Source organism: Polypterus senegalus, chromosome 10, assembly GCF_016835505.1.
Source record: "Polypterus senegalus isolate Bchr_013 chromosome 10, ASM1683550v1, whole genome shotgun sequence".
Taxonomy (NCBI): domain Eukaryota; kingdom Metazoa; phylum Chordata; class Cladistia; order Polypteriformes; family Polypteridae; genus Polypterus; species Polypterus senegalus.
The window spans coordinates 62,167,938-62,240,026 of NC_053163.1; the positions used below are offsets into that span (position 1 = coordinate 62,167,938).

General features: G+C 38.8%; 1 protein-coding gene across 2 annotated transcripts; it reads left to right on the forward strand.

The window, feature by feature from the left end:
* The first annotated feature begins 9,356 nt into the window (after positions 1 to 9,356).
* fhdc2 (FH2 domain containing 2) lies at positions 9,357 to 42,465 on the forward strand. 2 transcript variants are annotated; one of them, XM_039765843.1, is made up of 12 exons: positions 9,357 to 9,502; positions 14,137 to 14,748; positions 18,645 to 18,706; positions 27,043 to 27,145; positions 28,255 to 28,340; positions 31,570 to 31,670; positions 33,981 to 34,051; positions 34,160 to 34,267; positions 35,100 to 35,170; positions 37,159 to 37,279; positions 37,411 to 37,575; positions 39,466 to 42,465. In XM_039765843.1, the coding sequence occupies exons 2-12, from the start codon at positions 14,245 to 14,247 to the stop codon at positions 40,873 to 40,875; spliced, it is 2,802 nt and encodes a 933-aa protein (XP_039621777.1). In that variant the 5' UTR covers positions 9,357 to 9,502; positions 14,137 to 14,244; the 3' UTR covers positions 40,876 to 42,465. The 2 variants fall into 2 exon arrangements, with proteins under 2 accessions (XP_039621777.1, XP_039621776.1); XM_039765842.1 differs by having other exon boundaries at positions 14,155 to 14,748.
* Positions 42,466 to 72,089: the final 29,624 nt, after the last annotated feature.

Sequence of the window (72,089 nt, forward strand, 5' to 3'; positions counted from 1 at the left end):
TTCCATGCCCTTCAGTTTGATCCCTCAAGAATGTCAGAATGAGGAGCTTATGGTGCAGTGTTTACCAGAGGAAACCACACATCTTTGGAGACTTTGTTTAAATTTCTTACCTGATCACTAGAACATGCATTTTGCCTGTGTTCGTGTGAGTCTACTCAAATTTCCTGAGACTTCTTAAAAACATGAATGTGAACCAGTGACACTGACTAGGCCCAGTATGAGAAAGTAGATGGAACAGATGGATGAGTGTGTGCATAAGTATGCCTAGGAACAGACTACTCTGCCTACCATGGTCGTTTTATCCTATATATACCAACCTTGTAGTATAAATGGAACCTTTAGAAAATGAATGCATGGAATTCCAACAAACTGATGTTCTAGGAATAGCAGGAAATGAACTTAAATAACTGGTAGAATTCTCATGGATTTACAGGACAATATGACATTAAACACATAGCCACACTTGTTATATAATCTCCCAGCTTCACCAAACGTGTCAATGCTTTGATGAAAGTTGCTTTCCCTCCCACTGAAATGGTTTTGCATAACCATAAAAAATATTAAAACAATAAAGTGAGGTATAATGACAAAACAACAGAAATTCATTGGTTGTTACATTAAGAACTGCACCAAGAAGCAATGAGAATAACTCAAAAAGTGTTTGTCTGCCACTTGGCTATGTTAATTGTAAGTGGGTTCCCACAAATGAGTTTCACAGCAAGTCCGCAGACGTCAGATATAGAAAGCGAGTGAGAGAGAGAGAGAGAGAGATATGACAGCAGGAATGGTCTTATAAAATGTCTGGGGACACCACGGGACAATACGTGTGCTGAAACTACATAGTCTCTAGCAGCCAGGAGGTCTGCCATCTCTGATTTCTCCTCTCTATTTCTTTCTCATGAAGGCCATCTGCAGAACTGTCTTCTGTATCATCCTAGTATCGCCATAGTTAGTGGCAACTTTTTTCCAGTTGGATACCCTTTTCCAGGCTGGAGAGGGCATGGAAATACACCCAGTCAGTCTACATGTGTTTTGTGGATTTAGAAAAGGCACATGAATGTGTTCCTTGAAGGATTCTGGGAGAGGGGTTCTGGGTTTCAGGGCCCTTAATAGGGGCTATTCAGTCACTGACTATCACAGTGAGAACTGTGTCCACATATTCAGAAAAAACGAATAAATGAACAATAAGCCTAAGCCTGAAATAGATATTAACTAACTCTCTGACTTTCATTTTGAGATCACTTCAGCTCAATACCACCATCTGTCAAGTGTGAACGACTGTGTGCTGATTTCACATTAGAATTTGCCAGCATTGGTTGGTGTATTAACCTGTGTAACTAACTGATAGCAGTATGTCACAGGGCATGCTCACTTATACAGGACAAACTTAGAGCCAACAATCAATCAATCAACATTTATTTATATAGCACATATTCATACAAAAAAAATGTAGCTCAAAGTGCTTTACAAAATGAATAGAAAAATAGAAGACACAATAAAAAATAAACATAAGTCAACATTAATTAACATAGAATAAGAGTAAGGTCCGATGGCCAGCGTGGACAGAAAAAACAAAAAAACTCCAAAGGCTGGAGAAAAAAATAAAATCTGTAGGGGTTCCAGACCAAGAGACCGCCCAGTCCCCTCTGGGCAATCTACCTAACATAAGTCAAACAGTCCTCTTTGTATTTAGGGTTTTCATGGAAGGACCTGATGATGATGGTCACGTAGACTTCTGGCTTTCAGTCCATCAATGTTGGAGCATCATGATGCTTTGAGTAGGTGGAGGTGGCGCAGGCCGCCACCACAAAGAAACCGGAAAAAGAAACAGAAGAGAGAGTAGGGGTCAGTATGGATTTTGGAGCCACTGTGAATAGTTATTGTGATGAATTGAACATACAGAGTATCAGTATTAAGTTAAAGTGAAGTTATAAAAAGGCCATGTTAAAGTAATGTGTTTTCAGCAGTGTTTTAAAGTGCTCTACTGTATTTGCCTGGCGAATTCCTATTGGCAGGCTATTCCAGATTTTAGGTGCATAACAGCAGAAGGCCGCCTCACCACTTCTTTTAAGTTTAGCTTTTGGAATTATAAGGAGACACTCATTTGAAGATCTAAGGTTACGATTTGGAATATAACGTGTCAGGCATTCCGATATATAAGATGGAGCGAGATTATTTAAGGCTTTATAAACCATAAGCAGTATTTTAAAGTCAATTCTGAATGACACAGGCAACCAGTGTCATTTAAGCTAACATGCATATCTTTGAGATGTGCTGGGAGGGTATGGTGGAGTACCTGAAAGAAAAACACACAGAGACACGAGAGAATTGAAAAAATTCCACACAGAAAGGCCATGAACTATGATTTGAACTCTCTTGGAGCAGTAAGCCTGCTGTCTAGTCCCTGCACCACCTCACTCCCTGCAGCCCACAATGAATTATAAAGCTCAGTCTGCTACATAATATTTTTGATGTCCAGTGACTGGTAATGTGGACAGTTAAAAAGTTGATTTTGCTTCTGTCTTTATAATTTCTAATGGAATAATGGATCGCCATTAAAGTTGTCTAACACTGTGTGACCCTTTAATTACAGTGTGGCCACCATTTCTGAAGAAGGACATCGAAAATATATGTCATGGCTTGGGCAACTGTGAACATTAATTTTTTATTCCTGCAGACTTTTTTCTTTATACACTCATGTTTGTGGTGAAGAGCATCAAAAGCAGAAGGTAAAAGAGCAAAAGAAAAATTCCCAAAACATACCGAAAGCTCATAACCTGTTCTTCAACATCAATCTTTCAACTCCAGACGCACTCATTATAAAAATGTTTTAAAATGTATATTAATCACCCGATAATAATCACTTTTGATCTAAACCTCCCAGTTGGGCTCATTTGAAAGCCTGAGAATAAACAAATCCACAGCGGCTGAGAAACTCATTAAAACTTTTTGGACAAACTAAAAAGGATTAATCTGTCTCTGCAAAAGCAGAACTTGGAGAAAATACATTACCGAGCACATTTTTAATGACGCTGTGTATTATCCAAGTGCTTGGGTCCCCAATTAAATGAATAATATTAAATACTGTCAAATTTAGTTTATGCGAAATATGGATTTATTTAAATAAATCATTTACTGAATATGTGTATGACATCCCATACTGAGACACTTCCTGCCCTGCACTTCAAAGTTCTGGGACAGCTCCTGATTTCTAGTGAAGCAGTAAAATTCAGAAAATGGATGGCTAGCTTGTTTTTTTTAATAATGCAAAATTTCATTTCATCTTTGTTTTAAGGTACACATTTCATGATTAACTCATCCCCAATGTACATTTTATGAGTGCTATAACCATAAGCGGCAGTATGGTGGTATAGTGGTTGATGTAGCTGCCCCTCTTATCCAACATCCTAGGTTCAAATCTCATGTCCATATTGTTGTCTATATGAAGCTGGTATGTCGTCCCCAAGACTGCCCAGGTTTTCTTCCTCATAGTCAAGCATATGCTTCTTTAGTTAGCTGGTGACTCTGATCTGGTCCCATGGATGTGTGAGTAACAACTACCATTGCCAAACACACTGCAACAACAACAACAACATTTATTTATATAGCACATTTTCATACACACAGTAGCTCAAAGTGTTTTACATAATAAAGAATAGAAAAATAAAAGACACAATAAGAAAACAAAATAATTCAACATTAATTAGCATAGAATAAGTAAGGTCCAATGGCCAGGGGGGACAGAAAAAAACAAAAAAAAACTCCAGATGGCTGGAGAAAAAAATAAAATCTGTAGGGATTCCAGACCATGAGACCGCCCAGTCCCCTCTGGGCATTCTACCTAACATAAATGAAACAGTCCTCTTTGGATTTAGAGTTCTCACGGAAGGGCTTGATGAAGATGGTCACGTAGAGTTCTGCCTTTGAATCCATCCATCATTGTTGGAGCATCATGATGCTTTGAGTAGGTGGAGGTGGCGCAGGCCACCACCACAAAGAAACCGGAAAAAGAAACAGAAGAGAGAGTAGGGGTCAGTACGGATTTTAGAGCCACCATGAATAGTTATTATGATGAATTGAACATGTAGAGTATCAGGATTAAGTTAAATTAAGTTAAATTGAAGTTATAGAAAGGCCATGTTAAAGTAATATGTTTTCAGCAGTGTTTTAAAGTGCTCTACTGTATCAGCCTGGCGAATTCCTATTGGCAGGCTATTCCAGATTTTAGGTGCATAACAGCAGAAGGCCACCTCACCACTTCTTTTAAGTTTAGCTCTTGGAATTATAAGGAGACACTCATTTGAGGATCTGAGGTTATGCTTTGGAATATAAGGTGTCAGACATTCCGATATATAAGATGGAGCGCGATTATTTAAGGCTTTATAAACCATAAGCAGTATTTTAAAGTCAATCCTGAATGACACAGGTAACCAGTGTAGTGACATTAAAACTGGAGAAATGTGTTTGGGTTTTCTTTTCCTGGTTAGGATTCTAGCAGCTGCATTCTGCACTAGTTGCAAACGATTTATGTCTTTTTTGGGTAGTCCTGAGAGGAGTGCATTACAGTAATCTAGTCGACTGAAAACAAATGCGTGAACTAATTTCTCAGCATCTTTCAAGGATATAAGAGGTCTAACTTTTGCTATGTTTCTTAGGTGAAAAAATGCTGTCCTAGTGATGTGATTAATATGCGATTTAAAATTCAAATTACAGTCAACAATTACCCCTAAGCTTTTTACCTCCGTCTTGACTTTTAATTCTAATGTATCCAGTTTATTTCTAATAGCCTCATTGTATCCATTATTGCGAATCACTAAAATTTCAGTTTTCTCTTTATTTAACTTGAGAAAGTTACTATTCATCCATTCTGAGATACAAGTCAGACATTGTGCTAGTGAATCAAGAGAATCGGGGTCATCAGGTGCTATTGATAAGTACAGCTGTGTGTCATCAACAACAACAACAACAACATTTATTTATATAGCACATTTTCATACAAACAGTAGCTCAAAGTGCTTTACATAATAAAGAATACAAAAATAAAAGACACAATAAGAAAACAAAATAAATTAACATTAATTAACATCAAATAAGAGTAAGGTTCAATGGCCAGGGAGGACAGAAAAAACAAAAAAACTCCAGACGGCTGGAGAAAAAATAAAATCTGCAGGGATTCCAGACCATGAGACCGCCCAGTCCCCTCTGGGCATTCTACCTAACATAAATGAAACAGTCCTGTTTGGATTTAGGGTTCTAACGGAAGGGCTTGATGAAGATGGTCACGTAGAGTTCTGCCTTTTAATCCAACGATCATTGTTGGAGCATCATGCATCAGCATAGCTGTGGTAGCTCACGTTGTGCCCTGAGATAATCTGACCTAACGGAAGCATGTAGATTGAGAAGAGCAGCGGACCCAGGATAGAGCCTTGTGGAACACCATATCGGATATCATGTGTCTTTGAGTTGTAATTCCCACAACTAACAAAGAATTTTCTCCCTGTCAGGTAGGATTTGAACCAATTTAAGACACTGCCAGAGAGGCCCACCCATTGACTAAGGCGATTTCTAAGAATGTTGTGATCAATGGTGTCAAATGCAGCACTCAGATCTAAGAGGATGAGAGCAGATAAATGGCCTCTGTCTGCATTCACTCGCAAATCATTTACTACTTTAACGAGTGCAGTTTCTGTGCTGTGATTTGTTCTAAAACCCGACTGAAATTTATCAAGAATAGCATGTTTATTTAGGTGGTCATTTAACTGCATAATGACTGCCTTCTCCAGAACTTTACTTAAGAAAGGCAGGTTAGAGATGGGTCTAAAATTTTCAAGAGCCAAGGGGTCAAGATTATGTTTCTTAAGAAGGGGTTTAACTACAGCAGTCTTAAGACAGTCTGGGAAGACCCCCGTATCTAATGACAAATTTACTATGTCAAGAAAATTATCAATTAGCACGCCTGATACTTCTTTAAAAAACCTTGTTGGTATTGGGTCAAGGACGCAGGTGGAGGGTTTTAATTGAGATATTATTTTTTGTAAATCGGGTAAATCTATCCTAGTGAAAGAGTTTAATTTGTTTATAACAGAATGCTGGGGTTTAGGAGGATCCTTAGTGTTAGGGAGATATACTATGTTATTTCTAATATCATTAACTTTTTAATTGAAAAATACAGCAATAGCCTCACAGGTTTTACTGGAGGTACTTAGGAGGCATTCCTTTGAGCTACCTGGGTTTAGTAGGCGATCAATTGTAGAAAATAAGACTCTGGGATTACTAGCATTGTTATTTATAATCTTAGAGAAATAGTAGTGCCTCTCAAGACGGACAGTGTTATTGTATTCTGTTATTTTAACTTTTAATATTTCACTGATGCTACTTTAAAATGGTTTGGTCATGTATGATCTTGAATTGGATTAAGAGGGTTTGAGAAAGTTATGTTATGTAATAATCATTAGGAATAGGAAGTGGACAGCCAAGAGTATTGAATCATGGCACTCAAAGCCTGGGGCCAGTAATGCTATAAAGAAGATTAAAAATTATTTTGATGCAACAAAAAACTGCCATTTACTGGCATTGTAACACCAGAAACTTACAAAAGGCTGATTAACAAACATTGTATCCATTCATATTTTGATTATCAAATCTATTTCAGCCACTTTGGAGTTATGTGGGCCAAAGCCTATCCTGGCAGCATCAAGAACAAGGTCTGAATTTGCCCTAGACATAACGTTACTTTTTAAAATATTACATAATATAACACAATAAATCACAGCATCAGCTCAAATGAGTAAAAGCCCCCTTTGGGAGAAGTCAACGATGGACAGGGCATCAACATGTCATTTGGATTAACATGCAGATTGCTATAGCACATCTGCGGTTGTCTGGAGCCATTTCAAGTTAGGCATTAGTTTCATTTTATTTTTGCTGTCATGCAGAATACTTTCCATTAAGGTGTGGGAATGTCTGTTCTGATTTTGGTGCACTTAATGCTTCAGAATTATTCTTCCTCTATTTCTTCTCCCATTTTTCTGTGGGGTTGATGTGTTTGATCAGCCTTCTCCAAGTAGCTTGGTCCTGCCCCTCCTCGTCAGTCAAGCCCTTTTCCTTCATATCTTCTTTTTACTTTACACATTTACCTGTGTTTTGACTTCCCTTCCTTTCTCTTTTCCTGTATTTCCATTCCCATCCCTGTTTTGTCCACATATTCATTTTCTCTCATCATTGCATGTCCATGCCTCTTCAATTTATTTTCTGGTATGTTCTTAGATATGTCTCCCTTTTTTGTTGCATGTCTGATTGTCTCATTTCTTCTTCTGTCCTTTTTTGTGACATCCACACAACATTCTCATTTCCTTTACATCTGACTTCTTCTCCAGAGCTCCTTTAAAATTATCCTGAATTTATAATGTTGATAAAAGCTGAACACATATACAATGATGAAGACGCTGTCACCAGTTTGTGTCAGTAGCCTGTTGCCTGGAAATCTGGAATAATATGAAAAGAAAGATTACTCTTCTTTTTTTTTTATTTGGATATTTTCCTTTACATGATCTTTTAGTGGAAATGGCACTTTTTCATGCGTTACTCTCTGACAATTTTTTGCTAAACATGACACTATACATTATTTCTATTCATGTGATTCACAATATAATACAGTATGCAGTACATAATTAGTACATGAGATTCACAAATGTATTTCTGCAAAATTTTAATAACATACAATGATGTCACAAATTTCCTTTACATCACCAGCACCACTCCTTAAAACTCCTTCCTGTGCCTCTGACTCTAAAACAACTGCAGAGAAGAATTTGTAGATTTGGGAGACACTCCTCCTCAGGGGCACACAAGTCAATCTGAACCTGCACCTCTGTGGTTTATGTACAGTTCATCATCGACACACATATTATGTCATGCCTTAAATATGCAACAATCTGGACTCCAGTGCAAAGACAATTCAAAGTAATCTGTCAGCTTTCCCTACTTGACTTTAGACTAGAAAAAGTAACAAATGCATGTAATGATAACACAAGGGAGTAAGAAAGCAAACAGAGCACTGAGCTCTTCAAACTTTAGCACCATGACACTCCAAGTTATTTACAGTGTAGCACCACATTAGCATTTAACAGTAGACAAATTCTGCTCCTGACACAGCTTAAAAGGTGCTATGTGATCGTCCCCACTTCTGAAATGTTTGTACATGTTGACGTTTGCCTCTAATATTTCAACAAAAACTCATATTTTAGAATTTCTTCTAATGCCATTACTAACGGTTATGTTAGTCAGTAAACAAATATTGACAACCCGCATAAAAGTTAAGCCGGTGTGAGTAGAAATAGCCTTGTCACCTGAAACTGTCTGCATGCATTTTATTATTAATATTAGTTCATCATTTATTTTTGTAACATATACTAAATGAATATGTGAAAATGCACCAGCATACAATATTTAGAAAAACAGGCACAGTGATATATCTTAACATAGTGAGTTCATATTCAACCTCCAATCTAAAGTTTTTCATCCTGAAGGTGTTTTTCATGTTGATAAGATCAGGTCTTGCTGATTAGTAGATTATTGGACATCTAGTAGCTTGGATGAAACAACAATTAGAAGAACATCACAGCTTTTTATGTGGAGTCTGTGAACAAACTGTGAAACGAAATGAACGCCTCAGCTTCAGATCTTTCAGTGAGGATGGACTCTGGGAAGCTTGAACAGGAAAATGCAGGTGTAATACAGTCATTACAACAGGCCCATCAGGACATGTGTGTGTAATTGCTCAACTGATTTTTAAGGAAAATGAAGTTAATCTGGTTAAGCTTGCCAGCTTTGTGTTTTACATATGCATGTGAAAAAATAAATGTTAAGGAAATAAAGCTATAATGTGTTTTCTAACAGAACGTTTTACTTGGTTAACAATCATACAAGTTGCATATCTATGCACCAGTCTGTTTGCCTTTCTACACATGCAGAATGTCTAGCATATATTAAAATATTAATAAATAGTCAAACTTGAATTTATTAAAAAAGAATAAAAACTCAATGCATCGAGTTCATTCAGTGCTTTAATTGGCATTTTCTTTCTTACCCCCAACATAGTAATATACAGTAATAGTATTAGACAAACACCTGTAAACCCCTTCTTCATAAACATATACTTCTCTATAAACAAACCACTTTCGTGAAACTGTTTTTGTTTTTTTTAACTCAGTCGATGGGGATCCTGTGAAATTTCCCACGTCTTTATGTGGTGATGTCCAGTAACTTCAATAGGTGATCGAAGGCCGGTGGGCGCGTCTCTGCTTTTTATGCGAGTTTGGGCTTTAAAACGCGCAGGCGCGTTGGCCGCTGAAGTTTTGAAAAGTTTCTCGCTAGCTTCAGTTCAGCAGTGTTAAGAAAGAGAGAGCGCACGAAGGATTGTGCTCGTTAAGCGGCCGGGACCTGTATGTGGGATATTAAAAAGGGGAATGTAACTGGTGAAACGAGCGGTGAAGACGGCCTTGTAAGTTTATTTTTTCTTTTAAAATTTCGCATGTTTATTTGTATGCGACTCTCTATTTGTCCACTTTCTTGCATGCGAGATATTTTGTGTCCATAAAACCGCTTGAGGAGTATAAAAGGTGAAAACCCCTTCGGAAAGTAGCACTTCAGTTGATAAGCGTTAAGCAGTGAAGAATTTTGTGATAATCAAAAAGAAAGAATATTAGCAGGTGCGTTTTTTAAATCATCCGTTTTTAATTGTTTCGGGTCCGTTTAGCCAAAAAAGAAAAAGAAAAAAGAAAAGGTTGCGTGTAATCTCTTTTACTTAAGTTTCAGACACATTGCATTCTCAATAGTAAAATTGATCATGAACTATTTTGCTTACAGTTGGTCGGCACTCCTTCTAACACTCTCTCTGCTTTAGAGCTGGAGTATTTTGTAAATATTCTTTTAAGGAGTGTAGTTTTTGTATTTATAGAATTTAACGTATTAAAAAAATATCTTAAACGTTGCTTAACAGTCCGGCTCAGCACAGCTTTTTTTCAGCAATACACTAATGATTAATATCTATTTACACGCACTGGCCTTTCCAAAATGTATATTTTAGTTTTGTTACAGTTCCAAAATAAAAAAAAAAATAAAACGACTGTAAGTGAACGATTGCAGTTAATGGTATCGGCGCCCCCTGTTGATATCGCTTACTGCACTAACTTTAACTTTGACGTTGAAGGAGTAAAAGCAAGTTTTGCGCAGCCTTGTGTGTTTCTTTTTAATATAGATGCATCACCCGGTATCTTGAAGGAACGTGACTTGAAAAATAAATACAGAAACCGGTTTTGGTGCCACTTTAGTTAGTTGAGTCTTTACCAGGACTTTTTAAAGTCCGGAGTGGTGTAGTTTTCACCGCTTTTTGTGGTGTTGTTTTTTTTTTTTTTCTTTTTCTTTCTTTTTTCTTTCATAAATAGCATAAAGATCTGGGGCCGTGCTAACTCGGGCAGGGCTTACCCAGTTGTTAATGAGGCTAATGGTCAGCAATTAGCGGCTGAAGCCCTGGCGTCTGCTAATTCTAAAATCACCCCTTCAGTGTTTTGACCTCGTTTAAATTATAGCATATTGCGTGTCCTTTCAATTTAAAAAAAAAACCTAAAACAGAGTGGAAAGTACCACGAGTTTCCATCAGCGATGCAATCTTACACAAACATTTGTCAGGTTTTATTTTATTGTAGATGCAAAAGTCAAAAGGGGACATGGCAAGAGGGGTTTCGTCCGATGGATTCTTGGATGTCTCAATTGTTGTGCAGATTCGTAGCTCTTCCCCGAAACTATTAACTGAAGTACTGCATCAGAATTTCATACCTTGTTTTATACTTTATACTGTCTGTCCCACTCTTTCCTTAATAGTGGGAGATATCATAAAGGTTGAGTAGAATTCGCGATCCGTCGTTTACACGGAGCTCGTATCACTGCAAACTGCTGGCTCTCTTTATCCTCCCCGAAATATTCCATACAGCTTGCAGAATAATTTTAAGGTTAGCATTTGTGTTCAAGTCAGTAATCTGATAAGACGTTAATAATGCGCTTCAGTTAACTTTGCGGACTCAGTGTTCTACACGCGGCATATTAAACGTGGAAAGCATGAAATATTAGTAATCTGTAATTATGGGCTGTTGCAGGAACTGACAAGTCTGGCAGATCCATGCCCCGCTGTCGGGGTGCACTCCGTTTGATTCATTTAGCAGACATCCAGGAATGGATCTCGGTGCCTGGGTTAGCTGTTTCCTGTCTAGCGTGGAAAATATTTGTTCGCTACTGTTTAATATTGGGTGTCAAACTTCAGCCCTTCAGCGCCAAATGTCTCCGATCTTAAATGCGAAGCACCTTCTAGTTTGATTTTCTTCTGTATATTATCTGAGAGTTGGGGTGGGTGTTTTTCTTTCACTGTCTTTCAGAAAGTACCCGGCCACAACCTGTACCGATCATTGAGCTTCAAAGTTCGCTCCTCTAATTATTTTCTTGCCATAAAACGTTAGAAAAAAAAAAATTGACAGGTACAGGCCAGTCAGCCCAACTAAGCTAGACAATCCCTTCCACTTTATTTCTCCAAATAAATTTTAAAGGTTCCTTATTTCACTCTGTATTACACTACTTTTTAAAAGTAGTGATATGAAATGAACTCTTAATAATAAAGCGTTACATTTCATTTATATAGTGCCTTTCCCATGCTCAAGGACTTTCTTTGTATCCATATTAGTTTTGTTTTAAAAATCAAGTAGTGCACTGGTATTGAAGTTGTATTAGATCTTTTTTTTTATTTGTTTATACTTAAATCCAGCAAACACATTTTATATTGTTAATGCATCTCCACTAAAACAAAAATCGGTAAAATCCAATAATGTCTGGACTTCTAATAGTTAATTTGGCTCAATTTTTATAATAAACATGCAAGTTTTTTTATTATGAAAGTAAACATGTAGTACAATAGTTGTAATGCATGGATATTTTTTTATTTTGGGGCAAATGCTTAACTCTATTAGACATGATAAACTGCGGACAGTTAATAACTACAGTCCCTCCCAGCATCCAGAATCAAATGCATTTCGTTTTGTTGGACTCATTTAATACAGATTGTTTATCTGAGTTGACTTTAACTAAAAAATGTGAGCACTGACACCAGGAATATTTGTCAACATGGTACCCCTCAGGGGCTTTATGGTTCACGCCACCATTAAAATTCACTTTACCCTTCATCCACAAACTGAACCCATTTAGTTCTGATTTAGGGCTCTGAGGAGCCACAGAATATCCTAGCAGTGTTCTATTAAAATCCTCTAAGGCGTTGATAAAGTAGAACCAGCAACATTTGTCCAGCTTAAGGGTGAATCGCATACTTGGGGAAACCAGTGGAAATTAAGGGTAAATGCATTTAAGACTGGAGCCAGGAAGCACTTCTTTATGCAAAGAGTTGAGACCCTGCAAAAAACTACTGAGACATGGAGTTGAAGCAGAAACTTTGACAACCTTTAAGAAGAATCTGGGTGAGATATTGGGATGGCTTAGCTATTAGCTAAAAAAATGGGTTTGATGGACTGAAAGATCTCGTCCCATTTGTCAAAATTTCTTATGTAAGACCCAACCCTGAAATGGGTGTCCATTCAATGAATGAAATTCCCCATCATAAGCATTCATACCAGGTCAATTCATATTCTCCACATCTGCCTTAACATCAGCTTGCTTGGAATTTATGGCAATCGCGCCTTATCCGCTAGTCTGATTTAGAATACTTGTATCTTCCAACACAAGACATGCATAAACATGTAGAAAGCACAGCCATCTTCTCGCACTGGCCGTCATGCTTTACCAATGCTGTGCTACACAGTTCTTTATGAACATTTATTTTGGGGAAACTGATTCCATGTCCTGTTTAAAGTTAACTTCCTGCAGTTAAATGAGTCCAAAACTGAAGTCCTTCTGTTTGGTCGAGGTGATCTTGGATTCAGGTGTTAAATTTAACAAATGGATGAAAGTATTTTTTTTTCTATCTCGGGGTGATCAATAAAGCCAAGCAGTTTTTGTCCTTTAATGACCTACAAAAGCTCATTCATGCTATTGTCATGTCTCATTTGGATTATTGTAATGCCCTATACATTGGGTATCCCATACAAAATTGTCTTTCCTGCAGCTGATGAAGGAAAAAAAAAAAAAAAGGATCAGATATTCGTGTATGTTTTTAAAGCTCTACATAGATCTGCTCCACCGTACTTAGCTGATCTACTTGTTTCATATTTGTCAGCCAGGCAGCTGAGGTCTTCAGATCAGCTACTGCTTACTGACCCCATGTGCACAATTGAAGCAGAGGTTCAATCACGACTTTGGTGGTTGGTCCTAAATTGTGGAACGGTTTGCCCCCTCGTAACAAGATCTGCTCCCACACTTCATAGTTTTAAGTTTCTCTTAAAAAAAAAGCACTTTTATTCACTTGCTTTTTATTTTATGAGCTTGAGTGTTTAAATCTTGCTGTTGTTTATACTGTTCATTTTATGGATGTATTTCACTTTACGTAATTTTACATAAGCTGTTTGTATGTTGGTGTGTGTGCTCATGTATGTATAATTTTGTTTTTAATAATTCATTATCTGGCTTTTATTTCCTACAATTAGCCTTTATTCTCTGTAAAGCACGTTTGTCAACTTGGTTTTTTTTTAATGCGCTATATACAACAACAAAACCTAATTAATTCCAGGCCAAATATCCACTTGTTCTCTTATTTCCTAGAAGAGTTCTTCCTTCATGGACTCTGGTATGCTTTCCTGTGCACTGCTTCTCCTGTTTTCATTTTTCTTGTGTCCCACAGAACATGTTGTCCTTTTGTGTGAGGCTATTTCTAAGCCCTGTACTGTCTGTCAGTATTACCTTGCTGTCTCTGCTTGCAGTAATCTTTTAATTTTACTCTTTGCGTAATGCTGCTATTGTAATCTTGTTTGATCTGTTTTGTTTTGTGATATGCATTTGATAGCAGTCTGCATATTGCTTTTGCAGAAGGCCTACATTTGTACTTAGGATTTGCATTTAGGTTACTTGCAGAGACCGAAATAATGTTTTTAAACGGAGGGTAATGTTCAGCATAAGTTAGCACTTGTCTGATCTAATTCATTACAGTGTTGTTTGCTTCCACAGAAAAGTGCCTGTACCAGATTTACGTTTTTGAAATGAAGATACTATGCCTGCACAGTGTGAAGTGACGATGAGAGGGCACCCCTTGCCATAATGCTGATTAACGTTAATGTTTGCGTCAAGGAAAGCCGCTTGCATGGAGTCTCTGGGCCACCCTGTGAGAAGAGCCCACAACTGACTGAGATTACCATTAAACTGATGGAAACGGGGAGCAACCCTGCACCCCTTCCATTACCTTCTCACTCGGAAAGTCCTCTCCAGTCTGCTCCACCACCTCCCCCATTACTTGCTCCTCCGCCCCCTCCACCACCTCCACCACCTCCTCCCCCTTTTGCTCCCCCTCCTCCTACTGGATCTCCCTTTACTCGTGTGGATGTGACTCGACGATCGAGACTCAGGAATTTTAACTGGGATGCAATTCCCAAGGATCGCATTGTGGGAAGAAAGAGTCTTTGGAACTCTGTGCATGATGACTTCCAGATTGATGTTACTAGCATGGAGGAACTTTTTGGGAGAAAGGAGGCCAATGCAGAGATGACCCGTGCCTCACGGAGGAGTATGCACTCCCGATCGTCAATGGATCCTAGTGCTGACAAGGTAAATGGCTCTTATGATTGTACCTGTCATCTTTTATAAGGTGTCAGGCAGGACTGGTCTATTTTGCACATTTTGGTGTTAAGTCATAGAAGGCAAATATTTTATGAGAAGCAGTTATTTTGTGTGAATTTATTGGTCGGTATTCTTGTTTTAAGTTGTATTTTTTTCTGATGCCCAGTTTTCCAATAACCTTTCCTAGAAGTTAGCAATGCCCTCAAGGTGGCTAGCTCATTTCTATAAATTGTGACATGTATTGGATTATTTGACCTGCTTAGCTATTAAAGCTGTCTAACTACTGTAGAGCCATGATTTATTTTTTTAGGGTGTTCATCTGTATTGCTTTCTTAAAAGTATATCACAACTTTGTTCCGCTGTCTAGTTTAGGGGATAAATGGTTGGTTCTGTCAAGGATTGCATTCTAAAGTCAATAGACACAAAAGAGTGAGTGATGTGTAGGCCTGTTCTAGTTAGACAATTAGCTGCCTCAATGTGGTGACACATGTTTTTTGTATAAATGCATTTATTTTTCTTCCCTGATGGCAAAGTGTGAACAATGAATCACAGCACCCTTCATTTTGGTAAAACATTATCAAGCAGTAGGGATTGAAATATTAAAGAATACACAAACACTAAACTCGGTTGTTCCATCCATGTTGCAGCAAAGTTGCTCCTGCGTTTTGCAAGCTTGTTTTAGTGAATAGTATTCTTCCAAGCGATGACCAGAGTGTTTAGCAGTAATAAGATTGTCATATGCACAGAGTAGTGTGATCGTCTTACTTTTCTAACCTTACTGTTTTTTTTGACAACCTCACTAGTTAGCATCGGTAAGAATACAGTAATAAAGATTTGTTACTGCTTAACGCAACTACTTTTTTTTTTTTTTATCATTTCAAACTAAATGATAAAGAGACAGAATCTTACTGAGGCTTTCTCCTGGCATCGCTTCAAAAAGATATCCGTTACATTATAAACTGTCTGTGAGCAGTGTTAAAATGCATTCGCCACAAAGCTTCATCAGACCGTGAGCAAGAAGCAGCTGCGAAGTCTGCATAGGCAGATGTGTGACTCGGCATGCAAGTGTCACATCGAAGTGGTTACAAAAAGCAGACTGGCGGGGGTCCATTGGAATTTAAGGGTTAAGTTTATGACCAGCTGCATCTTAAATTTTGGTACTCGTGCGTCAATGTTAATAGTCTCGTTCTTAATCTTGAAGAACAGCAACTCTAAGCAGGTCAAATATTTTTGCGGGGTCTGGTTCTCGAATGGAAAACATCACCTGCATGGGAATCCATTCTTCTAGTTACATCTTGGTGACCATGAATGGGAGAGTTTATTTCTAAGTTTAAATTTAGCCCATTTTAGCTTAGTGATTTAGCCCACTTTGTTTCCTTTGCCTGCTAGATAGATGTGTGTCCATATTAATCTAATTTCCTGTAATCTGCTATAATCACTATATATATTATCAGGCTTGGAAAACAAAGGAATTGTAAACCCACTTAGTGTGTTGAAGAAAATTTAAATATATTTTAGTCCATATTTGAAGTTAAGAAATGTAATTTGATTTCATCCCTGATACCTTTTTAATATTCCCTCTTTTGAAAATACTGTTTAAAGTGCCCGTCTCTCTCATGCTTTCTCAATCTGGGCCCCCAAGGGCATTAAAAAAAAAAATTAAAAGTAAAATGAAAACATTAACAGTTGTGACCAATATGGAAAAAAGACATTGGGCTCCAAAGTGTTATGCATCTCTTTTTGTGGTTATTTGTTCAGGGCTGGATTATCAACCCACCCTGCACTCCTTGCTGTGAATCACAAGCCTTTCCTTCTCTGCCTTACATCATTCATTCTCCACCTTTTGATTTCATAAGTCTGGTTTGCGTGAATTGTGTGTTTTAACTGTTAGCATTAATGAATAAATGTGATCCTGTCTGCTCCTTAAAGAAAATCTGAAGGACAACAATGAATGCATTGCCTAATCTGTTGTGCTAGTTATTTTAGGTGGAGTCTCTTGCCAAAACGCTGCTGTGTATTAATGTATTAAGCTGAATATGTGGTCAAAGCTAGAATTCCTCTTGGAAAAGAGGGGTACAAGTCTGGTGTAGTTGGGCTCGGTGCATAACAATGTGATGTTTTGCTTGCTAGTAGTGTGTTTTTTATATATGTATATGCATGCTTAGTTTATATGTGAGCTGTTTGCCCTGAAGATTGTGCATTGATTTGCATGAGCAATTTACTGAAATACTAATTCTTGATTAGAACAGCCCTAGTGCTGTATTCTTTTGAAATTAAGCATTTTGATTGCTGTCTTTATGCTTCAGAAAATGTTACATTTGTCGCTTGTTTGCAGCTCAACACCCTTGTGTACACATCTTGCAGCACCAGAAATGTCTGTGCTTAGCTGCAACAGTCAAGGTGTCCTTTGTTCCAAGGGCATTCTAAGTGTGCCCTTTTAAAAACATGACAAAGCATGTTTTATGTGGATTCTAGTCTAGTACGCATTTTATCCTATTGACTGTTTTTCTTTTATTTTGTAAAAGAGTACTTTTTTTTTTTTTTTTCTAAGTACTAAAATACACTGTACTTGTAAACATTAATGATCTTAAGAATACCTTATTGCCATACATGTAGGCATTGTGAGAACAGTGAGGCAGTATCAGGTTATACCTCGTATTCCCCTGAGATTAGTTGCTTTGAGTTACTTTATTAAAAGTGACAAATAATCACACTAATCATCTGGACAATTGAGCCAGCAATCGTTAAGCCACTGAGCCACTTTGGTTATGACGTTGATAATGAGATATGTAACATACAATTGGAGCTCTGGCCAGCCACATGATATACTTGGGGTCACCTCACAAATCAGAAATGGGGACAATTGAGCCTGTAATCTTGTAACTTAGTCCACTTCCTTTAGCTCCTTGACCACTTTGCTTATGACATTGTAGCAAAGGGCATCAGTGGCCTGGTGAACAAGTTCTAGAACTCATTCTCGCCTGTTACTCAGTTATTAGCACACTAGCAAAGACCCAATGAGATTGTTATATATTATGTCATAATTTACTTTTAATGATCACCAGGCCATATTTAAACTGTTGAATTCAAAATCTGGTGTGGAATGATATTGCTGTAGTTGGTGCTGTTGCCTTGTCAGCAAAACTTGCTTGATTTGAATTGTAATTGAATGGGTTGTGTGTGTGTGTGTGTGTGTATTTACGCATCAGTTAAGGCTTAAATCTCTTTAGTTAAGAGTAGGGACAGTTTGAAGGCCCAATACATGCCTTCAAAACTGACTCAATTGAAATATTATTATTTAAAGGTGTTGTACTAATTCACATGGAAGATGGCTAAATTTTGAGCTCACTGGATATCTGTTCCTACATAACTTAATGCAACTAAAAATGTCTTCTATGGATATGAGTTAAAGTTTGAACATTTTTGGGTGTTATTAACTGAGGAGTACCTTTTTTACAAATGAACCAGCATTTTTGCTTTTTTTTTTTTTTTAAAAACTGAATTTCAAGTGTGTGATCACTAGCAAGAACAGGAAATGGTGGATGCTAACCTGTGTCTTTTAAACTGGTAAAATTCCACTCTCCTTTTACTCTTCCCATGGTTTCAAGTAAATAGGTTTTTTAGAGAAAAGTACTTAATGCTATTTTTTTCCCACTCCTTCATTTCATCTTAATTTTTTTTTCTTTGCTCTTTCCTGTCGTTTTGGCGCAGACGTTTTTCATCCAGCTGTATCCACCTTCTTTTCAGTGAATAAGAAATTCAGGTTTTCTTTATTAATACTTGACATGCTTGTACATGATGGTTATGATAATGGTAGTGTTGAAAGCTGCTCGTCTCCCTTGCCACACATACACACCCTTATTTCTTGTGTAATTTGATTTCAGGTGTCTTTGTTGGATGCAAAGAGAAGCATGAATATCGGAATATTTCTCAAGCAGTTTAAGAGGTAAGACCCTGTCAGTGCACACTCCTGTGTAACCTGAAACGTAGAGTGCACAAGTATATGTACTGTATCGGATGTGGAATTTGATACATTTCTGTCTTTTTTTTTGAATTACACAAAAATGGTTTGGCAGGAAGCCATTGTCTTGAACTCTCCTCCATCCCCTTTTAAAGATGGATCAAGTAGGGAAAAATTGAAACCTGATACAGGAAATTCTTTCCTTGTTTGCTTATTTGATTAAGTAGTTAAACAATTATTTGTTCATTAAAAACATATGTCTACATCTCCAATTTTTAATTGTAAGATAGTATGAGACACATACACACTTGACTGTGTAAAATGTGGGTGAATGTGTGCGTGCTACATGATTCATTGCCAGCACATAAGAATGCTATTTGCAGAAAAAGGAATGAACAAGGCAAGTATAGTGGCTTTTGTATATTAACCATGATCCATCATAGCTTTACTGTTCTCTGTGTGTGTATATATTATATGTGTATATGTATATATGTGTATATATGCGTGTATGTGTGTGTGTGTCTGTATGCCATAATTCAGTAGGAACTTGAACTTTTTTTTCCTTCAGTCTTGCAAACTCACCACTGTAAGAATTTAAGGCTTAAAATTATAGATGCCACATTATGTGGTTAGAGCACGTAACATTATTTGGCGTCCTAAACTTTACAGTAAACCTCTGAATTGAATGTTTTTATTTCATTACTGGATCTTGTGGCTCACCTGTGCTCTACTTGTAAGTAGGCATATTTTGTGGTAAAAATACTTATCATGCAGGCTGCTAAATAGCTTATTTTGTCAGCATTTAAAATCGATGTCTCAATACTAAAGTTTTCTTCCTGTGCTGATTGCCATACATCATTCTTTCTAGTGGTCTTTGATCTGGTATTTTAAAAAGATAAAAATAGTGCTTGCCGAGTCTTGAGTGGAACCAAATGTAATGAGTGTTTTGGCCTTCAATGGGCTGGCCACAACAGAGTCCTGACAGACTCGGGCTATTGCTCTTCAAAACTTTGGTAGTTGTATGCTAAGCTGTGAACTTCAACAGCCAGGTTGACTTCTTTCTTCTTTGCTACCGGTTATTTCATTTGCTTCCGATTTCCTTGTTTACCCCAAGGCAAGATCATTCCAATCATTGTGAACACTTGCTCAATTTTGTGACTGCTTGTGTGGCACTTCATTAGGCATACTATTCAAGTTGGTAATGCAGCTCTAAAAGAACTATCACACATGGGGTCCTCTGTCTCGCATCTATTGATATATTGGCTCAAGTCTCAGCCTAGTATCGACCTTATTTGTTATTGAATGATGAGGTTTTCTGTCTAAGATCAAATTATAGACATGTACTGTAGGGAGATCCAAAATACTGAATGCGTACTTTTTAGAAGAAAAACAGTAATGCTAAAATTTCAACAAGTACAATTTTATTTTTAAGCCATAGTGAAATAAACTTTTTGTTTAAGATAAGCATATAATACAGCTAACTGTTGTAAATTTTTAATATTTAACATCTAGATACATCCCAGTTTGTTCAACTATGCAGTCTATTGTCTTTGTTCTTGGCAACTGACAAGTCTAGCTTGACTAAGTTTTTAAACATTAGAAGTAGGGTTTTTGTTTTTTACAAAAATTACATTTTGGCCCATTCACGGTTCAGTCTGCTCCTTATCTACAGCTCTTGAAGCTGCGCTAAACAGCCCTTCTCTGACCACACTGGTACATAATGCTGACGGAAGCTTTTGTACTAAAGAAGCCAAGGAAGGAAATTAAATTTATATTGCTTGCCCAGTAGTGGAGGACACCCTCTGATCTCAGGATATTTGGTTCAGATAGATACGTCTGCACTTAAAAAATTAAAGTTCAAGTGTGTTGTGTGCATAGTAGAGTCAAATTCTTACATGTCTCATTGTTGGTTTTGGTATAATACCAATGAAAGATGCACATTGTGATGTTAAGACATGGTTTTTTTTTTGTACTTTTTTGGCTCATCGTGCACCAGGAAGCTATGTGCTTATGAACCGTACACTGTTGTGTAAAACATGTATGCACTGCAGGCAACACTTAAAAATCTAGCCCTTCACAAAAACGGGAACCTCTGCTCTCGCAAAGTGACTTACAGAAAGTATTAGGACACTGTCAAGCCATCCAGGTGTCAAATTGTTGAATTTCCCCTGACCAAATAGTGAAATAGTGTCATCAGAACAAACCGACAAGTACAACCTATGAGAGCAGGTCATTTTTAAGTAAGCTCTTGCAGTGTAGATAAATGGAGACACCAAGAGTCTTTACGTTCAGACTGTCAGAACAATCATCACTATTTGAATGTAATTTGAGACGGTTTGAAAAAATTCTTTAAGGTGAACAGACGAACACTGCCATTCAAAGGAGAGCTTTTTTTTTTTTTTTTTTTTTTGCTATGCTGCAATACTTCAGCATTTTGCAGGTGTTTCACAATCGCATTTTTTAAATCATTTTTAATTGTCAGTTTGAATTGTCATTTATAAAACTGGCATTTGCTGCGCTGCTCTACTTTTTGGTTAAAGGCTAAACTATAAAAGTATAATTTAGCTCCTGATCTTCTCCAGTTTCACTCTTGAACCTAGGATTTCTGATTTGCTAATGTTTTATATTAAAACCATTCAGCTTTTGTTTGTAATGGAGGGTTATTTCCTTTCTCATTAAACATAGTGTAATAAACTATATATTATAATTATTATGTTAATATTATTCTAATTTTAAATATATATATTTATATAAAACTCAGTATGTGTGTCTCGAACTGCAGGTCTGACATTATGGTTATTGTCTGTTTTTACATGCATTTTTATTACTCTTAATATTTTTTATTTATTTTTTTGTATCGGTATACTGCTGCTGGTTTATGTGAATTTCCCCTTGGGAGTAATAAAGTATCTATCTATCTTAGTGGTAAATATCTGCTCTATTACTGATTTTCTTTTCCTTATTATAACAACTTTGAAAATGCTCTTTAAAATTTCGATTTTAGTGTCAGGAGAGCATACTTTGCTACATCAACCAACATATGTCATTATGAAGATAGTGGTTTGACACAATCCCTAAAGCAAAGGCAAAATGAAAAATAAGTCGGAGTGGGGGGAATCCCGTTTAATTTAATCCTGTATGTTATTCTTTGACCACTGGTGTCCCACTCTACACATTTATGAAATTGGGCTTCTCTGCACACTTGATCAACTTTATAGAAGCTGGCTTTTTTATTTTGCTGTGTGTTGTTTGTACTTATTAGCTGAATTAGGTTCCAGTTAATGAAAGTGTTTGCCAGATAAACGTAAAATGAGGAGTGAATACTTAGTGATCATTAAAATGCAACATTTAGTACATTCAGCAACTCCATTTGTGAACAATGAATAGACTCCACATGCCTTGAAGTCCATGCCCATCTAATTTATACAACTCGTCTCTTTTGCACCCAAGAACCAGTAAGGCATATAGTTAAGTAGAGGCCTGCTGAAGGAGACAGGTTGTCGGGACAAAATTAACGCTTGCGTTCAATGTGTTTAAGAAGTTTAAAAAAAAAAAAAAGTTTGCATGGATTTTGTATATTTGCATTACAGGAACATGAAGTGTTTCATTTCCACTTTTCTCTTTGATCATGTTTGGAGAAATCATGTTCTTGTAAGGGCTGTGTCAGTACACAAATCATAAGCACCACATACTTGACAGACACACCATGAGGAAAACTGTTAATAATAATAATAATAATAATGCATACAGAGACCCGTTTAATACAAATGTACTGTACATGCAGTAGCGCTTAAACATTTAAGTTCAGATATGTTTTGATATATTTACCATACTTAAGTTTAATATGAGTATACAAACCCTAATTTTGACAATCCTACTTTTACATGTTTTACAAATTTAAAAGAGAATATACTAGAGCTTGCTTTTTTTTTTTTTTTTAGTTCTTTATCATTCTCATTGTTTACTACTATATACATGTAAACTGTTCAAAAATAGAAACTGGCTTAATCTAGAAGTGATTCATCTGATGTTTAAATTGCTAGTTTTGATATTGATAAAATCTGCACCTCCTCAATCTCCCTCTCCCTCTATATAGATAGATATATATATATATAGATAGATATAGAGAGAGATAGATATAAAATATATAGAGAGAGATATAGATAGATCGATCTCTAAATCAATCATAGCAGCAACAAAGCAGTGCATACATATGTAAAACGAAAGATCTCATACAGGCAGCGTTGTCAGTCTTTACTGAGGAAATCTCTTCACTCTGTGGAGTTGGCAAAGATTTATTTTGTGATGTATACATTTTCCATTAGTTGCTAGCATAAGAATGTATTTGTTAGTTTGTCCTTAGGGGTGTCTCCACATAAGGCTTGGCTGTGGCCAAAACCTGATTATGTATTTTGCTGTACCGGGTGGTCCTCTAGCAAATAATGTTCATAGTGGTAACATGAAGCAGAGTAAAAACTTAGAATTTTACTGAAAATGTTACAGGGGTTTATGATATAATCTATTCCAACTTCAAATTTGTATGTGACAGCTCTTTATTTAATTTTGTGTCCTAGAGTAGCTCTTGAACACAAATATGATAGACCTAATGAAACCTGACTGGTATGCATGCACCACGTTTAGTATAGTTGGCATCCATTTCTCCAACAAAAAATGGACATCTAAGTAGTGCTTTTATTTTTATATATAAAACTACTGCAGACTGTTCCCACCTTTTTGTATTGCAGTATTTGTTCAGCACTTGAAAAACCAAACGCTGTAAAGACTGAGCCAGTACTGAGTATTAGTACCTAGGGGATGATATCTGATCAATTTGAATAGTATTCAAGCGTCCCCAATCCTTTTATCTTCTAAACTTGTGTATGTTTAGGTTTGCAGTAAGCCAAAACACATCTCGGCAACATCTGACATAAGGAGCTAGCCTTGGACAAAGGTGGTCAGCCTACACTAAATGTGATTAATTTTTGGTGGGACTATAGCTCAACAGGTAGTTTCCGATGAGACTTGGGTTTCTTCTTTTGGACTAGACAAGTTTTCATGAAGTTTTATTATTTTCTCTGTATTAATGTTGGATTTTAAATACTAACTACAGCACCCTATTAATCAATTTATGATAGTTGTTGACTCTGCATTAGCACCTTTTGAAAATGTGTTGGTGTGTGCACTGTTGTAGGCTAAAGTTGTGTGTTTTGTTTTTATTTTTCTGCTTTTGCCAGTGTTACTTAATTGGTGCTAACAAAGGCAGAACCTGTAGTGACAAAGGTCATTTCAAAGAGTTGTTGACTCAGTGGATGGGCATGGAGAACTAGAAAGCAGTGATCTAAGCCATTTAATAATTCTCAGCTCTCCTGTTTTTGTAGAGAGGTACAACAGTGTGATGTGGCAATTGATTTGCCCTGCACCAACCTTGGGACAATTAACGATCAAAGTACTTTGCAGTGAAAACAGGAAGTCTCTAAGAACATTAAGCTTTGATTATGCGGATGTACTATTAAAGGCACCGGATTTTTATTTTGACACATTGGTAAACATTTGAGTGCTGCTACTTGGTGAGCACTGTTTGTGGTCCTTCTCGGAACCCCTTTAGCGTGTTTTGCCTTTAACTGAGATTTTAAGACTCTTTAAAAAGGTAGTTTTGGAGAAAGCAGGCATGTAATTTTGGAATTCTTTGAACATTTAGTGTGGACTATATTCCCCCCCCATTCTAAACTATTATCTCTCACATCCTACTTCTAACAATATGGATAACATGAAGGCCATAACTTCATCTGTCACTCTAGATGTGTTCTTCCGAATCCTACCAAAATAACATTTTTTGATGTATATCTTGTGACTACAGCTGTTAGCATTCCTGGGCAGAATTCACCATGGCCGCACCTGTTTGCACCCTAAAAGAGAATCTCTAACCTTAGCTCCAAGCGCATTATCTTGTTTTAAGTGAAATTTTTTATTTTATTGCTGATAAAAATGCATTTTGACCCCCTGTTTAATCTTTTCATTTTAAAAAATGGTTGTGCAATTTTCAGTGTTGCTTGATTGCTCAGCTCTTAGATATGACAGGCACAGAGAGGTGTTGGCTTTTTAACTTGCATGTAGCTGTTGCCGCCGTTCTGTTTGCTTTATACTGAAGGCCCACTGCTTGGCACGCACGCTTCATTGTAAGCATAAGATTAATCATCATCATTCACAAATGAGCAGATATTACCTGAAATGTTGAAGTTGCCTTGATTACTACTTGCATGTCTGTTTCTTGGCATGACCATTTAGTTGTAAAGACATTTTGATTTACTACAGAATGCCTTTATTCAAGTAGCTTTTTCTGCTTAATTTACCTGCAATGGATATAGGCTAAAGGTTTTTTTGTGCATGTGTAATGGATTGAGTTATATTCTCATTTTGCAAAGAGAGAATTCCCACAATTTATTGTGAAGTTTTGGATTGATAGGCATGTATTAAGAAAGTATCCAGAAAGTGTCAAGAATCACAAGAGTCCATGTGAATTGCTTGGTGCAGTCCTATTTATAATTACCATAAATTTAACACATTGGCATATGTGAGATGAAAGCCATATTGCAAAACCTTGACATCCCTGCATATGATATACCAAAATAGAGTGAACCAGTAAAAAGAAACTTGGGTAATAATAAATGTAAACCTTGAAAAAGATTGACCATTCTTTTAAAGTTTAGGAAATAATTTGAAAAAAGTAAAAGTTGGAACTATGTGGCAATGAGAAGACCACCTCAGCCAAGCCAGCGAGCAAGTTATTGACCTTTTCCATATCACCAGACGTGACCATGGATTGAATACCTCACTGAATGCTAGCTGTTTTGCAAAGCAGCTGCTAATTTTATTCATCTATTTCAAATTTTCGGTTTTATTTTGTGAATGTCTTGGAAAAGGTCTTTTTTGAGTTCACAATTTCAACTATTGCTGCAGTCATTGTGTTTTGTAGCTCGAGGAAGATGTGGACCAATGCAGAAGCACGGAGTCCCTATAGACCTGTTTTAGGTTTGCGTTTACTCTGCCTCTTGTGGTCAGACTTTTTAGTACAAAAGGCCAAAAAAGTCTACCATAAGCATCTCATTTCTTTTAGGAATGACATGGATAGATTCTTCTCCAAAAAAAATAAGCATTATTATTATGTAATCAATTTTTAAAATAACAGTATAATAATTGTCATAAATATGCTTTAGTAAACAGTGATTTTAAAAAAAGACGTTTCTTACCGAAACTGACTAACTTGAACTAACAATTTCCCGTCAGTAGATAAAGGTTCCTGTTGATAAGGGCAAATCAGTGCAGTTTGATTGGCCAGAAAACACAGCCTGATATTTACAGTAAAAGGTAGGAGACCAGCCAACCAGACAAAGCTAGCATGAGGTCTTTAATGGTCCGAGCTTAAACTCCCATCAAAAGCTTTGTTCCATCTGTTTATATAGTACTTGAAAGAAATCTATTTTGTTGCTTGTTCCCTCCAAGATATGTGGCCTGTTCAGTATAGGTCTTTATACCAAAAGCATAAGTTACTTTAAAATGATAAAGGCTTAATTATGCTTAATGATGGTGTTACTTCCTAGTAATCCATTTACTTTTAAAGGCAACTGCAGTAAATAACATGACAAACTTCCAGTCAATTTGCTGACAATTTATTTATTTATTTTTTTTTAAATGGTGGGAGTACTTTTTCTTAATGTTTTTTATTCACTCAGACATGACTGGCTTAATACTGGCTAGGCTTTGATTCTGTCACCCTTTACAATTCTCTGTGCAGAAATGTCTATGTAATATCCTGCCAAAACACTGAATCATAATGTCAAGCTTTGGCACACATTCAAAAATGCAGAATCCAAGCCTTTCCCAATGTTGTAAAATTACCACTTAGCTTTAAAACAAATAGTTGAATAAAAAGCTATAAACGTTACTTTATATCAGAACTTGCTGGCCTGTCCATATTGTCCGTAAATCGCTGATAAATTGGAATTCGTGGTACTGATCCTCAAAATGACTTGCAGAATCTGTATGTATTCAATATGTTTGGCAGGACAGTGCTACTTTTACAGGTTACTTTATTGTATTCTAGTAAGTTATATTCAGTATTAATCTGTGCGTGTGTGTTATGTAAATGATGTGTGGTTATCTGCTTTTGCTGATTCATGTTTTTAAATCTTTGTTAGCTCTCTGTGCATGGCATCAGTGCTATAGAAGTCTAAACCAAGCTGAATATTTAGTTAGATCCCTTATCCCTGTAACTTTGTAAGATTGCGAAGATACATGTATTTTTTTTTTTTTTTTCCTTGTAGGGCAGGGATTGATCTAATTAAGGATATCAAGCAGGGAATGAGTGAATCATTTGGGTCGGAGAAACTGACTGAGCTTTGCAAACTCCTTCCAGAGAATGAAGAGGTGAGAACCTTTTTTTTTTTAATTGTCTACAAACTTTTTTTTGAATTCTACGATGGTTGTTGGTGAAGGGTGGGGCCCACCTTGGAGACTTGTGTACGGTTATGGGGAGTGGTAATCGAGAATCGTCCTGCAATGACACACCACAACCCAGTTCGCCAGACATCCATTACCATTAATTATACTTGTAACCCATGACCCATAGTCTATAGCAGTTGTTCTCAATGTCGGTCCTGGGGGCCCACTGTGGCTTCAGGTTTTTGTTCTAATCACATTCATAATCGGTGACAACAAGTGATAACACTGATCTCATTTAATTAGCGGGTGTTTTTTTATTTTTTTTTTATATATATCTTTTATTCTACAGTACAATCAGAAAAGCACCACAGCATGATTTTTACATTTATATGACATTTAGAAATTTCTATTTTTGCCACAGACTTAAATGCTTATTTCTCTTTTGTTGGTTTTTATAACATTTTGCTCTTTCTCTGTGCAGTTTGCTCCCTTCATTGTATCTTAATAGTGACAATTAAAAATAAGCAGTGCAGACACCCAAGCAAACATTGAATCATGAAAGACTGCATCTACTTTAGCATCAGACCAACTAATTAATAAATAATAGATTAATTAAACAATCAGAATGTCTGGAGAGGTAGAATGAAAATCAAGATGAAAATATTGTTAAAGTACAGTATTCCCATATAACTTCTTAGTACATTTTAAATATTTTTTTAACCAAACTTTTCTATGAAACACAATCTGAGAAATGACTGTTCACTTAATTAGCCCAGGAGTCCAATTAGAAGCAGAAGCTGGTTGGAACAAAAACCTTCTGCCACAGGTGGTCCCCAGGACCGAGTTTGAGAACCCCTGGTCTACAGGATCAGCAAAAGGAATTTTTATTTTTTCTTCTTCCCCAGTATCAAAAAATTTTGCAATGTAGAATTTATGCTGCTGTGACTAAAGTTTTTAATGGAAAGTTTATACTTTTGTAATCTAGATTACTTTATTGTCCTTTGACCATTTTATGAGTGCATATATAAATTTCTAAAAGTAAACTGCAGAGCACACTAACCATGTGTGTCCTTCCCTCTCATCTGTTGCTGCAGGTTAAAATATTGAAGTCTTTCCAAGGAGATCGCACCAGACTGGGTGAAGCAGACTTGTTCATGGTGCTCATAGTGGAGATCCCCAGGTTAGTTCTATTTATACACATTTCTACAAGTCTTCCATATAGACGGCATCTCCAGGTTCTCTTGGGTTGCACTTGTTTGTTGTCGTCATTCTTAATCCTCCCTAAAAGTTGCCTAATGTTAGCCATAACTGGATGTTCATTTCAGTCAGACTCTTCAATCTGATCCAAAGATGGCTTGTAAATCCACTGGTTTGAGCTGGAATGAGCTTTGTCTGCAGAGTTTTTAAATGAAGAGTTAAATTTGGAAGGGCAGGCTTATGGTTTTGTAGTTAAATACCTCAAGTTTCAGTTTACCTTTACTGTAAATGTGTTGGTCTAAATTTGAAAGCATATTCTTTGTTGTTGTTCTGTGCTTTTTAGGGTTGCATAATTGTATATTAATCATGATTATGATTATAGCTGCTGCAATACACCAATCAAGTGTCCCCTACTGTATTCTATGAAGTAATTCTGTTCTGTCAGAAATTGAGGTTTCCCATATAGACTTGCTCTGAACAACAAATAAGTGTTGTAATCAAGCAAAGACGCATTCACTGCAAGCATGCTTTTATGCAACTGTCTAAAATTCAACCACATAGTTCATTATGAAGTGTGCATGAAAGATAAGAATCGGCACCAAGTCTCAATGTTAGGTCAGCGACACTGATAACTATTATTTTAGCCAGCATACACTAAAACACTGGTCTCTATCCAGCAGGCTATCTAAAGCAATTTCAGATGAAAGAAGCTGCCATAATTGATTTAAAACTACAATGTGAAAGTTTATAAAAAGAAAAAAAAAGTGAACTACACCCTGGACAACAGGTCCCTTTCTGCAATTATTTTTCCTATGTTGCAGTGCATTTACTTAACTCCAGGTTGTAATGGATTTGAAACATGTCGCTGTAAGCACAAGCAGAACAGAAGCCTGCACAAGCATACTACTTCATTATAATGATGTGGAGTTTTCACTGAAAAGAAGATGCTTGCCAAACTGCTTTCTATACATGATTGTGCCTTTCCTTACAATGCTTTCTTCAAGAATGTGGACTGTTCAAGGACTGAATTTGGACTAAGCAGCAGAACTTTGACAGCAGCATGTAACAACATGTTACCATCAAAATACTACTTGAGCTTACTATATACCTTATTGTAAACAGTTTATTTTTAACAAAAAAAGAGTGAACAACCAGATAAGAGAGGTTCAGTATCAAAAAGAGAATGAAGTCCTCACCTCACCCAGCTAATACATGAAATGTGTTCACACACCTGTATAACATGAGCACATAATGATAGTTCTACTCACTTCATCTTGCATTACTGCTATTTCAGATGTTATCTAATTTAATTTTTTACATACACATTCATCTTTCATTTCTTTAATACAAGAAAACCAATTTAGCCTTCCTTTGTTAAACATTTTTCCACATTTTACATTTTTGAGTGGTGGTGATGGCTGTTTTTTTTTTTTTTAGAAGTAACATTTGTGTAGAAGAAATATCTATCTATATATCTATATCTATATCTATATCTATATCTATATATATATATATATATATATATATATATATATATATATATATATATATATATATATATATATATACACACAAATCATGAAATAAACATTAAAGTATACGATTTACTGTATTATAGAAACAGTGACACAAATGTGTACCTTTACTGTAAAAATAGCTACACTTTTAACCCATTCATTATTTCAAATTAAAAAAAAATTGTAAATGGTTCTCTGTAAAATGAAGGCCCTACTGTATGTATACAGAATACACTGTATTCAGTTAGACAATTCAAATTAATAATTGCAATTATAATATCAAAGACATTAGTCAATGTTTGTATTTTTTTTTCCCCCTAAGCATGCACTCCTAATTTTTTTTTATTAAATTTTACTTTTTATTTTTACTTTAAGTTCACACATGCATTCCTCAATGTTTGCATAATTTGCCCTTTCAAGATCAGAGTACCTATGAAGTAGATGGCATAAATGTTAGTCCCTGTAGTTCTATGAAGACCTGGAGAATGTTGTCCCATTAGTCGTGTTAAGCCTTGAACCACATAGTTTTAAATGGATAGTCTCGAAAGCCTCTTATATACTTCTAAACTACGTTCGTATTATATCCACAATGTCTACATTTCTACTGAGACACTGGCTAAGAGCTCTGATGAAAGTTTACTATTTTTCATCTTCTGAAAGCTGTACTTAAATTAGCTTTATTATTTTTGGTTGTGGTCACCTCCCCCAAAAAAAAGAGAATTCCTGTGTTACACCTGGTTCAAGATGTACAAATGTTTGCTATAAATAGAAGTTATAGCAGACAACACCAATGGAGTCCTTCAAGACTAGTTGTCTTTTTTTTTTTTTAGTTTTGTCATTCCTCAAGCTCTTTTTATGAAGGTATTAAAAAGCCATTTTCAGGAGTCTTCCATCAGGTCTTGTCAGTTTCATCAGCTTGCCAAGTAGTCTTAAAAATGGAAGATGCATCTGTGTATGTGTGCGTTTTGTGTGTTTTTTGTAGCTGATGAGGATTCAGAGTGAACTGTTTCACATTAAAATAGTATATGAGGTTGTTTTTTGTCAGATACCCCCAGAAAGTACTTTTTTCAAAAAGTGCTCTGGTGGGCTCTTTACAAGTATAGCTACTACAACTGTGTACATACAGTATTTTTAATTCTATTTTACATTTGTGGCACATGCAGCCTAAGGCGGGCTTCTTTATATTCAAGGTAGTTAAGCGCAAAATTTCAAAATTCCCACCATTGTTTCCATTATCCTGGATAATAACATAATAGATGAATGAAAATCTAGAATATGGAATTTTTTTTTTTTTGTAAATAAAATAAGTTGTTAACCACGAGGCACTGATTTCACACCACTTTTCAGATAACCCAAACATGTTGGCCAGTCAGTGAAGCACATATAAGTGGAAGTGCAATTGGCAAGCATTTGCAACAGGTGTACTGTATATTACATGCAGAAAGTGTAAAATAAGAGCAGTTATTTTATTTAGTCCAGCACAAATGGGATTTTATAAATCATGCGTTCATGTTGGCCTGCATGTCAGTTTTATTTTTAAATTTTTGTTTTTGAAGTTGTCTGCATAAGTTGTGTCCCTTTATTTTTTCATTCAAATGGTGTTTTTTAAAACCAGGTCTTTTCCACTTACCCTGAAGTCTCTAATGTCCCGCTTTTTTTTCTCCCCTTTTTTTTTTTTTTTTTTTTTTTTTACAGCTACAGGTTGCGCCTTGAGGCCATGATTTTGAAGGAGGAGTTTGAGCCGCATGTGTCCTCGCTGTGTTCTGCAGCCTGTGTTCTCAGGGAGGCAGCACAAGGTGAGGATCATGAAAAGAATGACCTTCCACCGACTTGCTAAGCATATCTCAATATTGTTTTATATTTCAGCTCTTGTTCTCAATTGTTCTGCTTTCATGACTCGGGTCTTGCAGTTTTTGTAGTTTCTACTACTGTATAATGTACATGCAGATCCAGTAAAATCAACTTCTTAAAGAAGCATACTTTAGTCCTGGGGGTCCTTCTGTCTTCTAATCTGGCAAAACAAATTTAGTTTTGATAAATAACACATACGGTGGCAAGTTGATTCCAGCAATTGTGTGCATTTTAATAGGTTTCTGGCAATATAGGCACAGTGTTCAATGTATAGATATTGATTTTTAATTAAATTGGTGAGGTGGGAGGTGTTAACTGTTTAATATTAAACACTCTGGTTTCCTTTTTCCTCCTCCTTTTTTAGGATTAATTTATATTGTATTCAGTGGTTCCTAATGCAGTTCTTTTAGTGGGTCTATCCTCTTCTCCAAACCTCATTTTCCAATTCTTAAGTAAAAATTCTTTAGATTGTGTTAATGCTGCTAAGTATAAGTTGCTTTGGGCCGTTTTAAGTCTCGTCATTTTTGGTGATGGCTAGATATTCTTGTTCCTATTTTTGAAGGGTTCTCGTAGAAAGGTTTTCTGTTTAAGGTGGCCTCCAATATTGAGTGTTAAGGAGAGAAAAAAAAATCCATGTACCTTTTCTTGTATTTCCATTTCCAACATTTTGCAAATGTTTAATCATTGAGTTCCCTAAAATATCTGTCGTCATGAATGCCATTTTCCATAACTTCTGCAACTTTAGGTGCCTGTTGACCCTGTGTTCAGATTCAGCGGGTTGGAAAATGGATGGATGGATGGATGGACATTCTACATATGTTGGCTTACTGTTCATAATTCTTAACTTTGAGGATCTGATAATCGATTTGGTTGGCTATTTAAGCACAGTTATTTTCTCACTGCATACAGTCTTACAATCTAATAGTCTCACATAGTATGTCTCATGTTTATTACTTGTTACAATGTGTGTGTTTGTATGTAACTGTGTATATACATAAAAAAAAATGAAAAATTTTATTTTAATCTAAATTTATCTAATACGGTCAAGTTCATAATTTAGCAAAAAGTGTACTGTGATACTCCTAAATAAATAAATGTATTTATATTTTTACTTTTGTCCATTAAAACCTCATTTGAGGCCACAGATTCAGATTGTATAGTAGTAAGCAATATTTTTTTCTTAATTTAAAATAAATGCTGAGGAGTACAGTATAAAGCATCTCCATAAAGGTGTGTGAATCATTTGCGAAGTACATTTATTATGAAGTAGAGTTCATTGTTAGAAGTATCTTTCTATTGCATAGTCTCAAAACATTTATGTGCCATGAGTGAGGACTACTTGTTGCCTTGTCCAGCATGCTTGAGTGTATTTTGAAAACTTCTTATAAATGATGATCTGGTGGCTGCTAGGTGGAGTCATTTTTCATAACTCTAAATGGAATTCATTAGTTGATTCTTATAATTCACAATAATTGTCATAGAGCGGTCAGATGCTGGGATACCTTAGATTTGCTTACATAATTGAGAAAGTATGTGTTTAGAGTAGTAGCAGTGGGCTGTTTCAGGTTTTTAGTTTAATTATTTTGCTCAAGTGGAAATATTTGCAAAAAACAAACACTTGTTTTGCTGAAAACAGTTCTATAGTGGTAACCTGCTGTAGTCGGGTCACCAGGGACCTTGATGCTTCTGCTCACTATGTTGACAACATAAGTATATCAAGTTGAAAAGCTTCCTCCTACTGAATTTGTTTGGTTTTATTTTTTATTGAACTTGGGTGCGGATTGTGTTCGTTTTAGTTTTAGTATTTGGTTTAATTCTTCATACAGCATACTACTAATTAGTGCTACTGCTGTACAGATAAGCACTTAAAGGATCCTAAAGCCATACATGATATGATAGGTACATATAAACATGAATGAAATACATAATCAAAAGTTCTTGTTATATTTGAGGTTCTAATGAATACCTAATACAAAGTTTGTAGCATTACAATCTCTCTCCAGGTTATCATTATTCACTTTCTGACAATGCTGATCCTCTACTCTTGCTTGCCACGAGTATTGTGGCTCATTGGACTTTGGTCTGACTGCCACAATGCCATTGAGTTATTTGTTGGTGTATTCCACCAAATCTGTCTTGTGGACTGTTTTCATTTTGGATTTCTACTTACGGACTCATTTCAGTTTTATTAACCAGTTATCCTATCTTGTGACTTATTCAAAACACTGACCCATTTATCCCCCGTTTCCTTCCAGAACTCCTTAATTGTGTGGAGCTTCATATGGTGCTGGGGCTTGTGCTGAAAGCAGGGAACTACATGAATGCAGTAAGTTTCACTTTCCTCCTTAAACCAGATTTAATACTAAAGTATTGCATAGTTACACTCCGCATTTGTAACATTTTTTCTAAATTCAGATTCTTTTTATCAAAACAGGGAGGTTATGCAGGCAATGCAGCTGGGTTTCGTATTGCATCTTTACTGAAGCTTGCCGACACAAAAGCCAACAAGCCAGGAATGAACCTCCTCCACTTTGTTGCATTGGTAAGAAATCAAACAGCTGCTGGCTTCAGTCTGACCGAGGGGCAATGCATTCTGAATGACTTCAATTTTCATTGAAAATCATTGGTTCACCTTAGCTGCCTGAATCACTTGAGATCCGCTGCTTTTAATCTTTATTAAAGGTTAATATCTGAATTTTAAATGTAGTGATTTTTACAACCTGTCGACAGTAAAGGAACTAACCTTGAATGAGGCCCATTCAACCACTCCATCATCCTAAATACTTTTTCTGTAGGTTGTACGAAAGCGCATATGAATGCAGGGAGATAATGCAAACTCAATACAAATATCTTTACTAAAAAAAAAAAAAAAATCCTCTGTGGCTTCACGTGAAGAGTTCCCTGGAAGTTAAAGGCAAGCTATATGCTCATTATTTTAGAAAGATTTTTATTGGCTTCTTTTGTTGCAGCTGAGTTTCATGAGGCCTTAACCTACCTTGTTTGGACAGGTTCCTTTGCGTATGTACTGTGTAGCTATTTGGGAATGTTTTTGATTCCAGTATTGCCGATTCTCCATAGTGGCTTTATTATCCTTTCACTTTGCTAATGTGTGCAACCCCCTCAGATAAACCAATTCAGCAACTCTAAGAGTGAAAATGAAGCTTTATATTGTGCTTGGCACTGTTCTCTTCAGAAAAATTTTAATATCTAAGTTTTGCAACTTGAAACTGAAAACTGGCCATCACTGCCTGGTCTTGGTGTTGTGATTAAAAGACCTCAGAAATGACAAAAGGGAAAATGGGGCGGGGGGGGTCGAGAGAGAGATTGTTTCAACCATACTTAATCCACTTGTTTACCTCTTCTCTCTTTACCAGGAAGCACAGAAGAAAGATCAACAACTTCTCTCCTTTCCACACAAACTTAAGCATGTGGGCCCTGCCTCCAGGTTAGTACATGTGTTTATATTGGACAGGCATCTAGAAAACTAATCAGAGCTCATGAGCTGCCCCCCTCTGCAAGAAAATAAGAAACAAGCTCTTTTTTTCTTTAGTGCTTCGTATGTGTTTGATTGTACACCGAGTGGAGTGCAACTTCATTCTTTGAGTATTAATGTGTAAAATTTTGTAATATGCTTTGTCTCTGTGTAGGTGATTTAATATATGGTAGCTTTATTGTCCACACCCCATTAATAGGATTTTATTAGAAAAAGGGGCTTAAAGAAACGTTTGCAGCCACTGTCCATCATTACACTTAGAATATAAATGCACGTTGAAGATAAAAGAAAAGCGTAAAGAACAGGGCCAGAGGCTGCTTATTTGTAGTATCAATTTCCAATTGATCTGAACAAATGTCAATGAAACCGTGATACATTCTACCCAATGAAAGTATTAGGAGAAACAACAATTCAAGCACCCATGAGTTAAGTTTAAAAACCATAAGTTTGGTGACCATGTTCAACTACAATATACAGAAATTCACTGAAAGCGAGACAAATGCAACATGAGAGCACCCCTGAGAGATGGAGATACCAAAACCAGCCTACATAAATATTAAACATTTGCTCTCATTGTCCTTTTCAGATGCTTCAAAGTACCAGTGCATGTTAAGGACATTGATAAATTGTGGCAATTCTTGTCCTCCACAGGAAATTTTCAACCTGACTAAAGTATTGCCTTCAAGTTTTAGTTTCCTTCAAGGGATGGTGAAGGATAAATAACTACATTGCTTTACTGTATCGTAAAAGTGAATTAATGGTAGATTAAGTAGCCTTTTACCTGCAATTTTTCAAAAAAATTGCCATAACCCCTTAGTTTAAAGGTCTTAACCTGAGAAAAGCCATGTAGTTAATAGATCCAGCTAAAGTGTGCATCTTGCACCTCCCTATATTTCATTTAGCTTTTGAGTGTGCTGGTAATGCCAAACCAGAGAGGGGGTTTAACAATGATAAGCTGTCGGATGAGATGTTTTAGGTGCGTCAACATCCTTTGTGTGCTTTCTATATTAGCACATATATGGCAACGTGCCTCATGAAGCTAATGAGATAAGAATTAAACATGTTCCTAAGTCATATCCTCCAGGTAAATTTAAAATAGTGGTAACCTGGCAGTACATGAAATAAATCAAATAACACACTGCCTTAATTGAAATATACCATATTATCTTGAGCAGTTTGTTTTAGCTGGTTCCTTCAACTAACATACTTAAACAGTGTTTTTAAAGCTATCTTATGGTAGTGCAGGGCGAGTTCATTGGGTTTTTGTATGTTCCAGTAAGCCTCTAGGTGAATTCAAGTGTTCTTTTCTATTAGGCAGACTGTTTTGTAACAAGGCACAGCAAGGAAGAGAAAGGGGGCTTAGTTTATAGTAACAATTTTTATTTTAGTTGTTGTGAATGTCAAGGATCACATAACGTGAAATGGTACAGATATTTTACTTTGCCCAATAGAAGTTGGTTTTACCATTTTGACCTGTTTCAATTATTACTGGCAGATTACTCTGCTGTGAGTAGTAGTGTACACCCAACTCGGCCTATCTGCAGATGTGTGTGAAGTGCATCCTGTTTGTGCTTGGCAGAGGTTGTTAATTTATGCAGTCTGCTTTTATTTATCAACAGGGAAAACTCCCTTTCATGTAGTGTAAAATAAAACGCCACACTTGGTTGAAATTCTGAAGATAAGTGCATCCATAAGGCCTCTCCAGATAGGCAAAAAAAAAAAAAAAAGTTACAAGTTATTTTATATTTTTACAAAAGTCATTCAACTTTATTGTTGCTGTAAAGTATTTTATTAGCATTGTTAAATTACTTGCATGTTGAAAGTGGCTGTAATTTGCTGGAAGTTTCCAGTTTCACATTGGCCTACAGACCTGAAGGTCTTTTATCTTACCCTTCCTACCTCTTAAATTTATTTAATAAACTCTGATCTTTTTGCTTCAGGTTATCGGAAGATTCAGTTATAGACGAACTAGACCGACTCCAACAGAGGATTGCAAGTCTACAGCATAGTCTGAAAGCAGAGGAGGAGGAGCTGTGTCTACAGACAAAACCTTTTTTGAAGGTAAGTGGGCACATCGATTAGAACATGACAGTTTGCTATAAATTATGTGTAATTTTTTTTTCTTTAAGTTATTGGAAGGTTTTGAAGAGCTGCTTATGAAAGTAATCTGAAAAATCACTTTTGGTTTATAGGCTGCAGAGTTGAGACTCTCGGAGGCACATCAGCTGGTAGAAGCAATGCGGTTAGCAAGTCAGCACCTTGTAGAGTTTTTCTGTGAAGATAATGAAACTTTCAAACTTGAGGAGGCCTGCAGAGTCTTCAGTAGCTTTTGTGAGAAGTTCCAAAAAGCTACCCAGGTATGTGCAGAATGTTTTATTGCCAGGCTCTTACTACCTTGTTAGCTTCTACTTACAGTAAATGTCTGCATGTGTTACTTTACTTACTGTGATGTGCAAACTTTGAGAATTTCAGGGACCCCTTAAGCAGGTATTAGAGACTGTCTTTGTTGTGATTGTTATTTGGTATGATTTTTGTCTAGGGTGCTTAACGGTGAGTAGTTAGAAGCTGCTCAAGTTAAAACCTTTAGTATAATAAAGCTGATCCTGGAAAGGTTCACAAAATGCTTTAAATATTTGGTTTGAAAGATTTTGTAGTAACCACGAAAGTACCATCGTGAAGATGATGTTGAAATGTGCCATTTAAACTAATGTTGGATCAATACTAAAATTTTGGCTTTGTCACCATTACCAGCTTTGGTACCTCAGTATTAGTACCAAAATTGTACAGAGGCAAATAAATGATCACACTCGGGCTTTCTGGCAGCCCTCCAGTCACCACTGTTCAGAAGCAACTCTGACACAAAGATAACCTAATGTGGGGTGGTGGTTGCAGGGCTCATCTCCTTGGAGTTTCATGTGCACTTTTAGCCGTATATTCTAACTGAACGATGAGAGGAGAGGACTTGTCTCCCTTGGATGTTTGTGCATTCCACAAAATGCATGTCATAGTGGTGGTGGGGGCCTCATTGGAAATTTTAAAGTGTGGTGATAATATGCAAATATTGCTTCAGATACTCTGCCATTTAGTTCCGGTACCAATATTTGTATAATGCTGGTATTGTACAGTTTTAGAAATACTGGTATACTATGCAGCAACACTTTGATTTGTTAACTTTGCTGTCAATGTAGTAGATTAACAGCAAACTGTTCACCTTGCATGTGACCTTTTGGTCTTTCAGATTCTCTATGCCCTCTTGCTAACTACTGAAGAGAAGAGCCTACCAATCTGAACATTTCATTACATGCCCCTCTTTTTTTTTGGCCTAGGAATTGTTTCTTTATAGGCAGCATGGAGGCTTGGTGGCAGCACTGCTGCCTTGCAGTAAGGACAGCAGGGTTTGTCTCTTCTCCTCCCAGCATGTTGCACTCAGGTTCTCCCTGTGTCTTTGTACGTTTTTCTCTGGGTGGTTTGGTTTCCTCCCAAATACCTGCAGCTTCAATGAAGTGGTGAAGCTAAACTGCCCCATTTTCTGTGTGTGTGTGCGCGCTCATATCCTGTGGTGGACTGATGCCCTGTCTTCCTGCCTTGTGCCCTATGTTAGCTTGGACAGTCCCAGCCTCAAATCTCTGACCATGGTCTGGATTATGCAAGTTAGAAAATGACATGAGCTTGTTTCTTAACAAAATGAACATTCTAGATGAACCAGGTTAGGTGTGGGGTAGATCCTGGATTAGCTTTCCCTCATGCCAAACGGCCATCGGAGTGCGAGTTTAACGCTTTCAGCCAGAGAGATACAGAATGGGTGTCCAAGATCAAACTTCAGTCCTGTAAATTGTTGTGCTTGGTTTGCCTGGATCAAGATTTGGTTTCTCTCCCAACACCCTCGCTACAGTCCTTTTTAAGGAAAAATAATAGTTTTAGTTTCATTCATTTTTTTTTAAAGGTCTGACCCTAATTGCCAAAATCTTTGTGCCATTGAGAATTAAGTGAATAGCTTTGGGTTTTTAGATATAGTATGTTAGGCTAGATCTGAAACCGTATCTTTCTGCTTGGTTAATTAGATGTTAGACATGAAAATAATTGTCTCTTGCTTCAGTACAGTAATACAGAGTGAGCAGGGGATTGTTTTGACAATTTTTAAATATGCTAGAGAGACAAGGACAGCATCTGTTTTTGAGTATTGTCATCTGTCTGCATAACCAATAATTTAGTGGAAGTTAATAATAGAAATATCATTCATTCCACAGGAAAACGATCAGCGGGAGTTGCTGGAAGTCAAGCGCTTACAGAGGGAAAAGGAGTATATTGAGAAACGGAGATCAATTGCAACTTGCTCTGCTTTGGAGGCGAGCTTTAGTCAGAGTATTAGTGATGACTTGGAATTGACTCTTGAGAAGAACTTGCGTAACACCTGGAATAGAAAAACTATTCGCCGAAAAGAGTATCGCCCTCATCTTGGCATGGTAGCCATTGAGAACTCCAACAGAAGGCCATATTCTTCTGAAGGACTGCCTTCTTTGTTACTGGAAGAGAGGGCTTTGACTTCACCTACTGAAGAAAACTCCCTCCAAAGTGCTGAGCTTATGCGTAAAGTAACTGAAAAAGTCTTGAGTCAACAACTGGTGTTCAGTGCTACCAGTCCGTTGAAAGAATCTCCTGCTCCAGAGCCAGCCAAAGATCGAGCAGATCCACGGTATCCGTCAACTAGTCTCTCTCGACCAGACTTTACGAAGGTAGGAGAGAACCTAGAGTGTCACACACTGGTTAGAGGGTTAAAATCTTATGATATCTCTCCACCTGTGCAAAGACCAAGTACTAACCACTGCTCAAAATGGAAACGGGAATCGGCAGCAATGCAGAAAGGTGCAGAGGAAAATGGCAAAGTGGAAAATGTGCGGACTGGAAAAGAGATGGAGAGTAAGAACACAAAGGTACGTGAACGTGAAATGGGGGAAAGAGATGGTGGAGAAAAAACTGTTTTTCAGCTGAAGGAACTGGAAACTAATAAGCCGTCGGACTCTGGAAAGAATAGGACTAAAACAAATGACTCTGCAGGAGGTATAAGAAAATCTCATTCTTTAAAAGAACGAAGTAGTGTAACTTTAACATCACCCCGACAGAAAGTAACTAGATCAACTGAGCATGCAACAGAGGAGAAGTCCTCCTCGCAACTCGGTAAGTCTCCATTCTCTAGGGGAGCACAACGCAGCACTCTACCACTCCGGCCTTCAACTCCAGGATCTCTTAGTGTGAAGCGTCCCAACAGCTTTGGGGAAAAGCGGGATTCAACTAGGATCACTCCTGAGCCTAAATCACCAGATGAATCTGGGAAGATCAAACCCTTTCGGCGATCCATTGAGAAACCAAAGCAAGATCAGGGAAAGCCCACTCTGTCCCAGAGCCTGAACCGTAGTTCACCTACAAAAGTTGCTAAAAGGCTTTCTTATGGATCAGATTCTTCGCCTTCAGGATCTGCGACAGGGCAGCAGGTGAGGTTGCCGCTGCCAGTCACTGCAGGAAGCCGGACTAGAACAGCAGCAACACTGACAGCTTCTAAAGTAGTGAAGCACAGTGAGCCCACTTCTCCTACTCCAAAAACTTCAACCAGCAGGCAGAGCAAGAGCCCTAAAACGGGTGCTCTGCCCATGTGGAGATGAGAACCGAGTGTGCTTCATGGCAGATGTACTCTGTTCAGAGCTGTAGATGACAAGAGGTTGAATAAGTAGTGATGCTGGCTGACAGAAGATCAATTAACTGCTGTACAGTTTTTTTTTATATATATATAAAATATTTATTTTGGGGAGATCAATGTATCAATTGACTTATAGCTAATGCAGGTCTTGGCAGGCAGAATAATAATTTAACCTCTGTGTAGTTCACGTTGGTGGATTGTATTGAATGTGGAAATGCTGCAATCGTCATAGCAGTTCTGGGCTGCATAAAGGGAAAACCAGAGAGAAACTGCTAGGAATATTACATTAATTTGTCTGGATGTGAATCGGTTCTTAAAATGTCAGTATTAGGGCAGTTGGTTTGGGAAGGGAAGGTGGGGTGGGATGGGTTGGGTTGGGATTCCCTCTTGAATAACGGTCAGTAATCCTTTGATTGTAAAATAAACCTTTTATGTACATGTGACTCCTGCTCAGTTGAGCTTTACAAAGCCAATGGGCTCCTACCTCATTCTCCTGGCTAGAAGCAGGACAGATCTGGAGGAACATGAGTAAGTCTCTCTGTCTTCATTCATCATTCCATTAGCACCTGTCTGCTGGAGACTCAGTTTAGCGACAGTATGTTCCAACCAGCCTATATTTTCAACTGCTGCAATTGAATTAAACTGATTAAATTCCCAGCACTGGCAGCTCCTTCAGACTTGAAATAGGATAGACCTAGAAGACCAGACGGTCTGGAATTGAGCTTTTCATATCAGGGAGTATTTGTATTTTTTGCTGACTTCTATATATATATATTTTTTTTATTTTTTTTTTTTTTTTGATACCAAATAATGGTACAGAAGGTCTGCAAGAGGAAATGCATGATCAGCATAATTTTAATTCTGCCTTGTTCCCTTTATCTGTTGATGAAAAACTCTAATAAAAATGTACAGAATCTGTAAGATGTAGACTGGATTATACCACATGCTCCCATCAAACTCCTGTTCAGTTGCCATCTGGTTTGTTAATGCAAAATGCTGCAGGAGGTGGCAATCTGCTGAGACATTCCATTATGGATCTGTTTAAACTTGGCCTTGTTGTATCCAGCCATTGGTTTACCTTGTCTTAAAAAATTAGCCGGGGGGGGGTCTAGTAGGTGAAAAGTATTGGTCTTAAATTTATGGGTAAATATGAGGTGACCTTCTGAAAAAGGTGCTGGGTGACACTAAGAAATGAACACACTCACCTGTTTGACTCGGGCCTAAATGAAGAACTTCAGTTTTATAACAAAAATGGAAAAATCTTAATGGTATTCTGGGGTGTTTGCGTCAACTTTGGTAAATTTGTAAGCACAAGTCACACCACGGGCCTCTCATTGAAACTTGGAGCAGGTGAATTCATTCTTGGGAGAGGAGAAGGGGGTTTTGTCCAGGTTGCTCACCATTTTCTTCTGTAGGCCTCAAAAGACAAGTTGCAAAATGGCACCTTGCTAGGTTTCTTGTAGTGTCCCCCCAGCTCCGAAATTTTTTTTTTGGTACTGTTTAAAGTGAAAATCCTACATGGTTTTGACTTGGATATAGTCCTGTTATCTGTACCTTTTTTTTTTTTTTATTTTTAAATTCCGTTTCTTCTTCATGTGCTGCTACTGAACACCCTGCTGGCTTTTCCAGGGTGTGTTCAGCTTCTCCCCACCCACCTCCTCATAGTCTTTGATGTGCACTGAGAGTGAAAAACTCTTTAAAATTAAATTCGTCTTGGACCTGGGGTGGGAGGTGGGAGTTTGAAAGGGGTTAAGAGAAGTAAAACCTGCCTTGTCTATTCCAAATGAAATGCTGTGGATGGTCATTTCATCAATGACGTGGTATTTAATACTGTGTTTATATATTAAAAAAAAAAAGTATTGTGTTTTTTGTAATAAATAAATTAGAAATAAACTGTCTTAGGTTGTATTAGTTTGAATATTGTGTTAACTTTCTCTCCGATTACTTCTCTTGTATTTCGCCTGCCTTTTAAGGTGCAGACGGGCTACAAAAGACCTAGCAAGTCACTCCATCCTAATCTGCCTGTTTACACCCAACACAACCAACTTTCTGCCTCCGAGTGATCTCCCTGCTAGAAATCTGCTTGTTTAATTTAAAGTTACTTCTGTTGGTTCATGTATGTGTAATATATCAGAGCAGTTTAAAAAATATATATATATTTGTTTTGACCCTTAAGAAGTTCTCTGTGCGTCGACGTATACAATTTCCATGCTGTATCAGCACCCTGCTGTGTGCCCATTAGACATACTGCAGGGATGGGGGGGTAGACCGCATTTGTTTCCTTCATGATTTTATTTTAACTTGTATGTCCATTGAAGTTTCCTTACAGTGATACATCCACGTGTCAGCCTAATCCTCCTTTGTTTCTGCAATGGTATAAAAATGAATCCTTAATCATTTCTCTTATAAATGTTCATGTGGGGAATGTCTGATTTTTCCCAAAGACAGTTTTGCTACAGTTTGAGACAATGGAGGCTCAAAAAGAGTGCAGCACAGGACCTAACTGATCTGTACAGTGTTTTCGTGACACTACTATCGATATAAAAGTACATTTACTATATCGTGAATTTTAAGAGATGGCCACATTTTTCCACACTCAGACTTGTGCACGTTAGGCAAACCTATATGTGTGGGGTTTTTTGTTTGTTTGCTTGCTTTATTTTTTTATTTTACTTGGTTGTCTCTTTAAGAAACAGAATGAATAAAAAATGCTTTCAGGTGTGTGTGGTGTTCTGTTTCACATACAACTAAAGCAGGCAATGGTGGGGATGGGAAGAGCCGATTGGATTCTGATGCATTTCTGCTACAGAAACTGAGCGAGTGTCTTGGAGTTGGTGGGCGACACTTCAGCTGTGGTCTCTTATTTTCTGCTCATTTATGCCAGCTATCCTGTTAAATGAATGGATTAGTTTATTGCTTATGTTTGTGCTGGTTTGGCTTTGACATTTTGAGTACAACTCACCCCTTAAGTAGAGCCTGATCTTAGGTAAGCTGCTTGGCCTTGTCTGTTCGTTCTTTCCTTCTTTACGTTCTAAATTTGCCTTCTTGTCGAACTCGGTTCATGTTAACATTTTGACATGTTTATCTACTGTAAGTGTGGCTTTCTTTTCTCATTGAGAAGTTGTTCCTCGTAACATTGCCTATTTATATCTTAAATCTTTACCCCTTTTAAAAGAGTTTATTTTTTAAGTTTCCCACCATACATGTTAAGTAATTTTGTGTACGGTTATCACTATTTTAGTAACCTGGGGTCCGATTTCATGAAACTTATCTACAGGCAAAACTAGGCTTGAAATTGTGTTCAGGATTTATATCCACGTTCTCCTCTCACCTATTAGAGTTGTGGCTACTCTGCCCCAACTATCCACAACATTTATGACGGGACACTCTTGATCAAGTGTGCAAATGCAGACAAACCAGTGGGCCTGTTGCACACACATCGCCACAGTGTTGTTATAATGGTCTTTGATGTGATAAACATTTTAAAGCTCAAATGTGCCTAAAGAGATGCACAGGCACACGCTCAATTTTATTTTAATTGGCCCAATGCTTAGGATGTTCAGGGAAGGTTTTTTTTTTTTGTTTGTTTTTCCATCAGCTTATAGCCTAACGTCCTGACCCCATAGCTAATGGCTAATACCATTCAGCGCAACAGCAATCCTGTTATTACATGTGGCCACCCACTCAGGTGCTGGACTCTTATGCATTTCCCCACATGAATCCCTGCAGTGTTTTATAAATGAGACCCTTGAAATGTATGCATGGGGTATCAACGACAGAAAATACAATGCAGTGTTCTTCAGACCACTGGTTTGCAGTCCACAAAGTTGCTTTACTTTTAGGTATCCATCAGTAAGACTAATCGTAGAAGTTTCGTAATCTATACATGCATTAGCTGTATTGCTAGTAAGTGACTAAGGACGGAGTGTATGTGTAGATGTATACAGTGCTTATAAAACGTATTGGTCACCTAGAAGTTTTCACATTTGGTCATATGACCTTTAATCAGAGTGGATTTAATTTGACTTTTTGACACTGATCAACAGAAAGGGTCTTTAATGTAGAGGTGCAAATAAATTTCAGTAAACTAAATTAACCCATCCATCCATCCATCCATCCATTCTCTTCCGCTTATCCGAGGTCGGGTCGCGGCGGCAGCAGCTTGAGCAGAGAGGCCCAGACTTCCCTCTCCCCGGCCACTTCTTCCAGCTCTTCCGGAGAATCCCAAGGCGTTCCCAGGCCAGCCGGTAGACATAGTCCCTCCAGCGTGTCCTGGGTCTTCCCCGGGGCCGCCTCCTGGTTGGACGTGCCCGGAACACCTCACCAGGGAGGCGTCCAGGAGGCATCCTGATCAGATGCCCGAGCCACCTCATCTGACTCCTCTCGATGCGGAGGAGCAGCGGCTCTACTCTGAGCCCCTCCCGGATGACTGAGCTTCTCACCCTATCTTTAAGGGAAAGCCCAGACACCCCGCGGAGGAAACTCATTTCAGCCGCTTGTATTTGCCTTACGGCTCAGCTCCTTTTTCACCACGACAGACCGATGCAGAGCCCGCATCACTGCGGATGCCGCACCGATCCGCCTGTCGATCTCACGCTCCATTCTTCCCTCACTCGTGAACAAGACCCGAGATACTTGAACTCCTCCACTTGGGGCAGGATCTCTCCCCCAACCCTGAGAGGGCACTCCACCCTTTTCCGGCTGAGGACCATGCTCTCGGATTTGGAGGTGCTGATTCTCATCCCAGCCGCTTCACACTCAGCTGCGAACCGATCCAGAGAGCTGAAGATCACAGCCTGATGAAGCAAACAGGACAACATCATCTGCAAAAAGCAGTGACCCAATCCTGAGTCCACCAAACCGGACCCCTTCAACACCCTGGCTGCGCCTAGAAATTCTGTCCATAAAAGTTATGAACAGAATCGGTGACAAAGGGCAGCCCTGGCGGAGTCCAACTCTCACTGGAAACGGGCTCGACTTACTGCCGGCAATGCGGACCAAGCTCTGACACCGGTTGTACAGAGACCGAACAGCTCTTATCAGGGGTCCGTACCCCATACTCCCGAGCACCCCCACAGGATTCCCGAGGGACACGGTCGAATGCCTTTTCCAAGTCCACAAAACACATGTAGACCGGTCGGGCAAACTCCCATGCACCCTCCAGGACTCTGCTAAGGGTGAAGAGCTGGTCCACTGTTCCGCGACCAGGACGAAAACCACACTGTTCCTCCTGAATCCGAGGTTCACTATCCGACGGACCCTCCTCTCCAGAACCCCGAATAGACTTTTCCAGGGAGGCTGAGGAGTGTGATCCCTCTATAGTTGGAACACACCCTCCGTCCCCTTTTAAAGAGGGGACCACCACCCCGGTCTGCCAATCCAGAGGCACTGTCCCGATGTCCATGCGATGTTGCAGAGACGTGTCAACCAAGACAGTCCTACAACATCCAGAGCCTTAAGGAACTCCGGCGATCTCATCCACCCGGGGCCCTGCCACCAAGGAGTTTTTTGACCACCTCGGTGACTTCAGTCCCAGAGATGGGAGAGCCCACCTCAGAGTCCCCAGGCTCTGCTTCCTCATTGGAAGGCATGTTAGTGGGATTGAGGAGGTCTTGAAGTACTCCTCCCACCGACCCACAACGCCCGAAGTGAGGTCAGCAGCACCATCCCCACCATATACGGTGTTGACACTGCACTGCTTTCCCTCCTGAGACGCCGGACGGTGGACCAGAATCTCCTCGAAGCCGTCCAAAGTCGCTCTCCATGGCCTCTCCAAACTCCTCCCATGCCCGAAGTTTTGCCTCAGCAACAACCGAAGCCGCGTTCCGCTTGGCCTGCCGGTACCTATCAGCTGCCTCCAGAGACCCACAGGACAAAAAAGTCCTATAGGACTCCTTCTTCAGCTTGACGGCATCCCTCACCGCCGTGTCCACCAACGGGTTCGGGATTGCCGCCACGACAGGCACCGACCACCTTGCGGCCACAGCTCCGTCAGCCGCCTCAACAATAGAGGCACGGAACATGGCCCATTCGACTCAATGTCCCCACCTCCCTCGGGACGGGTTGAAGTTCTGCCGGAGGTGGGAGTTGAAGCTACTTCTGACAGGGGACTCTGCCAGCCGTTCCCAGCAGACCCTCACAACACGCTTGGGCCTACCAGGTCTGACCGCATCTTCCCCACCATCGAAGCCAACTCACCACCAGGTGGTGATCAGTTGACAGCTCGCCCCTCTCTTCACCCGAGTGTCCAAGACATATGGCCGCAAGTCCACGACACACCACAAAGTCGATCATCGACCTGAGGCCTAGGGTGTCCTGGTGCCAAGTGCACATATGAACACCCTTATGCTTGAACATGGTGTTCGTTATGGACAATCCGTGACGAGCACAGAAGTCCAATAACAAAACACCGCCGGGTTCAGATCGGGGCCATTCCTCCCAATCACGCCCTTCCAGGTCTCACTGTCATTGCCCACGTGAGCATTGAAGTCTCCCAGCAAAACGAGGGAATCCCCAGAAGGTATGCCCTCTAGCAACCCTCCAGAGACTCCAAAAGGGTGGATACTCCAAACTGCTGTTGCGCATACGCACAAACAACAGTCAGGACCCTTCCCCACCGAAGGCGGAGGGAGGCCACCCTCTCGCCCACCGGGTAAACCCCAATGCACAGGCTCCAGTGGGGGCAATAAGTATGCCCACACCTGCTCGGCGCTCTCACCGGGGGAACTCCAGAGTGGTAGAGAGTCCAGCCCCTCTCAAGGAGATTGGTTCCAGAGTCCAAGCTGTGCGTCGAGGTGAGTCCGACTATATCTAGCCGGAACCTCTTGACCTTGCGCACTAGCTCAGGCTCCTTCCCTTCAGAGAGGTGACATTCCACGCCCCAAGAGCCAGTTTCTGTAGCCGAGGATCAGACCGCCAAGGTCCCTGCCTTCGGCCACCACCCAACTCACATTGCACCCAACCTCCTTGGCCCCTCCCATAGGTGGTGAGCCCATGGGGAGGAGGACCCACGTTACCTCTTCGGCTGTGCCCGCCAGCCCCATGGGTGCAGGCCCGCCACCAGGCGCCGCCATCGAGCCCCACCTCCAGGCCTGGCTCCAGAGGGGGCCCGTGACCAGCGTCCGGCAAGGGAAAACGTTGTCCAGTTTTTATTTTCATTGGAGGTTTATTGAACCGCTCTTTGTCTCATCCCTCACCCAGGACCAGTTTGCCTTGGGTGGCCCTACCAGGGGCATAAAGCCCCGGACAACATAGCTCCTAGGATCATTGGGACACGCAAACCCCTCCACCACGATAAGGTGACGGTTCAAGGAGGGGAAAAAAAAAACTAAATTAACTGTAAATATAAAACACAAAATAAGTGATAACTTAAGTATTCACCCCCTTAATGTGATGTGCCTAAGTCATCAGTGGTGCAGCCAACTGGGTTTTAAAGTTGTTTTCAGTTCAATGGAAATCACTGGTCTGGGGTTTTAATTGATTACAGTATCTATGAACCTTCTCTGGACATCACCAATGTGGCCTAACTTACCCGCTGGAAACGGCAGAGCACTCGGGGAGGGAGGCACCTCTGTAAAACATGATTGAAAAGAAACAGTCAAGGGACAGAGACAAGTCGATGAATACTCTTTCAAGTTCAATATAATCAGTCGGTAGGAAGTGAAAAAGTATGGCACAGCAGTAAATCTGCCTAGGGCAGGCCAGCCACAAAAACTGGGTGATTGTGCAAGAAGGCTGGAAAGGAAAATGTGGGCACAAAGAGACCTATGGGAACTCTGATGGAGTAATAGCAACCGGAGAGCTTTATGGAACAGTGGTAGAAAGTGCACATCACATCTCAGCTAGAGTTTGCTAGAAGGAACAATAGTGATGTCTTGGTAAAAAAAAAAATGACCAAACACTGCACATTATCAAAGTCACACCACCTCCACCATGAAGAGTGGTGGAGGCAGATGAGGATATGGGGAGGCTTCTCTGTAGCAAGGCCTGGAATAATTGTGAGGGCAGAAGGTTAAATTGAATACAGCAAAATACTGGGAAATCCTGGAGGAAAGCGTGCGCCCTAAGAGATAAGTTTTTCAGCAACTTGACGATTCCAAGCATATGTATGTGAATATAATGCATGTCACATTCGTAGTGTGTGCACTTGTGCTCACTGTAGTAATGCTGAAAGTGATGCAGAAAAGAACAGAAGGGCCTATCCTATGATCCACAACCTCCCGTGGTTATACTGTAAGCTCCGTCTGTAAATTGCATGCTTTTCACAATTTTTTCATAGGAGTTTAACTTGGTAATTAAGTTGGCCTAGTTTTGTATAAAATGAATGTAATTTTACCAGGTTTATAAATCTGCTAGTTTTGTATAAAATGAATGTCATTTTACCAGGTTTATAAATCTGTAAGTCTAAAAATAACTACTACTTATTACTTTCTTGTATACATAGTATAGAGAAAGTATAGGAATCGTGAAAAAATTCAAGTCCGAAAACACCATTGTTGAAATTATGTGTGTCTGTGTATAAACACGATAACTCGATCACTTTGACTTCGGTCAATGAGCTTTATATCAGAAATAAGGAATCCTATCAACTTGGAAATGGCAGAATGTTTTAAAAAAGCTGGACAACAGTGAACTTGTAAAAAGATATTGATCTGACAGGTATGGAATAATATTTGTATCAAATTTTGTATGTTATGTGACCGATCCAACTACGTAGAGAAACCATGCACTGTCAGCCAAAATGAAAGTGTTGGTACTGTTATGCTTTTAGGCCATAGGAAAAATTCAGCTTTTTAATAGCAATGATTTGGTTATCTCACAACAAATCGAATTTTTGCTCCAAACTTTGAATACCCTTACAATGCATGAGGTAGTACACAGATTTATACAACTTCACATGAGGTCATGTAAAAGGAGGCTATATTAATGTACTCACACATAAAAATCATTGCCCCAAGTGTGGATGGGCACACACATGTCGATCGCAAGCGATATTACACTTTCAACACACAGGTTGTCATAGATGTAAACTGCATTGTATAGCCAACATATTACACAGAAGATAAGCAGAGCTGGCTGGGTGATGACAGTGAAATATCTCACAGGTACGCTGAGCTTTACATTCCACAAACCCCTGGAACAGTCGTATTACAAGCTTGGGAAGGTTCAAGATAGCAGACAGAGACACCCATGGCAATGGATGAATTGAACCTCTCAGAAGATATACAGTCATGTCCATAAGTATCTGGACAGTGACACATTTCTTCATAATTTTGGGTCTGTATACCGCCAAAATGGATTTGAAACAAAGCAATCGTTACGTGATTGAAGTTTTGACTTTCAGCTTTAATTCAAGGGGTTTAACAAAAATATTGTATGAGCCGTTTAGGAATGACAGCCAATTTTCTGCATAGACCCTCCATTTCCAGGGGCTCAAAAGTATTTGAACATTTGACCGAAAAGCTGTTCTCTAGCCAGGTGTGAGGAGGTCCCTCATTATTTCATTAACTTTTAAGCAGGTAGAAGGTTAACAGTTGATTTCAAATGTGGAATTTACATTTAGAAGCTCTCACTGTGAACTCTCAATAAGAGGTAAAAAGAGTTGTCCATGCAAGTAAAAACAGGCCATCATTAGGGTGAGAAAACAAACCCATCTGAGATACAGCAGAAACACCAGGGGCCTCATGTATAAACAGTGCGTACGCACAAAAATGTTGCGTAAGAGCATTTCCACGCTCACATCACGATGTATAAAACCTGAACTTTGCGTAAAGCCACGCACATTTCCACAGTACCTCATACCCTGTCGTACGCAAGTTATCCGCTTGGTTTTGCAGACTGGCGGCACCCAGCATCAAAGCAGTGCCACTGTTCCTGTGTGGTTATCCTTTCTTCTTCAGATCCACATCCCTGACGCGGCTTTATAAATACACTGAAATTAACCGCATATTGTTTATTAGTTTAATGCATCTGATTGTAATTAACCTGTAACAATATAATGGTCCACGGAAGGGTCAAACTATTCTAAATACCATAGCTGCTTTAGCATTGTTACTCTCACTGCACTTTCTTCTTCTTCTTCTTTCAGCTGTTCCCATTAGGGGTTGCCACAGCGGATCATCTTTTTCCATATTACTCTCACTGCACCACTCAGAGTATTTATATCACTGTATCTGAGTGTGAATCAAAGATCTACAGAATCTGAAAAAGATAATTATCGGTATACAGCATCAAGCATATGCTGCCTCAGCCATGCTGTCTATTGAACTGCTTTCACACGGCAAACATTTCAAAGCCTTTCTTGTACGGACATCGCGGTTCAAAAACAGCTGCATCCCAAGAACTATAAACACAATCAATCCATCAAGTGCTCCTTGTAGAACTGTTTGTACTTATAAGTAGAATTACCTCACTGTAAACTTCCACTTCAGTTATAATATTGCACAACCTGAACCACTTTATAAAGCACGTATTTACATATGATGATGATATATGTTTATTATATTATACAGATAAAACGTTAACTTCATTTAAATTATCTATATTGGAGCCAATCCTAGCCAACACAGGGCGCAAGGCAGGAAACAAACCCCAGGCAGGGTGCCAATCCACCGCAGTAATCTATGTTGTTAATAATTAAACATGCCAGGACACGGTACCACAGCGCTAGCTAGGAGCTTGTGCTCCATTCACGGATTATTCCTGCCTTGCGCTGTATTCTTGCAGGTGCTGACGCAACACTGAAAGGATAGATGGAAAGAATAATTAAACATGTACTATGAAGATATTTCAATGTTCCTTAAAAGTTTTGAAGAATCGTTTTTTCTTAGCTTACAAATGGTTAACGTCTATTACAGAGCTGATCGTGTGGCGATAGGTTACTTGGAGAAAGAAAAATAAGGACAGAAATTGGGGGTTAGTACGTTTGAAAAAGAGAGTACTACTACAATAAAGTATTTCTTCGAAGGTAGCACATGGCGCAGCAAGCATCTTGTGTGAGACATGAACAATCACTGCGCCACCATGTTCCCATGTTTAATAACATGATTTAACTCCTATCATGAAAATATGACATATCAGTATTTTAATTATTCAGAGAGCTGCAATATCACGAATGTAATGGATTCTGTGTCCTGTCGGAGGAAGTGAAAACCCAGAAGCACGTAGTGATTTACACACATAGAGCACATAGAAGATCAAATAAAAAACAAAGCATTTAACATGCTACTTTAGTTACGATGGGATTTGAGAAAATAGTAAATTAAACGATTTTAAGATAAAGATTATGATGTTCTACTTTAATGACAAAACAAACTACGTGATTAAAGTGGAAATTTCGAGATTAAAGTTAACATTTCGTGCTTTTTCCCCACTGTGTGAGTATTTTTTTTTCCTCTGTACCCTAATAAGCTTTCATATGATACTCAGATGATGGGCTGCGACTCGCCTTTTCACGGTTACTTTGATATCTGACCAATTCTTTTAAATTTCGGGCACTGTGCGAATTTGTGAACTTGAGCTTTTGAGTTTTTCCTACATTCTATGTCACTCGATCAACTTCCTTTTGTTGTTCATACCACTGTTTAAAAAAAACAAGTAGTTTTTTTTGCCTCCACTTGGTATTCACTGAAATTCTTCTATTTCCCCTGTGCTTTTCCCATTGTCTTTTCACAGAACGCTGAGCTTAAGGGCGGTTTATATTGATTTGCATATTCAAAGAGGCGTAATTCTGGGAGGAGTTGGGGCGGGACAGCAGGCACGTGTATGTTTTCACACTAACCAGGATTTATGTAGTGGAAGAATGTGGAAGTTTGCATATGCACAGATTTATGCATCTGGATTTTTCTGTGCGTACGCACATTCCCGCTTTGTGCTTACGCAATGTTATAGTGTGAGTTCTACGCACAGCGTTATACATGAGGCCCCAGGAGTGGTCAAATCGACCATTTGGTACATTCATAAAAAGAAGAACACACTGGTGAACTCAGCAACATCAGAAGGTTTGGAAAACCAAGGAAGACAACTGTGTAGGATGATTGCAGAATTCTGTCCTTGTTGAAGAAGAACCCCTTCACAACTTTTAGCCAAACCAAGAACACTCTCTGAGAGGTAGACCTATCATTGCCAAAGTCTACAATCAAAATAAGACTTCATGAAAGTAAAGAGAAAGGGAGTACTGCAAGGTGCAAACCACTGGTAATTCTCAAACATAGGAAGGACAGATTAGAATTTGCCAGAAAACATTTGTTAAAAGCCTGTCCAGTTCTGGAACAATTTTCTTTGGACAAAGGAAACTTTGATCAATTTGTACCAGAAAGATGGAAAAAAAGAGAAGGAACGGCTCATGATCCGATGAATACCACATCATCTGGGAAATATGGTTGAAGCAGTGTTATGCATGGCCAAGACGTTCACTGGTGTTTATTGATAATATGACTGCTGACAGAAGTAGCAGGATGACTTACGAAGTATTCAGGGATACATTGTCCGCTCAGAATTAGACTTATGCTACAGAAAACTGAACATTGTTTCACAGTATAGATGGACAATGAGCCAAAACATACTGCAAAAGCAAACCAAGTGCTTTTCAACGCAAAGAAGTGGAATATTCTTCAAAGGCCAAGTCAGTCAACTGACCTCAACCCAACTGGACATGCATTTCACTTGCTGAAGGCAAAACTGATGTTAGAAAGACCAACGAACAAGCAGCACTTGAAGATAGCTGCAGTAAAGGCCTAGTAAAGCATCACTAGGGTGGAAGCCCAGTACTTGGAGATGGCCATGGGTTCAGACTTCAGGCAGTCATTGAATGTAAAAGATTTTCAACCAAGTATTAAAAATCATGATCATGATTTCTGTTAATTTGTGCAAGTACTTCTGAACTCCTGAAAATAGGGGGACCACGTATAAAAATGGTTCTCGTTTCCAAATGGCTCATATGATATTTGTGATATACCCCTTGGACTGAAGCGGTAAGTCACATCTTGATTGAGAGACAAAATAATGAAAATCATGTCACTATCTAAAATGTATGGACCTGACAGTAACAGTTACTTTACAAGGTAACGTTTCCCATAACCATAAGAATGGCAAGGTGATTCTTCTGGAAATTCAGCTGTCAATTATTCATTGTTAAATGTCATTCAGTGTGTCTTTCGATCTTTCCATCTTGTTATTTGTTACAGGATTATTCATGATGTGCTTGTGTAGTGGCAACAAGTATGTATTATGCTTTACTTCTTCTAATTAGAATTACTGTATCTTTGTGGTGAAGCTTTAGCGTTAATATCAGAAAAGTACAAAACATAATCATGATTGTTAATTTGCAGCAGGGCGGCACGGTGGTGCAGTGGGTAGAGCTGCTGCCTCGCAGTTAGGAGACCTTGGTTTGTTTCCTGGGTCTTCCCTGCGTGGAGTTTGCATGTTCTCCTCGTGTCTGCGTGGGTTTCCTCCAGGTGCTCCAGTTTCCTCCCACAGTCCAAATACATGCAGGTTGACGATTCTAAATTGTCCCTAGTGTGTGCGCGCCCTGCGGTGGGCTGGCACCCGACCTGGGGTTTGTTCCCTGCCTTGCACCCTGTTTTGGCTGGGATTGGCTCCAGCAGACCCCCGTGACCCTGTAGTTAGGATATAGTGGGTTGGATAATGGATGGATGGATAATTTGCAGCAAGCGGTGCCTTAAAATTGCGATATCATTCATTCTCAAACATGGCCTCTTACTCCTTGTTTGGGGTGAGAGTAGAATACTTTGTAAGTACTTTTCATGTTTTACTCTGAGGTAAGACAGATTCTTATCCTAGTCAGACTTTTAGAGCAGTTCCTAGGAGTAATTCTGACATGGAGACTGATCTCCAGTTCATTCCACAATTCATTTCTGAAGACGCTGTGAGATTGCAAGCACAGTTTCAGGTCATTTTTACAAACAGCAATGTTGGAAAATTGTAGAACTTGTTTACTGTTGACTGTAAATCAAGGGATGTTATGTTCAGCCTGTGCAATACGCCAAAGAAGCCATATCTGAAGTACTGTGTGCAGAGAATGCCAAAGCTAGTGCAATCAACGACTGAAGGGCATGCCCTACTCTGACAGGTATACTACAGGTAAATAAACCACTTTAGGTTCAGCTAGAGAAGCCTGTTTGGTAACATAATGAATGACTTCAAAAGTCTCAAAGGCTTTGATAAAGTTGATCCAGCAGAATCCTCATGAACTCTGTGCTCAAGAACATCAGTGGAAATTAATGAAAAATGTATTTAAGAATCAAGCGAGGAAGCACTTCTTCATACAAGGAGATCTATGAATCTGGAATAAACTACAAAGTTGTGTAGTTGAAGCAGAAACCTTCACACCCCTTAAAAGGTATCTGATTGGGACATCTTATCTACAAAGCTGGCAGAATGAGCTTGATGGACTGAAAGGCCTTCTGTTATTTGGCCTCCTCTCAACAATTACATATCTTTAAAGCTGAAAGGAATCACTGAATAATACTTGCTCCAGGTACTGCTGGGCTTGCTGTTTCATAAGAGTTGCAACAAGGTGGGAGGTTTTCATGCCTCGAAGTTGAAGTAGTGCTTTACCTGGCCATCCTGAAGCCACAGTTATCCTCAAAGCTGCAGACATGCACACTCACGTCTTTGTGCTCACCTTGTGTTCTCTGCATCATCAATCCTCTGTCAGCAGACTGCCAGAATGTGGTAATCTGAGGTGTAATTGTCAAAAAGGTGCTTTTAGAGTTGTGTGATCTGGGCCGCACGAGACCCAAAGTTTAAAAACCACAAGAACAGTAAATCCATCGAAACAATCCCTCCCTTCCTTACATCTTCCCTTCTTCTCCTTTCAATTATCTGTGACTGTTCATGACATCCAAACACATATCTCACAGAGTTTCTCTGACTCGTGTTTTTTAGCACACGGCTGAATCAGAAAGGGTGAGCAGCTGTAAAGATTTTTTTTTCTCCTTCTCTCTCTTTATGTGCAAAACATTTTAAATTAAATTATGAAAGTACAAAAAAGAAAACGTTACAGGTGGGGTCATGATGAGTAATAGCTAAAATACAGAAGGGAGCTGGCACTGCTTACTTCTTAGTAGAAAAGAAATGTCAGGAAAACATTCAGCCATCATTAATCACACTTAACAAAGCACAAGGACATGGAGGCATGAGCCAACTCCATCAGCGTCATGCCATCCTTAGATGGGGCACCAGTCTTTCCTCTGGCACAATTATACACACACACAGATGCAAACTTACCAACCAGCCTAGCTTAACCAGAGTACACGGTGAAAACTCCACCAATGCATGTGGAGAACATTTAAACTCCACTGCCAAGGCCAGTTCTCCAGCTCAGTCTTTTTGGAGATCTTCACTGCGCGAGACATTCTGCCAGTGACTTACTTTTTATTTTGTATATTGAAGCAACTTATTTGAGTGTTCAAAATTATACTATAGCATAAAAATGTATTGCATATACAAATAAGTCAGCCATGCTATGAAATCACAGTTTCCATTACAGGATCACAGGGAGTGGGATCCACTCAAAGACCATGTTGTTGGTAATGCAGTGGCCAAGCCTGAATAAAGGCCCAGTCTATTGTAGTAAAGTGTTTTAACACACTAGGTACAGATGTGACGATGTGGGTTCTGGCTCCACACTCCCATTGCTGTTGGAAGCACTTGAACCCCACACCGTCGATAATGTTACCGAGTGAGCTAGTCAGTGGAGGCAAATAATTGAGCAAGGGGAAGGTAAAAAGTGCAAAAGTGCTTTTATTAAAAACAGTCCATCAAAACAAACAGTGTTCATAAATAAATAGTGCAGTTCTTTCTTCATCAAATAATCCATAAAATGAAAACGTGGAGGTTAAAACAACAATAAGAAAAAACAATCCTTTAAAACCAGAGGTTAAAATCTTCTCTAGGAAGCAGTCTTAAAACAACAACAAATCCGGTGCATCGTTTATTAGCGTCTCACCTGCTTATCCCGTTTGGGCCAAGCAGCAGGCAAGACGCTCTCTGCAGCTGCCCTCCTGAACCACACGCATGAGACTGGAGACCTCCCGAACCCTGGCTTCGGTCTGGCACTCATCCCAGTCTCGAGAACTTGGTTTCCCAACCAACGGCCAGGTCGCCCACGCTGGGGATTCCAGAACCAAGTCTCCCGACTTCCGCTGCCTTTCCATGGCCTCTCTGCGGCCAGTCGCCTTCCCTTGGTCACTCCCGCTACCTGATCGCTCAGCGGGAGCGACATCCAACTCAACTGCCTGGGTGTAGGCCCAACACCCCAGCTTCCTTACAGCTGCCCTCGATCGTGCGCTCACCACACGCACACACCGCCTGTCCGTCTCTTGCACCGCATGCTTCCTCGCTCCCTGTAACCTCCGTCCTCTTTCCTTTCCTTTTTCTCTCCGATTGTTTCCTTTCCCCTTCAACCGACTTGCGCTTCTTTGTTATATCGTGAGGGGCCATCACAGCTGTAGCATTAGCCACGGGAGCAATCACGAATGTGGGCAGTTCCTCACCTGTGCACACGGTGAGAAATGCCCACATCGACGACTGCCCCGCGGCTCGCTAACATCGCCTCACGGCCTCGGTGCGGTGATTATTTAAAAATGGCCTTTGCTCAGTGAGCTGTGGACCCATAACACCACAACAGTATGTAAGCCTGTACTTTAAAAAGTCCTAGAAACTATCGAAATCATCAGAAAAAAATTTAAATGTAGAGATATCAGATAATTGAAAGGCGTCTCACTCCTAGGAGGTTTCATTTTGCCGATGTGCTCGCCTCGCTTGTGCATTAGCAGCTAGGCGAGTTTCTGTTTCTGTTTCCTTAGAGATCGAGCCCTTACCTCGACTCCACCTCTCACTTCCAGGCTGGACAGACAGACACACACACTTCCATGCATAGACATTTATATATAAGATATGAAGCATCTATCTATTCTGGATATCATCTCTCTGCTAGTTTGCCATTTTCTGGGTTCACCTAGGTTGGGTGGTAGCCCCATTCTGAAAGGGTACTGTATGCATGGATCCATGAACATGCCTGGGCCCAAAGGTCAGGGGTTACTCATGAAAACCAAACCAATTGAATCTCAGAATTTGTATCCCATGTACCAAATTATGGTCGTGTAAATTACATAGTAGATGTTATATACTCAGGTGTCACCTACATATATCAAACATATATATAAAACATGATAAGGGTTGTGTCTATCTGTCATGCCATTGTCACACAATTACTCACAAACCACTGATCTTGGTTTTAATCAAAATCTTAAAATGTGATCAAGGTGGTTGAAGCTCAACATTTGCTTGACAGAAACACCCAAAAAGTTATTGAAGATGGCATCTTTCTTATGGAAAACTGCATAAGCAGAGTGCTGGAGAAAGAGACATGGCAGAGAGAAAGAACAGTAAGCGTGAAGCACATTGCAGAAATCCCTTATGTTATAATAAAAAAAATGAATGAGAGCCCTGGAATCGGCTGCACGTTAAGTGTGAAGCAAACTGTGGGAGGAAACCGGAGTACCCGGAGAAAACCCATGCAGACACAGGGAGAACATGCAAACTCCACGCAGGGAGGACCTGGGAAATGAACCTGGGTCTCCTAACTGCGAGGCAGCATCGCTACCTATTGCACCACCATGCCGCCCCCGTTCCATTCATCATCTGATTTATCTTAGTGACTTTACAGCATTGGGCAAGCTAGTAATATTTTGCATTGATTTATGTTGACTTCTTTAATTCAAAAAATTAATTGCAGGGCGCATCATCTGTCTATTATAATAAAAAATTCCTGGGACAAGACAAGACTTTTTAGCCCGGGACGAGGCGTGACATTTTCAGAGAGATACTTTCACATCCCGTGAGATGAGACTTTGTGCCAAGAGATTTAACCACGTCTGGGACTGGAAATAAAAGACAAAGAGTAGATGACAAAGTAGAACATCATAACAAATTCAAAAACGTTGGCACAATACACATGTAGAGCAGGTTAGTAGTACTAAAAGTACTAGTTTAAAAGTACTAAAATTTGAAAGTCTCTAAAAAATGATAGTAAAGATTGCATTAGCGCAAACAAACGGAAATTATTACTCAGTGAAATAACGGAACACTGAAAAGAGATTGAATAAATTGTTTGGATTTAAACTTTAAGTCGGAGACTAATTAGTGTTGCCATCAGGGAAAAGTAGTGTTTCTTCCCAATAAAGAGGCGTATCCATGTGAATTAAAAGATTTGTAATTTGGTGAAAGTGAAATCCACATACACAAGCGGCAGAGTGGCTGGCATGTAGCGCATGCCTTGGGGGGCGTTGGCGAGTGAAGCGATGAATTGAATGTCTTGCTCATTGTCTATTTACTGTTCCTCAGGTAAGTGTCGCAGCCATCTCTACCTTTTGAGACCCAGTGACTTGGGTCTTAGACCTCTATTTGTCTGACTGATTCATTGCCAGCTGTCTCTAACAATAAGGGCACAAGTCATCTGGGGACTACAGTGAGAGTGAACATTACTAAACATATAGACTTCCACTTGTGCAGCCGTCCATCTAGCACTGCATCAGAACAGACGTTTTCTAAAATTTCTATCGATATGACAATACAGCATTGAATCACTGCTGAGCTGGTCATTGTTAAGGCTTTATTTTGTTGTGGCATTGTGGAAAACCAGTCTACAGTAGGGCCCGGCCTCAAGATGGCGATGCATGGCCTTCCAGCTCCTGTACTTTGTGGAGCCAATGTTATAAGGGCAAATGTCCAATGTATGCAGATAAAGTTTCAAATGTAATTTGTAGTTAAAAAAAAGGTATTAAAATCAAATTGTACAGGCTGATAATACAAGCTCATTTAAGACAAGATAAGCTTAATAAGTCATAAACTCCATTATTGACCTACAACTTCAAATCTTCTGACACTAGCTTCCTTGCTGATTTAAAACTCAAAGTAACAAGCTGTTGATGAATTCTCACTCTGTTTTGTCCATTTGTGAGGCTCCATCCATTTCAAGCTTCAGATCCAGACTAATGTTGCTGCTGTCCTCATTGGTTTTTTAACGGCTGCATCTTTGACTATAAGATCTATGGATCCTTCTATTTCTTGTGATTGCACTGTCACTAAACCACCGAAGGTAAATCAAAAAGTAAAGGTGATTTGACAGTTGCGAGGTAACTGCACCGTATAGAAGCTAACACAATACAACACATTCAGGATGGCTTATGGGTAATTCAAACAAGCACAGCGCAGTGTTCTGTCATTAGACTAGTTTAAGCCAAGGCCAAATGAATAGGGATGCCCGTCTGCGGTATTGCACCATTGCTTAACAACAAGCCTTAGTGAGATTTCTTTGGGCAGAAGGACCTAAAACTAAGACAAAGAATGCTGTCAAAACCAGTCTTGCTGCTCCATGCCAATACATGTCCCCATGCAGCAACCACAACAATGGTGGCAATGCAACAGCTGCTGTTTCAATGTCTTCCACATCCCCTTTATAGCATTGATCTAGCACCATGTGACTACCACGTCTTCGGCCCACTTAAAGATGTTCTACATGGTTGCAGGTGTAGAGGTGAAGAAAGTTGAGCAAAATTGGATTCAAGGAGCAGCCAAAAAGCTTGCAGGAAGAGTGTGTGGAGATGTGATGGAACTGTTACTGTATATTCATCTGGTCATAGCTACTGGTATTACTTTATTTTTTGATTCTCCCTTATTAACTTGGCCTGCAAACCTTTACAGCTCAATTCCTAATGTTTCTGTTCTTTTATGGCACCCTGATATCTAGCCTTGTTCTGTCACTGTGTTTGATATTTGTGTCCCTTTGCCTATTGTTGTTATTAGATACCCAGTTTTATCATTTTACGACTTAGTTATCTGTCATTTGTAGTTCTGCTGCCTACCAAGGTGTATATCCTACCATTTGTGTGTTCATTCCAAAAATGGCAGTGCTCAATTTTATTCTATTAAAATGTGTTGACAACTTTTAGAAAGTATCTGGAGGAGCTATTGGGACAATATAATTATTAGTTAACCAAGCGAGATTGATGGGCTGAAATGTTTTATGTTATTAAGTAGTCTAATCGTGTCAGACCTGAATGATGTCTTGTGACTGTGTATGCCATTAATAGTGAAAGGTTCAATAAAGATCAATGGACTGACTGACTGATGGCGAAGGATCACTGAATGCTCTTGCCATTTACTGTGCCATACATGAGCCAACCGAACACCAGTCAGCCAAATGTACAGTTGGTATAGAAACGTTTTCAAAAATAAATACACTCCTCAACTTTACTGTATGTTATGTGTTTTGTTAATTCATTTTAAGCATGTCTCAGCAATCTGTAGAAAGGAACATTTAATTACATTTTAATGCTTCTGGCAACAGGAGGATTGTGTTTTGCAAAAAAAAAATAATTATCATTTATAGCAACCTGTTTTGTGAGGGTGTGTCTCTGCCTATCTTGCATGTCTGTCTCTCCTGCTCTCTATGCATGAGTTTGTGTCAATTGAGATAAAAATAATTATGATTTGTTTGCCTTTTTGAGTAATATTATTTGTTTGTAGTACAGATAAAAGTGGCTTCGGACCATAGTTTGAAGACAGGGCTGTGGGGACTTTCCTGTTGGAGTTGCCACATTCTAAATGGTTGTATTTGTTGCCTCCAGGGTTTCCTTTCTCCTCCTACGCTGCAGATGATGTACTGCCAAGTTAATTGATGACGTGGTTATTATTACAGTTTATGAGCACCGTGTTTGTGGCCAGCGCCACATCCAGTGCAGATCCATCCATCCCTTACAATCATTGCTGCTGGAATAGGCTCGGCCTCCTTCACCGATAAGCAAGCTAGACAACAATTGAGTTATACACGTGAGTAACACCTTTCCAAACATTACACAAAATAAACTTTTTAGTAGCATAACATTCTCATTTCTACTTTAATCCAGCTTAGAGTGGAAGCCTATGCCAGCAGCACCGGGTACAAGGCAGGAAGCTGCCCTAAATAGGGTATGAGGGACCACTCGTGTACAGACTGAAATAGCAACTAGTTCATGATTCATGAGTGTCCCGCACGGCCAACAAGAGGGACTTGATTCCAGGACACTGGAGTAATGAGCAGCAGCAACTTTTATTTCTGCCAGACATTTTTACACAAAGTTTACTTTAAAGTTCTTTACAAATAATAAAAGGAAAACATACAATGACAGAAGTAAATAAAAAGTAAAAACTGAAAAATTTAAAAAGTAAAAAAGTTTCAGATTAGATTAGTTAAGCTTCATTAATCGCATACAGCAGCAGAAACATAAAGAACAAGGACACAGATTCACAGGACAAATAATACAGCCAATCATAAAAATAAATAATTGTATATTATGCAGAAATTAAAAAAAAGAATGAACTTAAGAGTATGTCAGGAGCAAGCATTAAATTGCCTGATAGCAGCAGTCAGAAAAGACCCCTCTTTTTAGCACCCCGTAGTGGAATGAGCCTGTGGCTAAAAGTGCTCCAAGAGAGAGCCTCCTGGAGGGGATGGAGAGGATTTTTAATGATGGCATCAAGTTTTGCAATCATCCTCCTTTCCACAACTGTTCCCAGTGTGGTCAGGGTTCACCCTGTGATGGAGCAGGTTTGAGCTCAAGTTGATTTCCCATGAGACTGCTGCGTAGAGCACCACACCGGCTATTATGGACTGGTAGAACATTTCCAGCAGCTTGGTGCACACATTAAAAGACCTGAGTCTCCCTAGCAAGTACAGTCTGCTGACCTTTCTTGTACAGTTCAGTTTGTTGTTTTTGTGAACCCCCAGGTACTTTGTAGTTCTGCACCACTTCCACGTCCTCCACCTGAATGTTGACTGGTCTAAGAGGCTTCTTGGCACATCAGAAGTCCACCAGCAGCTCTTTTGTGTTGATGATGTTGTGTTGCAGGTTGTTGTCCTTGCACAGCCTTCATGTACTCTGACTTGTCTCCATTATTAATGCAGCCTCTGATGGACGAGTCATCTGGAACTTTCTGTAGATGGCAAGTGCTGGTATTGTACTGGAAGTCTGTTGTATAAAAGTGAAACAGGAAGGTAGACAGGACAGCTCCCTGAGGTGCTCCAGTATTACACACCACCCCTTCTTGTGCACAGTCCCTCAGTCTCACAAACTGCTATCTGTTGGTTAGGTTGTCTATGATCCAGGAGGTTTAGAGTCACTAAGGATTATAAATGGAAGTAATCAGTGTCCGATTGGACAAGTATATTCTATGATCAGATGGCCAGGGATGACAGAAAAACCAGAAACTCCAGATAACATGAGGGCTGGAGAAAATTACCATCCTAGGCCTGCTACAGTCATTAATGTCTATTCTGTAGACAATTTTCAGTATTCTGAAAATTTAAGTTCTGTGGCTCTCAACATAGCAGGATCTCCTTTGTCCTTTCTAAAATCAAGGGCAGCTGTAGAGGTGACACACAACAAAGAGAAAGCAAAGCTTAAATATCTCAAACTTTTCAAAAATAAGAAAGAATTGTCAACAGATACATTCCATGGCCAAACAGGAGCATAAATTCAGTGGAAACCTTAAAATACATGATTATGCAGCATTAGTTTTAACCTTAAAAATAGATGTATTATAATTTAAAAATAGACCTTCTTCTTTTTTTTAAAGTGCTATTCGTAGTTTTTTTAAATCATCAACAGTCCCAAATTCAGATATTTCTGTCAATAAAATATTCCAGATTTTTGGTACATAAAGGCAAAAGAATGCCAGATCTTTCATGAATCACTTCATGACAACCTTGAGTAAGCCAGTATTCAAAGATCTGAGCATATGGTTAGAGAGTTTTGGAACAAGCATTCTGAAATTTGGTAAAATGCAAAATCGTTCATAGCCTTATAAAAAATGAGTTTTTTTTTATAAATCAATCCTAAAAACACAGGCAGCTAACGTAATGATGCTAATGCTGGTAAATTTTTTGGAGTGTTAAGATTCTTGCGGCTGCATTTTGAGCAAACGGCTCCGATTTATCTTTCCTTGGCAGCCCTGACAGCAGTGCACTGAAGTAATGTAGAAGGCTCAAAATGAAAACATGTATTCATTTTTCAACAACTTCAATGATATAAAGATTTTTTTCTTAAATGAGGAAATAAATTGTTTATAGGATGGTTAATAAGTAATTTAAACTTACTTCTGACATGTAGATTCTTTATATCTAACTTAATATGCAAAACAAGACAATCAAATTTTACCCTAAAGTTTAACCAAAGTATTTTAAAATTTTTTTATCATTTCTTAAAAAGGATATTGTTTTGTTTTAAAATTTGACGTTCTTTTTGCAGGTGAATTTGTCTCAGGGAACCTCCATTATTGTGTTTTTTAATGTTGCTCATTTTCAATGTTACTTTTTAAACTTGAAGTTGTTTTCTATTGGCTTTTGAATTTATTTGCATTTTTTTCATCAGGTAGGCAAAGATTAGGGTTAGGATTAGGTTGCTGCATGAGTATAGGGCTACAAGGACGGTGCTGTGTGCATTTCATATTTAGTCCTTATAATTTTGGTGCAAGAGTATTAAGTCAAGATTCTTCAATGTGGATGTTGGAGTCATCATTTTTTTGGACAGGATATGAATACCAAGAATTGGAGGATATTCACGTAGCAAAACTTAAATGTTGTATGTCTGCTGTTTGCAGACGATGTTGTCCTCCTAGCTTCATCAGACTTTGATCTCTGGCACATGCTGGGATGGTTTACTGCCGAAAGTGATGTAGCTGGGAGTTTCAAGACCTCTACATCTGAGATCATAGGCCTCTCCTAAAAAAGAACACCTCCTTCTTCTTCAGTATGAGGTTAGCAGCTGTCCCAGGTTCAGCAGTTGAAGTACCCTGGGGTCTTTTTAGTAAGTGAGGATAGAGGGGGTGTTTTATGAACATTGTACCAGACAATGGAGGTAAAGCAATAACTAAGTCAGTGAACAATGCTGTCAATTTAATGGTACGTCAACATCCCCATCCTTCTCACCTATGGGTACAAGCTTTAGGTGGAGACTGAAAAAATGAGATGGGAATTCAAGTGGCCAAAGTGAGATTTTTGCTTAAGGTTTCTTAATTCATTTTGTTTGTCAGGATTACAATTTTGGCAATACAAACTAGACAATACAACTAGAACTCTGGATCACTTAAATCCAGTTGAGTTGTTGTAAACATGTAGTTAGGATGCCCTCTGAGCATCCCCACAGAAAGATTACAAGACACAGCCCACAGGTAGAATACAAAGTGTTAGACTCAGGACATGTTGAAGGAATTCTCAATACTCCCGGTAGCATCTGGGTACCCTCCAGGGATGGTTGGAGAAAGTTCCTGTGGATAGGGTGGCCTGGTCAGTCCATCTCTGCGTGTTGCTACCAAGAACCTCACCAGAAAAAAACAGAATTAAAATGATGACAATTCTTATACTGAATCAAAACTGTCTTCATTTTAATAGCCTAGTGTGTCTCTCAAAGCCTAGCAGCAACCTGTTAGACATCTCAGCTCCTTGGTTACTGGCCTTCTCATGATTCCCTGGTCTTATTATGTAATGTTCAGCGAGTATACATATTGATTTATGACTCCTACTGTTCTTTATTCTCTCCTTACATCTGTCTGTGAGGCTTAAACAGAATTAAAGTTTTAAACAGTACTTTTCTTTTTTTAATGGCTGACACTTAACCACCTGTATCTAACATACTGATGCCTGTTGTCCTGCCCTCGTTATTTATTGTTTTTGTTCTTAATTTTGCCTTATACAATTTCTTGTATTAGGAATTTGCTAGTTTTCACATACCCCTTGGGGTCAGAGTGCCAGGTGCAGCCATTGTACAGTGCCCCTGGAGCAACTGAAGGTCAAGGGCCCAGCAGAGTAGGATCTCTTTTGGCAGTGACGGGGATTCGAACTGGCAAGCTTTGGGATAACAGCACAGATCCTTAGCCTCAGAGCCACCACTCCACCCTTTTTTTTTTTATTATCCTCTCACCATCTCTTGTATCACACTTTATTATCTTAATAATTAGAATTTTGATTTAATCTGTTTGTAAAGTATCTGATAAAGTTGTGTTATGTGCAAAACACTGCGTAACATAAAGTGTGATTGACTAAAGTGTGATTGGTTCTTCTTAATGGAATACTCCACCCAAAAATTACATTTATTTTATATGTTACTTACACCATGTAGTTTTTAGCGATAACTACATTTTTTTTTTAATTCACAGAGAAAGAACATAACATAGAGTGGCAGGTCTTTCATGAAAACATGACCTTATGTGAAGGGACTATTTTCATTTTCCACTTATTTACATTTTCTTATTTGGTTTTATCCAAGGTGACGTACAGCATTTCAGATAAAACTGGTTACATTTCATTTGTTTTTCCAGTCGGAGTACAGGCAGGTGAAATGACTTATTTATGGTCAGTAGTGGGATTTATTTAACGTTATTTTGCACATTGTTGTGAGTATACAAATGAATGACTTGACGTGTGGATTATGTGACATGAGTAATGTGAGATTTTCTTTTATGGATGTTTTAATATTGTTTGCTGTCGTCCGGCATTGGTGACCATTGGCTCCTGTTCTAGCAGAAATGTTGTTATGTTCGTTCTCCATGAAGACAACATGAGGTAAGCAACATTATTATAAAATAATATCAGTTTTGGGTTTAGTATTCCTTTAATTTGTTGTATAAGTCTAATTTTTATCGCTTATGTGTGCAGTGTTTTGCATTCAAATGCCTGTTTCGGCATCTTCACCTTGAGTCTTCCTGCCACATATCTAAATTGTGTAGATTAGGTTTATTGGCAACTTTATACTGGTGAGTATAGTTTTGTGAGTGATATGCCCTGCTTAGGGTTGGTTTTTGTCTTGAACCCCAGGATGCCAGGACAGAGTCTACCCAGCCCTTCATGTATTGGATTAAGAAGGTGAAGCAATGAGTGAAAGATGGCTTAAATATAAATCAAAATTTAGTCTAGTAGTAGTAGGTGGGATAGAAGTAGCAGTACTGTCACATTTACACAATAGTGAGTTTCTTAACTGCACATCCTATCGACATGCAACATGTCCTCAAACTTGGTCGCAAAAATAAGCAAAAATGCCTTAAAACACGTAACTTAGTTTAAGTCTTATTACAGTATATCCTAGTCAGGAAGCTGATTACTGGAAAATGACACTCTCCCCTTTATGAGGTTTTGGCTCAACACAGGAGCACATTTAGTAACAGACTGTGACAACTGTGTTGGCTCAAAGGAGAGTCATGTAAGGTCGTTTCTACCCTCAGTCATCAGACTCTATAATGAGCCACCCCTCGGCTGAGGAGGTATTGTTCCCTGTTTGCTGAATGGTACAGAGCTGGTCTAGCAGACATTTTAACAGACAATGACGCCATGTGCAATATACATATCTATAGCAAAGAACTGGATTTAAAATAAACTGATAATTTATAGATTTCTACTAGTGAACTGTATGCAGCATCCTCTTTTCTGATTGGCTGTGCAATTGAACTCTGCAATAGACTGGTGCCTTAGAGTAGTGCCAGTGTTCCTCTGCAATGGAAGGCGCTAGTTCTGGTGGTTTGGCCTTCCAATTGGGATGTTTCTTGGATACCTCCCAGGAGAGGTGTTTCAGGCATGTCCAACTAGGAGGAGACTTCGGAGCAGACCCTGGACATACTGGTCTGGGAATGCCTCACTATCCTCCTGGAGGAGTTGGTGGAGGTGAAGGGGAAAAGGGACATCTGGGCAACGTTGCTTAGGCAGCTGCCCCCATGACCTGTGACAGAAAGTGGGTGGATGAATGGATGGTCAGTTCAGGTCATATTCTTTTTCTAAGTACTCCTTCTGTGTTTTCTACTCAAGAGAATGTGATCTTGGTGTTTGAGTTGTCTCACAATCATGGGCGCCGGCAGGGGGGTGCAAGTAGGTGCACGTGCACCCCCCTAGCTTTTGAAAAAAAAGGAAATGGAGAAAAAAAATAAATCTTTCAATAATAAGAAAAAACGTGAAAAAATAGTTTTTATTTTAAATTTTTAAATTACAATTAGACGTTTACATTTTACAACTATACATAAACAATCATTCACTTTGTTTCTAAAAGAGCATCTCAAGCCTTCTTTTTTGTTGTCCAAACTTGTCTACAACTTTGTCGATAAATTTTGGACAATTATTTATTCTTTTTTTGTGTACACTAAGCATACATAATCCACTTAATCTATCGTCACTCATTGTAGATCGGTTCCAAGTTTTGACGCGCCGTAATGTGCTAAAAGATCTTTCAATACTGCAGGTTGTTGCAGGAAGTGTCATGCCAATCTTGAGTGCCTCGGAAACAGCCGGATAAAACTTCGTAGCCTCTTATAGTGTACAGCTAGATCTCTTTTTACGCGGTGTATAGTTCCGATTTATGGGAGAACAGTACGCTTTAGAGAAAAATATTTATCATAAAAGTTGTAGAACTTATCAATGTCTACAATTTTTATTTGAAATATTTTTCTCTAAAGTGTACTGTTCTCCCAGAAATCGGAACTATTAACCGCGAAAAGAGGTCTAACTGTATGTAAGTGCTTACAAAATTACATTAAAACTTAAGGAAAAAAGCACTACCTATGCCACTGAATACATCAATAACATTTTTAACTATATTCCAGTGATCATATGATAACAAAAAAAGTCGATGATTTTTTGTCAGAAAATTAAAAATTAGGTCATGCCTTAAGTGGTTAATCTATCTATGCAAAAACTGACTGCTCTGTACTGTTCAGAGATAGCGACTGTATTGGCAGGTATTTAATGGCACATACATATACAAAAAAAGTTTTTGTTGCGGGGGGGCGTAGAAAGAAAAAAATCTCTTATGCACCCCCCTGAATTAAATCCTGGCGGCGGAAATGCTCACAATGGGTTTGTTCTTTTCTTTTTGTATAAAGAAACCTGACCTCCAATTGGTTGCCTGTCAGAAGAGATCTTGACAGCAGCCTGGAAATTTACCCCTCAAAGAATGATAATGCCAATCACCACATTTCCCCTCTCAGTTCTGGAATGAAGAAAGCACCCACACAATTGAAAAATAGCACAGATAAGACAGAGTCATATACAATATATTCATGGGGCAGTGCTACAATGCTACTAATATTAGTAGATTAAGATTCATTTGCATTTCTTTATTAACAATGTGTGAAGCACAACCAAATTGACTAGATTTAATTAATGCATTTAGGTGTAACATTAAAAATTTTTGACAGAAATATATGTATATTTATAAATATCCATCCATCCATTTTCCAACACACTGAATCCGAACACAGGGTCACGGGGGTCTGGTAGAGCCAATCCCAGTCAACACAGGGCGCAAGGCAGGAAACAAACTTTATATACAGTATATCTACTCCAGCGTTTCTCAACCTTTAAGTATTTGCGACCCGAGTTTTCATAACAGTTTTAATCGTGCCACTCCTAAAATTTTTTTGAAATGTAGATGTATATTTTATTATACCTACTTAACTTTTATCGACATTTATCTAACTCTATATTTATTGTTCTAGTATTAGAATGTAGTTTAAGTTAATTTGTTTTGGTTTTAACAGATGTTTTTTTCATATTTTTGATTCTTGTTTTCTTTTTTTCACATCTTTGTGCCCCCCTTTTTGTTACTTCGTGACACCCAAGGGGGGCCCGCCCCACAGGTTGAGAACCACTGATCTACTCTATATATAAAATCCTAAGCCTAAAAGTGCAATGATCTTGTGCAATGATTTTATGTGACATTTTTATGTGACTTTTTTGTCACGCTTTAAATCGGTTTTATTTTAAAACCTACATATATTTGTTTGGTATCATTCTTTTCAGAATTTATCGAACTTTAATGTGATGTTAGATTTTCAGGTTGTTATTCCGTTTTTAAATTATAAACTAAAATAAAGAAAGTCATGCATCGAGCATAGTGGACCTCAGTTTAATGGGAATGCTCCAATTGGTAATGGGGTAAATAGTTTATTCTCATTTCATGATTTTTACTCCGTTAAATAGTAATTCATTTTTCTTTTACATATTTATAGAATTTTGTGATTTTGACTCCAATAAATAATAATTTTTCTTTTGTACATTTAGAGATTTTACTAATATTTTGGCTTCAACTTTTAGGTTGGCCGCTGAAGGTGCCAAGGGTGGTTATATATATGTAAGTAGGTGTAACCTGCAGTGTATAGAATGCCTCAATTATTCTCATTGGTGTATAATTTAAAAGCGATATAGAGAACTCCATGATACACAGCAACTAGTTTGAACTTTGTGAGTGTGGGTGTGAAATGATGAACACGGCAGTGGACTGTCACCCAGTCGGAGGTTGATTCCATTCCTTTGTGTACAGTGGTGCTTTGGATATTCTCCAGCCCTGAATCGATTTATGCGGCTTTATAAATTTCATGTTATTTTTCTCAACTGTTCCCACATCTATTTTCCATATCCATTTCTTTCTCATCTACACTTGTACGCTTTTAGAGCTTTTACCCATAGCTTCTGGCACAAGGTGGATTTTTAACCCTGAATTGTTCAAAAGTTAATTAATGAAAAGCTATTTCTGGGTCCCATGTATGTTAATCAGTTTCAAGCTAATTTGTTTTCCTGTCTATTTAAACACAGTTCTGTCTTTGTGCATAGTCATTGTATATTTGATCATTTGTATTACCATTTTACATGAGAACTTGTCAGAGTGCTCTGCACCTGCACTCAGAGAAGAGTGCTATATAAAAAAATAAACTGACTTGAATTAATTGTGATAACAATGCGACAGCACAAGAGTGACTTTGAATAACCAAAGTACCTATCTGACAACAAGGGAAAGCCCGTGTAAAGAACATGTGATCAATACAAAGAAGGCACATTAGCCTCAGTGGTTCATCTGGTTTTACATTTATTTCTATAATGTGCTCAAGCCCTAAGGGAAAACAAGACAAGATTTATGTATGCATTATTAGACTGTTCACAATCCATCCATCAATTTTTAAGAGCAACTCATCACAGGAACTGCAGCCTTAATTGGCAGTAATGGATGGAAGGCAGGCACATTCCCTAAACACTCTTGTCAGGGTGTTCAGATACATAATCACAAATACACAAACTGAGCTAACTGGAGAGCAAACATGAGTTAGTGATATCAACATCAGTCTGATCAGTAAATAGACCTGGGACTTCTCCTTAAATAAGGAAGAAGAAGCAGAATTTCACTTTTGATTGAACATCATCTGCTTATGTCCACATGCAGACAGTTCATGAAATGATATGATGTGCGAGTTAAATCACCCCTGCTCTTATGGATATAAAGGACAGCCATCCGGCCATTTTCAGATGTGCTGTAGAGTAAACAAAGTGGAAACAATAAAATCTCTGGGCTTCAAGGTGGAAAATCCTCATTTAATTAATCTCTTTTAACTCTGAGGACTGAATATTTTTTCCAAAAAGCACACAATGTACTAGTGTCCCACATAGATGAACATAAATCATCTGTTGTTGTGTGCTGTTGGCTCCAGTCCGGCATCTCTGGCAGCAGTGGCTGCACAGGGGCGGCTTGATGGCCAGCAGGAATGCACAGGCGGCCGGCTACTTCTCAGTCTTCGCACAGCAGGTGGGCGACAGTGGTAGTGTGATGCAATATGGTTTGTACCTTTTGCCGTCATAAGTGGTGGTCCTCCTAGGCAAACGCTGCTGTAAATGTATCAGCTACACAAACGTTTTCAGCATCACGATCAGCAGTTGACTGATAGGCCAATGCTGGTACCTCACTTTAATTTTCGATAGCCATCTCCAGATCACTTACATCAAACTCAGAGTCCGATTCAGCAATAATGCGTAAAACGTCCATGGGGTATTTTGCTTTGCGCATTTGCTTTACTCTCGCCATTTTAGAGGCTGTTTGCTCTTCACTACTCATGCACACACAGGGAATCGAGGTCAAATGAACAAAGCTACGTAAATGTCCTTCAAGCAAAGAGAGTCGAACTAAAATGTAAGGGCGAGTTTTGCCGCAGTTTACAGCCCATTACCATCCTCTACCCCTGAATTTCAACAAAAGTTAACATCAGCCCTGAAAGAGTTAATATGTATATATTTTATGCCACATATGAAAATGTAAAAATAGCCCAGAAGATCCCAGGTTTATTCTTGGCACTATGTGTGAGAGAGTACTG

Bases quoted from the DNA above. Each gene is read 5' to 3' on its own strand.
- fhdc2 (XM_039765843.1), top strand. From the start codon at position 14,245: ATGCTGATTAACGTTAATGTTTGCGTCAAGGAAAGCCGCTTGCATGGA. The intron at 34,268-35,099 runs GTAAGAAATCAA...TCTCTTTACCAG, and splicing joins TCCTCCACTTTGTTGCATTG to GAAGCACAGAAGAAAGATCA. The intron at 37,280-37,410 runs GTAAGTGGGCAC...TTTGGTTTATAG, and splicing joins AGACAAAACCTTTTTTGAAG to GCTGCAGAGTTGAGACTCTC.